This window comes from Helobdella robusta (assembly GCF_000326865.2).
Source record: "Helobdella robusta unplaced genomic scaffold HELROscaffold_15, whole genome shotgun sequence".
In the NCBI taxonomy this organism is placed as follows: Eukaryota; Metazoa; Annelida; class Clitellata; order Rhynchobdellida; family Glossiphoniidae; genus Helobdella; species Helobdella robusta.
The window spans coordinates 2,240,549-2,312,637 of record NW_008703839.1 but is presented as its reverse complement, the minus strand read 5'-3'; the positions used below and the strand labels follow the sequence as shown (position 1 = coordinate 2,312,637).

The 72,089-nt window shown below is 33.4% G+C and overlaps 4 protein-coding genes across 4 annotated transcripts in view; 2 read left to right on the top strand and 2 right to left on the bottom strand.

Moving 5' to 3' along the window:
- The window catches only part of HELRODRAFT_75022 (hypothetical protein), a gene marked incomplete at both ends in the record, with an annotated part of 4,826 nt that extends 480 nt beyond the window's left edge, over window positions 1–4,346 (bottom strand). The window contains 2 exons of the mRNA XM_009015195.1: window positions 847–1,042; window positions 4,262–4,346. Of these exons, the coding sequence (XP_009013443.1) occupies window positions 847–1,042; window positions 4,262–4,346 (281 nt within the window). The remainder of the gene's footprint in view (window positions 1–846; window positions 1,043–4,261) is intronic.
- Window positions 4,347–4,809: 463 nt separating this feature from the next.
- On the top strand, window positions 4,810–6,146 carry HELRODRAFT_169373 (hypothetical protein; the record flags this gene model as incomplete). The annotated part of the gene is made up of 2 exons (XM_009015194.1): window positions 4,810–5,514; window positions 5,634–6,146. 2 exons carry the CDS (start codon window positions 4,810–4,812, stop codon window positions 6,144–6,146), a joined length of 1,218 nt encoding a protein of 405 aa, XP_009013442.1.
- A 19,966-nt stretch (window positions 6,147–26,112) lies between these two features.
- On the bottom strand, window positions 26,113–30,244 carry HELRODRAFT_169372 (hypothetical protein; the record flags this gene model as incomplete). The annotated part of the gene is made up of 6 exons (XM_009015193.1): window positions 26,113–26,214; window position 27,014; window positions 27,553–27,818; window positions 28,871–28,978; window positions 29,969–30,005; window positions 30,126–30,244. The coding sequence occupies 6 exons, from the start codon at window positions 30,242–30,244 to the stop codon at window positions 26,113–26,115; spliced, it is 633 nt and encodes a 210-aa protein (XP_009013441.1).
- Window positions 30,245–34,631: 4,387 nt separating this feature from the next.
- HELRODRAFT_169371 (hypothetical protein) lies at window positions 34,632–41,121 on the top strand (the record flags this gene model as incomplete). Its single annotated transcript, XM_009015192.1, has 3 exons — window positions 34,632–37,105; window positions 40,183–40,333; window positions 41,101–41,121. The coding sequence occupies 3 exons, from the start codon at window positions 34,632–34,634 to the stop codon at window positions 41,119–41,121; spliced, it is 2,646 nt and encodes an 881-aa protein (XP_009013440.1).
- Between the last annotated feature and the right edge of the window lie 30,968 nt (window positions 41,122–72,089).

Genomic DNA, 72,089 nt, shown 5'->3' with positions numbered 1-72,089 from the left:
CATTTAATATTTTTATCATATTTCTTGACTGGGTTTTTAATGACTTTTCAACTTTTGTGATGGATTCAGTTGTTCAAAATTTAGTTTCAATGACATTTTGCTGGGATAGTAAAGGTAACAATTTTCACAAAAGTTAGCGTAAACTGATTAACTTTATACATTATTACATTTATCTTATGAGGTAAAATTATCAGACAAGCAGCATAGGTATATATATATTTTCTTAGCATATGATATTTCTATCACATATTTCAACTTGACTGAATTTTGTATGACTTTTCAACGTGACAATTTCAGTTGTACAGTATTTAGATTCTTTGACACAAACTAGTCTATTCATAGAAAATATTGGAGATGTAGGCAATTTGATAATAAGATATGAAAAGTTTTGATGATCTATTTATAAAACATTCCAAAATACTATTTTTGGAATGGTCGCCCTTAGAAATTTTAATAAAAATTGACCATTGGTGCGCAGCATAACAAAATAAGAATATATAATTATTTTGGATACAGGAAAACAAAATAAGAATATTAATTTGAAATAAACAAAGACAATTAAGCAAAAAACATGTTACTCATCCCTAGTCCTAAAATCAGAAATTTTGAATGTGCAATTATAACCGATAACTCAGTGGCTGACACTGTTGTAGCCATTTGAATACATTAATTATATGGTCTGATGTAAAAACATAATTTTAACCTAAAAATAAATAATTAAAATTTAGCTGCCGTATTATTTATGAATTCAAATATCTATGAAACGGCTTTACAGCAAGCCAGATCATAATTTGAATCGTCAGCTTCATGCAAATGATAGTAAAGAAATGCAGAATATACAGAAACAAACCTGATCCTCGCCCTCTCCCTCTACCCTTGGGTGTGTCATCAATCAGTAGAGTATCTAATGGCAAACTGTCAGGCAGAATGTAATATCGAATGTTATTGCCACGAATGCTTAAAGTTTCTAATGGCACCGGATCTTTATTCTTAGCCGTCATCTTTACAGATTTCAAATGTGTGTTCATACTTACATCAACTCCTATTGAAAAATATAAAACAAGTAAGGTTTAATAAAATATAGTGGACGAATATTGAAAAATTATTTACCATTTTAAATTACAAGTTACCAATGTACATTAAAAAAGTCTTCAATGACATAAGACAATGACTAAATATTTTTGGTTAAAACTTTTTGAATAGGAATATTAAAATTAATTTCTTTTAAATGTATTATGAAAATTTGAAATTCAATGACAAACTCATTTATAATAAATTTGATGGTTTAATGCAACCAAAATGAAAAACATTTTATTCATATGAACTATCAAAAAACTAGTACATCCTTCATTGAAACTTTTGGTAAAGATATGTAAATTGATTAGCCAAATGTTTTTTTACCAGTTTAAAACCTTAAAATAGTTATTTCCATTGTGTGAAAGCTATTTGCTAAATGCCAGTTTGGCTATCTTTTAGATTGGTATAATGGTATTGCAAATATGAATACAAATGTTGTAAACTGTTGTGTTTTGTCTCTTAGTCTCAAGGAGATAATCATATATTGGCTGTCTTGAGAGTGGCTGCATTTGATTTCACTCCGTATTTTTTCATATTTTCTTGTTCAAAACTAGGAAATTTACTTCAATTTTGGCTTCATTTGACGGGAAAATCAAGGAAAGTAAATTTGTGTTTTATTTTCCTGATTATATGGTTTTTGTTTTTGTATCATGTGTTGTTGTTGGCTTCATGTTAGGCCATTGTTTTTGGTTGATTTGCTTTGCACGTTAGCAGTTGGTGCAACATGTCGAATAAAGAGAAATGTATAAAGTGTTTGAAAGTTATGAAAGAAGATACACAAGCACAGTGTAAAGAAGGTTTAATGCTGCAGTGTGAACGTGTTATGCATAATAAGTGTGTTGAAATACCTGATGAATATGTAAATGCAATGGCTGCATGTAAAAATTTGAAATATATATATGATGGCTGTCTAAAAATGAATAATGACTACTTTCATGCGATGTCTGAGGTTGTTAATGATAACCAAATTATGGTGAAAAATGAAATTGAAAATATTCATGCATTGAATAAAGAGTTGTCCGAAGACATTAATAAGATTAAGGAAATTGTTGATTGCTCTGATAAAAATTTCTAATTGACTTGACTTAATTGTGCTGCCACAGGAAATGTGTTTTTCTAATTGTTGTGTATATCCAAGTGAGATATACTCCAATCACAGTCTTGTGCCAGTTTTGCTGCCTATTCGAGTTGCGAACAAAAAAATTATTAAAAAACAGATCCGATCCTGGAATCATGTTGATACAGATATTTTTATATATATGATAAAAATTCACTAATTAATGATTTTAAGCATGATGATGTTGATGAAGCGGCATTCTTATTTTATCGAGAGTTGCAAATTGTGGCTGCTAAGCTTGCGCCATTGCATGAAATTAAGATAAAAAATGTAGTCACAGCACCATGATATGATAGGCAATGCAGAGAATTAAATCACGCTTGTAGAAAATTTGAACTGAAGTTTAAAAAACAAATAGGTGATGATGATAAAAAGCAATGGATTGATTCATTGAAAAACAAAAATAAAATTTTTGCGCTAAGAAAAGAGTTGTTTTGGACTAGTGTAATTAAAGCAAATAAAAATGATATTAAGAAACTATGGCAAAATATTAATAGGATTTTATGCGAGAAGACTGCTGAGTGCTGATGTCTCAATAGTTATACTAGTAGCTGAGAATTTTGTTAAATATTTTAGGAACAAAATTCTGGATATTAAGAAAACAATAAAGGTTCATAGCAATCCCGCCTTTATTGTGAACAAAATTGACTCACATATTTTTTTATAGATTTTGCCCAGTGCTCTTATGCTTGTGTTAGATAGATTGCTGCTAGTTCTGCATCTGCAACCTGTGGGCTTGACTATATACCCACTATGATGCTTAAAAAGCATATTGATTTATTTTTGCCATATCTAACAGACTTAATTAACCTATGCTTTTCTACTGGCAAACTTCCTTCTGCGTTTAAGCATGCAGTAGTGAAACGACTCCTTAAACATCAGTCAAATAATGTTGATGACTTCAAAAGTTATCGACCGGTGTCAAATTTGTCGACTGTGTCAAAGGTAGTTGAAAAAGTTATGGCAAACCAGTTTGTTGATTATTTACATGATAATAATCTTCTTCCGGGTTGCCAGTCTGGATATAGAAAGTTTCACTCAGTTGAAACAGCACTTTTGCAGTTAGTTAAAGGTTGCCCTCTCTTTTGCGGTTGCTTCAGAAGTCTCAACGACAAACACACGCACCATACATGAATACGTGTGAAAATCACACATCATACACAGTGCATATGATAGACGGGGATCTCTTTTTATTCGAAGAGATGTATCTGTATGAGTCATCTGATACCAAAAATATATCTTTTCTGGCTCCACTATGGCTCTAAATGGCTCATATCAATGAGTGTGGCATTTGATTGCGTCCTACCTTAGTGAGAGATCCCAGCAGGTGTTTTTAATGATGTACTTTCTACCAAGAAATATCTGGAATATGGTGTACCGCAGGGGTCCGTTCTTGGTCCTATTTTGTTTCTTCTGTACACTGCGAATGTGTTTGAAATTGTTAACAGATACGGTTTTAAGAGTTTTGCTTGTGTGGATAATATCTAGATTATAGTAAAAACTGGGCCTGAAATGCTTGGATCGGTTGAAGATCAACTGACAAATTGTTTGTTTGACATAGATGTTTGGTATTCAGATGAACCAAACTAAAACACAAATTTTACCGATAAGCACCTGATAGATAGAATTATTTTTAAATTATGTGCATTAATTTATAAGTCTTTGAATAATGTGCACCACAAACTATGATCAACTTGTTTGCTAATGATAGAACAAAAATTATCAAAATATGAATTAAGGCCTGTTGATTCAAATTTTTTGAGTCAAACCTCAAGATTGGATCTTGAAGCTTTGCTGTGGTTGGACCACGGTTGTGAAATAGCCTTCCAAACACTTTGCAGTGGTGATTTTGCTCTAAGTCAATTTAAGAGACAGCTGAAAACCTCTCTGTTCAGCCCTTAATTTTAATAGCATTTAATATATTGAAGCGCCTGTGACGATTGTTTTTTCAAACGGGTGCTGTATTATAAATGCAATGAATAATAATAATAACGAAACTTCATTATGATTATAACATTATATTATAGATTATATTCTAACCTGTAACAGGAAAACAATTTTACAAACCTGTAATGGTTCCATGGACTTGAGTACCATTTTTCAGTTCAATCGTCACAGTCTCGTGACTAAGTTTCATTAAAAATCTGAAAATTTAACAAGAAAGTAGTTACCGGAATGAGCGATAATTGCCAAAGCACAATTGACTTCATTAAAAAAAATGAAACTTGCAAAAAATAACGAAAAATAGCGCACCGCAATAAAAATTAAATATTTTAGAAAACTAAATAAATGAAGCAAAAAATTTACTACCTGACTAATTTCATGATTTTATCGGATTAAATTCCAAATGAATATATCAAAAGAAAACTTAAAAAGCGGTTAACAGCCAAAGAGCGTACACAGTCGGTTCAGTTGTCACCATATACCATGCCATATAAATAAAATATTGTCACTGAACATTTATTCAAAAATTTTAATAATTTATATTTTATGGTGTTTTAATAAAAATTGCAATAAATCAAAATAATAATTCAAATGAAAATAAACCCACTTTATAAAGATTTAAAAATTGGAGTAATGTTAAAAGTGAACCATGACAACACACTTAATTCAAAATGGATGACTTGCTGAATGTTAAGTGTTTTGTTTTAGTTTCAGTTTTAATAATTTGTTCGGTTAGTGTTAGTTCGACTGCGCTTGCTGATCAGTTTCACGAAGAACTTTTTATTAAGACATTACCAACAGGACAGTTATACAATCATTTTCGGTTTACGACTATATGGAATGTTTCCTTGAACTCCAGCCAATCAAAGCATTACAGGTTGTTTCCAAGAGCCCTTGGAGAAGTTTTTGAAACATTTTCTGTGAAAGAGTTGTCTCTTAGTTTTACTCAAGGTCGATGGCGACACGAATCTTGGGGTTATCCGGTATTAGATGCGTCAAAAGGAGCTGAATTGTTAGTTTGGTTTTCTGCTCAAAAAACTAAAATTGATTCAGCCTGGTCAGAGTTAGTCAATGTTCTCTCAGGAATGTTTTGTGCTTCCCTAAATTTTATGGATGTGAAAACAACGGTGACCCCAAAGTTAAATTTCAGGCCAACAGGTTATGTAACAGAAAATTACAAAAAGTATTTTTCTAACCACGTGCGTTATGCAGTTTTGTCTAATGAAAATGTCTGTACAGAAAATTTGACACCGTGGAAAAAATTATTGCCATGTGGTTTTAGAGCAGGTTTATCGACGTTGCTGAATGCTTTTAAACTTTATGATTCATCTTACCATTCTCTCAATGTTCAGTTCAGGCATGTTTGCTTAAACGAGGTATGTGATGTTGTTGGTCTGCAGCTCACTCAATCTTTGGGAGTTGTTTTTGACCCAATTGTCAATTTAGGTTCCCAACTCAATAAACCAGATTGGTCATTAAAAAAGTATTTTGGTAGAAAATTGAGCCTTTAAAAATATTCTATCAACCTGGAAAAGACAATGGTAGGCCGTATCATTTAGAAGTTTTGTTCAACTTACCAGCTAATTCTGTGGCTAGGTTGAGTTTTCAATTTGAAAAACAGTTACTGAAATGGACTGATTATCCTCCTGATCCAAACCATGGTTTTTATATTGCACCATCAGTTATAAATTTCATTTTGCCCAATGCTGGAAACATAACTTCATTGAAAAACAACAAACATTTTTTTACTGGCTTGAAAAACAGCAATAAAAATGATGCTTATACATTCACGTTACACACTGAAGCGCTTCTCATCACATTACCAACTCCAGATTTCAGCATGCCTTACAATGTTATCTGTCTCGTTTGCACTGTTATAGCCATTGCTTTTGGATCTGTTCATAACTTAACTACAAAAAGTTTTGTGATGTATGATCCACAAAAACACAAAAACATTTTCAGAAAACTGAAAGATAAATTTTGGAAAAAGAAAGAAAAACTTTCGTGAATTTGTGTTTTTCTACTTTTATGATCAAAAATTGTTTGATTTTGTTTCAAACTATATGTATTTATAATACATTCCAAAACTTGTTTTTAAATTGTATTGCGTTGGTTTTTATATTTTTCGTTGAGTGAGCTTGTAATAAAATCATTTTGTTTTGTTTCCGTCGAAAGCTCATAGAATTGTTTTACAATTACCAGGGGCAGATCTAGACAACGTTAAAACTGCCAAAATTTTTGCTTACCGCTCAAATTTTTTGGCCAATTTTGTACCTAAAACCCCTTTTCCGTGTGTAAAAACCGAGTTTAAAAACTGAGTTATAATAATTTAGTAATAGTGAGTACTACTTAAATAAAATTTCAAGCTATTTTTAATCGCTTTCCGTTATCCGTGTTAATTCTCAGTTAATTAAGTATCTCTCTACAATAACTTGTGATGCTTCACAAATGTTTACGTTATCCGGTACATTTGCATAAGCGTTAAGTAAACTTATTATTATGGAAAATCATCTGAGGTCTTCCATGGCAGATGGTGATTATTTGTCCACGATAACGATAGTTGCACATAGTTGAAACCAAAATTGTGTCGATGGCACCCTGGTGTGACAGCAGTAGCAGAAACTTGAAACGGGAATGAGAAAATATAAAAAGCGTAATCGAACAAAAGACAAAAAAAATTGGGTTGAATTAATAAAGCTTAAAAATAAAAGTTTTTCTGAAAAGAAAAGAATTGTTTTGGAATAAATTAGTTTTAATAAAAAGGATGAGAACTCTAAAAAAATATGAAAAAGATTAAATAAAATTTTATGCAATATAACGTCAAATGATTTTACAGCTATTATTTTGCAGATTTTTTCATCAACAAAATTGTAAAAATTAGGGAAAACATTGTAAGTGCCGATGACGTAAATTCAATATTGATCTAAAATTTCAGAGTTTTTGCAAGTGTCTAAATCTGAAGTTAGAGCCATGGACAAGTTAATTTTCCAGACCAGGTATTATTTCGATCAATAGTAGATTTTCAGCTTTCACAAAAATGTTGTGAAAGTCATTATTGTCATTTTGTCGATAATTGTTTAAAATTAGCGCCATGTCAGAAACTTGTTCAATACACTGAAGAGTATTTATATGCAGATTCTGAAGAGCTTTCGAAATAGGTAAAATTAACGTACTGAAACGAGCACATACACACAAAGATATTACAAATTTTGATTGAATAATAGCGACTAAAAGCTGTTCTGCTTTACTAGCGGCATTTGCATCATTCCAATTATCAATTTCTTCCAGTGTGTCTTTGATTGTCGTATATAATTCAACAAATTTTATTGTGACTTTATGATGTTTCACCCATCACGTGTCACATAATCCTGTTAGTTTCTGATGATTACTACCAGACTCTAAAGAACTTTCAAGATTTTTTGAAAAACGTGAGCTCTCTTTGATGATTCACAAATAAAGTTAATTGTCTGCTTGATTGTACTTATACAATTTGTGATTTCTTGAATTTTGTATGCATGTACTTATACTAGATTTAAAACAAGGGATGCACAATATGTGTACAGAGCTTTTGGGTACATGTTTCTTACATGGGCTTGCATTCCATTTATTTTTCCTGCCATTAAACCACACCTGTGGTATTTTGAACTTCTTGAAAACCAATAAAGCATTCATGAATATAGTCATCTTTAACAAATCTTAAAATAATTGTCATCTGTTCTTTAATAGAAAAATCAGTAGTTCCATCACAAAGCACAGAAAAGAATCTATCAGCATTGACGTTATTTACAACATTTTTCCTCATTAAATAATGAGTTGTTTATATATCAATAAATCAATTTATATTTTTATTATTCATATATCAATTGTTTAATAATTTCATTTTGTATCTTCCAACTTAGATAGGTTTGTGAACTTGAAGTTGTTTGCAGATGCCATTTTAGATTTTCATCGTCAGCTAATAAACGTAGCCTTAGGCATGCTCAGAAATCTTCATTGTTCTCATCTGGTTCTTTGGTGGAAAGTGGTCCTGAATCGCGATGACCACGTAATGCAATTCCTTGCTTTCCACAATGACGCACTGTTTCTACAATAGGTATTAACCGTCTGCGGTTTTCTTCAATCTGCATTTGCCACCCATTATGCAATTGCGTTTCAATACCACTAGACCTTCGGAAATTTTCACACAGTTCTGATGATACGGCTGATATTTATTTACTTTTGTGATTTGGATAGGTTTTCAAAAGCTTCGGTGTAAATATTTTTCAACTTTGTATGTTTTTCAGCGTTACTTGCGTCTTGAAAATTACGAAAGATAATAATCAAACAATAGTAACTTATTGGTATAAGATATTACTTATTGGTATTTGGCAACAGACTTCTAGAATTAATCTTGATTGTGTAAACATAGGTAACAATTAGATTTAAAAAAATCTGCAACCGTGTTGGGTGTTTTGTTAAAATTGATAAAAATTTACGTATGAGTGATCATGCAATCACTGGTCAAATCTTGCTTTTTCTAAATACGTCAATTAAAAGAATGAAAGCGTGTCTGAATAGACCAACCTTAGTTACCCTTATTCATTCATTTGTGCACTCCCTCCTGGTCTGGTTTTGCTGCACAACAACTTCAGCAATTACAATCTCTCATCAAAAAACTAATCCGCTTATATCTACCTGCATCATACCCTACCGTCACTCAGATATTCAACACACTTGATTCAAGACTGCTCAAGAAAGTAGAAAATAACAACAACCACGTCATCCATCCTTTATTTTTTAAGTATGCGGACCAAAACTTTCGAATGATCTTCCACACTTTTTGCGTCAGTCTAACCTATCACTACTACAATTCAAGAAACAATTAAAGACTTACCTTTTTTGTTGTGATTATTAACGTTTTCAATAAACTTTTTTTCGTTTCAAATGTTAACATTAACATTTAACATTTTTTTCTTTTTATTTGTACTAACTAGAAATATTAAAATTGTTTTTGTAAGAGCGCCTGTGAGAAGACCTTTAATGGGCGCTTATAAATAAACTTATAATAATAATACCTACGATTAAAGATATCGGGTTCATATTCTTTATATATAGAATAAAAATCAACAAAAATTTGGCCAAGGTAATTTTCGCCTCTAAAACACGTATTAGGGCTCCTGTTGGCAATGGCACTGTAGTCATAAGCCAATGCAGTTGGTTGCATAAACAAATAAATAGCAAGGTCCTTTGTTGTTAAAAAATGTAATGAACACGCACAAAGAAGATAAGCTAGGATGTTCATGGTTAGCATGGGCTACGAAGTTTACCATCTGCCTACAGTACAAATTGGGATATGAAATAATATGCGCAGAAACAACTAATAACTTTAAGCAAACTTAGCATAAAAAGATATTAAAAGAAGTCTCAGAGTGGTCCTGTCACAGACTCAAGTCTTCTTGGATCACTATAAAAATCCTTGTACCGTTATGTTATTTTAACATGAAAACGTACATATCGCATTTTATTCTACATGACATTGCAAATAAAAATTACATATCGTATTTTATTCTACATGACATTGCATATAAAAATTCAAGGTGACGATAGGTAAAAACAAATTTTTCTGATTTACATTAAAATTTATTATGCAATAAACAAAAAATTTTATTTTAACAATATATAAGAAAAAAAATTGCCAAGTTTTTTCCATACTTTTATTACCGGCAACGCTGGCTTGTTTTTATTTACGCTTCACTTCATTTTTCGAAAAACGTGATCACGTTGAGCTAAAGCTGAAGAGACTCGATACTCGGGTTATCCTGTGGTTCTTCGTTTCATTTCATTTATTGATCCACTAAGCTATTTGCAAAATGTCTGGACGTGAGGGTTTGTGTTTTTCAAATTTAAAGATTTTTATATATTTTTTATTAATTTATTTAATAAAATTTGATAAACAAGCCAAATAAGACCAAATTACAACCTGAAAACTATAGACCAATATCCTTAACTTGTTGCACCTGTAAAATAATGGGAAAAATAATTAATAAAAGATTAAATTGGTATCTGAAAACAAATAAAATAATATCAAACTCTCAATGTGGTGGAATTAAATTAAAGGAAGATCTACATTAGATAACATACTATATCTAGAAACCCATGTCAGACAAGCTTTAATTAAACAACAATGAACAGGTGATAACAATCTTTTTAGACATAGAAAAAGCTTATGATAAAGCCTGGAGGTATGGAATTACTAGAGTAATTCCAGGATTAAGAGGAAACCTACCCAAATTTATTCAAAACTTTTTAATAAACTAATCCTTTCAAGTAAAAATTAATAATATATTTTCTGAAGTAATGCATTCAGAGTTAGGCATCCCTCAAGGAAGCATTTTGTCACCAAAACTGTTTTGCTTACTCTTGGGTGGCATAACAAGTATAATTCCAAAAAAAGCAATAGCTTCACTATATATGGATGACATAACAATAACTTTTAGAAATAAAAATATTGAAATAATGAAGGAAGAAATAAACAGATTTTTGATTTCATTAGAAAAATGGGCAATTGAACATGGAATAAATTTTCCAGAATCTAAAACAAAAGCCTCAAAAAAACGAAAAAAAATATACCCAAAATTAAAATTTCAAGAAAATTTCATCGAATTTACTTAGCAATATAAATATTTGGGAATAATCTTAGACTCCAAACTTAATTTTATTCCGCACATCCAACAGACCATAATAAAATGTTTAAAAGCACTCAACCTTCTAAAAGTTCTATCTCATCAGACCTGGGGTTCAGACCAAAAACACTTAAGGACAATCTATCAAGCAATGATAAGGTCAATAACAGACTATGCTAGTCCTGTCTACGGTTCAACAAGGAAATCATATCTGAAAATTCTTCAACCAATAATGAACGAGTCATTAAGAAAAGTCTTGGGAGCTTACAGAACATCGCCATCTAGCAGTTTACATGTTTTGTCTGGGGAGATGCCTTTAACATTTAGACATCAAAAGTTAGCATTGAATTATTATTTAAAAGTTAGGTCTCAGCCAGAAAATCAGAACTACAAATTTATAAACCAGAATCATCAAATAAAATCAAAAGCTATACAAACATTCCTAGCAAGACTTAATGAATATATCAAAGGTCATAACAAAACTAATATTTTGAAAGAAATGGATTATGAACACCCGTCTTGGCTATTGCTGTACCCGGATGTTGATATCAGTATAAATAGAACAGTAAAAGATGAAAATTTAGCAAAAATTTTATTTAGAGAAAAAATCCATAAAAATCCCAATTCCACAAAAATTTATACGGATGGCTCAAAAAAGGAGTTCTCAACGACAGCAGCAATAGTTGTTTACCAGCAATCAAAGATTATACATAAGCTCATGAAACATCTTCCAAACTATACATCAATTTTTACGGCAGAGATCATTGCTATTGAGATGGCGATAAGCTATGTATCTAAATTCAATAATAACAAATTTTTAATATTTTCAGATTCATTATCTGCAATCACTGCACTTAATCAATATAGCCCTCAACATAATCTGATAAAGCAAATACAAAAAAATATACATAATAACTTGACTAATAATAGTAATAAAATAGCTTTGATGTGGATTCCCAGTCACATAGGAATTCATGGCAATGAAGAAGCAGATCAACTCGCATCACAAGCCCATGCTATCCCAATATCAAATGTACCAATTCCATACAGTGATTTAAGAACTTGGACAAAAAAAATTATGAATGAAAAATGGCAACTTGAATGGAATAAGATTAACAATTATCTTAAACTATCCATGCCAAGTGTTTATAAAAAAAAAATCCAGATGAATCTAAGTGTTTAAACCGTAAACTGAGGACAATTATTAATAGGTTAAAAATAGGCCATTCAAAATACACTCATTCTTGGATAATCAACAAAACAAATCCACTAGCATGCAACTTTTGTGATGAAAAACTTTTCAGGAGAGAAAACATCAATAATCTAATAACATATCTTCAGGAGATAAAAATACTCGACAGAATATAGAAATATTTGAAAAAAACTCAAAAGAACCCTAAAACAATTTTGTTTCAAAAGAAAAAAGGGCGTAAAGATACCCAGTAGCGCTGAAACACCGTTAAACTGCATTAATAATAATAATAATAATAATAATATTATTAATTTATTTAATTAATGTTAATTTTTAATTTAATTTTTAATATTTTAATGTTTAATAATTTGCATTAAGATTAAATAATTAATAAATAATTAATTAAATTACTAATTTAATTATTAATATTAAAATTGAATTAATATTAAAATGTTAGTGTGAAAATTGGAAAACCAAGGAAAAGGTTGGGCACATTCAACATAGGATAGGTCATAGTGCTTGCTTGTGCACTAAATATTATAAAATAAAAATTGGTTATAAATTAACATTATTTATTGATTATTACACCATATATACATTGAAATTGATTATTGAATCAATGTCATTAAGACATTAACAAACTTATTTTATAGATTTAAAAAATTTATTTAATTATTAAACATAGCCAGCTTTCTGTATGTATATTTTATTTTTTATATGCTTTACATTTTACATGCGCATGTCATGTAGTGGGCAAGTTCAGCTATTTCTATTTGATTAGTGACTGAAACCTATTGCTCTCCCTTTCAAGAAGACTTTGGTGGCCAAAGTTTATAAGTCTGACTGCATGCAATTATTTTTGTGAGATAAGCATGGAAGTGAAAGTATAGACTTAAAAGTGAACTTAAATTAATAAAAATAAAAATTCAATGTTAATCTCATATAACTAGAATAAATATAATGACCTTCGCTCACTTTTACCAATCCAACAAAGAGCTTACTTCCGGAAGGGAATTGGAGGGTAATTTTTTATCATTCAAGTCAAAAGTTATGTCCCTATATTTACTAATTTTGGAGTATTGCTTTAATTTTAATTTAAATTTTTTATTTTAATTTTTTTAATTGTCATTCAATGTGGTAATTAATTACTTCTATTTGGCATAAATTTAAAAAAATAAAATCGACATTACCGAAAATTATTAAAAGTTGAAAAAATTGAGGTTCTTTGCATATCCCTGCTTCAACCCATAAGAAAGTTTTGTAAATTGGTAAATTGGTTAATCTCATATACTTGGAATAATAAACATAATTAATTTAGAACATTTAAAATGAAATAAATTAAAATAAAATGGCATATTTACAATGGAAATGTTTTTAAAAAGACGGATTCATATTTGTAATACTGTAATGGTTATCCCTAGTAGGCAAGAAAGTTTTCTGTTATGTATCTTTAACGTTGGTGGGCATGAAAATATACTTTGGTGAACTATTTCAACATTGGTAGGCATGAAATTACATTTTTTTGCATATAAAAACTATATAAAAATCGTCATTTTTGCATTTTGTTACAAAAGTTCACAATTTTTAAATGCTTAAATGTTTAATATTTAAAGGATAAATGTATTTTGCTTTCACCTCTCTAATTCTAGCCCTTACCCTTACCCTGACGCATTTCAAATTTTATTAATCTTGGTTCACTTTTCACTTTATTTATACTCCCTGTTTTCATACTTATCTCACGAAAATAATTTCATGCATAGTCAGGCTTGTATACTTTTGTGGACTTGCCGACTTTATAAATTTCAATTTAAACAAACTGGTTTACAGTTTACCACGTGACATCCACTCTTTAGAGGACAGATTTTTCCATTCTATGCTTTGTGTCGATCTCAATCAACTTCTCTCACTCAGGAACATTTGAAACTGTTTTTGCGTTATTAGTTCTTGCTCTTGCAGTTGAGCTGGTCCAATTCCAGCAATATAATTTTTCAAAGTCAATTGCCTCAGCTGATAATGAAATGAATGATTTTTCATTCTTTATGTGAAATACTTTCAAATTTTTAGACTAGCTAATTTAGCTGCTGAGTTAAGAATAATTTGAAAGAAATAGCTTAAACAATAAAAACTATACTAATATTTATTTTGTTATCCGCAATTAATATTCATCCATCCACGTTAATTTTATATTTATAGGTGGAAAAAAGAAACCTCTGAAGCAGCCTAAAAAGGACAAGAAAGAACTAGATGATGTTAGACATGTTGATTTTGTTGTTTAATGACTTTAACAATTGAATCTCTTCAATCTATTCTAATAATAATAATTATAATGACAGTGATGTATGCATATATCTTGTTATAACCCCGGGAATGATTGAATTGCGCTATAATATTGGTTGTCCTAATTATTGTTACTTTTGCTATATTTGTAATCTTTGGATTAGAGGATTGTAAAGAGATATTAAATCTATGCTAAAAATCTAGGCCATATATAGGTCCTGCATAGTCAGGTTTCCAGCAGAGAAAGCAGTCGTAAATGTGATTGATGTGGTTACATGGATTGGTTTATCGTTTCTATTACTGTTGGTATTCGAATAAACGTTCAACAAAATTTGCCTTTGAAGCAGTTGTCATCTATAGGAAATCTACGGAATAACGAACACTTGACGATCGTTGGAAGAAATAGTAGAGATCTTTGAAGTTATGACATCGGTGTTGGTAGTTAAGAGAGTCAAGCGTTACAACAATATATACAGTGGCGGATCCAGGAATGGGGTCACGGCCTCCATTGTGAAAATTGTTTTTAATTAAAGTAAGTAAAACTCAGTTTTTACACAGAAAAATAACATTTTAAGCATAAAATTTACCAAAAATTTACATGGTAAGCAAAAAAGCCCTAATAACCTCTGTACTTCGCAAATGCTGGCAGATAGTTCACTCAGTCATAAAAGTAGCAAATTTAGCTGTTCATAAAATATATATTTGAGACTGGTAACGTTTCTTATGTTGTATTTTTTCAATGGAATTTAAATTTAATATGATGATAGTTTTGTTTAAAATGTTGTATTAATCAAGCTTATGTTATATTCTCACCAAATGATTGATCGATTTGAAAAATATTCTCATGAACTTTTTAACCATAAATTAACAGGAGGACATGGAATTCAAGCAGAAGCAGAAAGAACAGCAAAAGGCGTTGGACGAAGCCAAATCGAAGGCAGCTGGCAAGGGACCTCTAGGTTAATTAAAGCTTTGCAAACATTGTCATTTGGTGTTGGTGATGTAATTCGCGTTGTTCGTTATGTTTTTTTTTATAGTTTTGTCATGTTCCCATCATTAATGTTATTCTGATTAATGTGATACATAATAGCGAGCATTGTTATAATTATTTTTTGCTTTTCGCACAATTTTTGTCAACTTTCTTTATTTGAAAAAACACTATGTGCCAGTGTGTGTAACAAACGATGTTTTAATGTAATAAATTAAAACAATTTATGTTGGCCGCATTTTCAATTAATTAAAATAAAATGGACATTTGTCGAGGTGTTTATATGAAGTATTTTTAAAATCAAATTTTTTTAAATTTTGTGTAAAATTTGTGTTGTTTAATTTTCTATTATAAATGATATTTTTTTACAATTTTTTTACACAGGTCAGGGCTCTAAAAAAATTACAGGCAAAAAGTGATGAAAGATTTGATTAGGCTTTCTACTATCTATTTAATTTTATGTTCATTATTTTTTGTAGTTAGATAACATCAATTTGAAAGTTCCGTGTATTTATATAATAAATTAATATATAAATAATTTCTTGCGTTTGAACCAGACTCCAGCTCCTCAAAAATTTTGATTTCGGGTGAAAATTTCTGACTCCGGGTCCAAGTCCAAAAAATTTTAACTTTTGCACCATGATTTTATTTAAATATCACTACAAACTTAAAAATCTCCTAAAAATCATTTAAAATCAGTCAGTGTAATCGTTTCTTTCAGTAAAATTACTTTAGGGGCTGTCCACAAAAGGTGTCACGTTTCTTTAACGTTCTTTTGACCCCCTTTCCCGTGTCACAAACTGTCATAAATCGACCAAGCCTCCAAAAATAGGCATGTCACAAAACTTCCCCACCCCTCCCCCCTCTTAGTTAACAGTCATTAGACAATGTAATTGTTCTATGCATTATATTTTTATTGATATCAAAATAACGAATGACAAGTTTATATGAAGATAGTTTGATATCTAAATGCTTTACCGTGGTTAAAATATAACGAATTAGTATTAACTTCTACACCTGCACAGCGGTAAACTTCAATGATGGCATTTAAATTTGACTGCTCCTTCAAAATTTTAATATTCATTTTGCGCATCTATGTGAAAGAAAATTTATTTATTGTTTTGTTTATTTTAAAAAAATGGACGTCACACTTGCTTTTACCCCCCTCCCCCTCGTTACTAAGTGTCACAAATGTTTGGACCCCCCACTTGAAGCGTGACATCCTCTGGACGGCCCCTTATATTTATCTGTTTATGTTTCAAAACTGACTGAATAAAATTATGTGATTTTATTCACATCGGCATTTATTTACAACACTAAAGATGATCGCATATTTATTTTTTTAAAAACACGATCTTAAAATGTATTTTAAATAAAATCACAAATTCTAAACTTTTCTCGGAGGAAATATTACGGACCCCAACACTGCTTTGAGCACATGGTAAATGTGCTGTTCCAAGTTAGTGCTATTTGAATGTTCCTATCGTTTCAAAGTTCGTTTCCCGTCACGTCGGTCGTCTTCTAAGGTTTGTGCCTTTTATTTATTTTATTTTTTTTCCCTTTTCAATGAAGGTAGCATTAATGAACGTGAAAAGTGTGATACATATGCGTCTGATCTAATTTCACCGGAAGAAAGTTTTTGTAACTGAATAAATTTTCAGTAGCAAAGATTTTCTGTACATTGTAAGTATCCTTCAGACAAAACACGAGCAGTTAATCCGCTTAAGCACTCTTTAATAAGTTTATGCCTGATCGAACGGATTTATCTAACATACGCGCGCTTTAAATCGTGATCGTCTGCCAGTGTTTCGTGTTTTTTCCGTGAATTGCTGCCTTCTTAGTGCCTATAAATATATTAACTGAGAATTTTTAAACATTCATTCCCTTGTGATACGTTGGCTTAAAAGTTATTCGTTACCGAAACATCTATTAATTTGGTAATCTGTAATATTAATTAAAATGATAGACAATATCATGATAAATAGAGAAGCAGGCGCTTACTGGCAAGTTGCTGTTTGATATTTAATTACACTGAAATATTTTTTGATAAGTTGTTACCCATATTTACCGATTTAACGAACATTATTGATGAATTTATAAGCAATGTTGAATTCAACAATAGTTAATTTTGATGGAAGCCGATCGTTGAAACGAATTGTGGCGACGCTTGCTCTCGTGCGTCGAATACAAACGACGTATACAGCTGCGTAAGTGATTGCATGCAAAATAATACATCGTGTGCATTGAAGCCTGCATTTTTTTAATTCGTTTCGTTTCGTATGTATTCATTTATTTATTAATTATCACATTATCACATTCCATCACCGGCAACAATTTTTACAGCTCTGTTTAGAATCGACTGGAGAACAGCAATAGACCGATCAGGCGATCCATGAAGCAAGCTGTTACTGTAATCTAACCTTGGATGTATGAATGCGTTTATAAATGTCTGTACCGTAGGTTGATGCAGAGACTTTCGAATGCGATATAACTGGCGAAGCTGCAGTAGTCGTCATTCACCGCATTCGAATTCAGTTAACCTTGTAGCGCGTTCGCTGCTACTGCAGTTGTTACACATACTTCGAGAAGAAGATCTCAAAAATTTTCATTTGAAAACAGTTGGCCGGAGCACGTGGTATCATATCACGCCTGCAATATAATATAATACTTTACATTTGCAAGTGCAAGAAAATATTTGCTTAGTTTATATAAGAGACTCGAACGCGCGTAAGTCATACACGCACGTGTACATAAATCATAAAAAACTTAAGATGTCTACAGAGTTTTCCGTCTAGGTTATTTGTCGATACACCTTCATTTGTCGTTGCCTGTTGTTTGCATGACTTTCTGACATTACCTCTCTATCTTGACCCGGTATCTCAGTTTCAAAGAAGACATGGACGATGAAGATCATAGTCAATAGTTTTCGTGTTTTGTGACAATGTTCACTCGAAGCATTCGTAGGCATCTCGTGTGTGCTCTGCATTGCGTTAGAAATGTTCAACATTGTGGATAAGCATTCTATGTCCTGTAAACAGAGGTATAAATAAAAATATGTATATATTAATATATATATATGTATATATATATATACTCAAATAATATGAAATTAATTTAAATATAATTATGAATGAATAAAAAAAAATTTATATCTGTGCTTGCAGGAGTGTTTGTTTCTATGTGTGTGTATGTGTGTGTGTGTATGTGTGTGTGTGTGTGTGTATGTGTGTGTGTAAAGAAGCAACATTTATGCCAAGTCACGTAGGAGATATAAAATATTATATTATAATAATTTCCATCCCTCCGGAGTTGGTAATGTCCGCGAGCATATCTGTATGTGTGCCTCTGCATACACAACACACTTGCATACATATATGGATACAATACAGACAACACAGATGTATGTGTTGTCACAATTCAAACATATACACATAAATACATCACACACACATACATACAACACACACAATTACAACACACATGCATGCAACACACACATACATACAACACACACATACATACAACACAAACGTACATACAACATACACATACACACAACACACGCATACATACAACACATACGTGCATACATACAACATACACATACATACAACACATGCATACATACAACACACACACATACATACAACACACACGTGCATACATACAACACACACGTGCACACATACAACACACACAAACATACAACATACACATAACTGTGTATAGATTTTTAAATACGATGTAACATATCACAGTACAAATTATAATAGTGCATGATGATGAGGGTTTAGACTCGTTCAACCGCGTGAACCTAACCAAACAAACAGCCCAACAGAATTTTTAGTTCATGCTATGTTACGGCGGTCGGCAAAACCCTTGCAAAATGTACTATCGAAACAAAACAAAAAAAATGAAAAAATTTAACTTTTGCAGGAAAATAAATAAATGCACAACATGCAGCGAAGGTTAATGAAAGAAGGACGTCATACACGCTGGCCAATTCAACGTTTCCTGTTCTGTGAATGAGAAAAATAAGTCTATTTTTTTAGTATATAACCGTAGAACTAATATAGTTGAATTATTTATGACTGTTAGAATTACTATTTATTAGTGTCGTTGTCATGAATATTGTGCAATATTTCTCCTACAAAGAAATCCATTCATTTATTTTAAAAACATGTTTCCAACAGATTTAGGAGGCGTAGATATCTAAACATTAATGCTTCTAAATTCATTTTTTTAAATATGTGTATTTAATCTCATTTCTCTTGCCACAACAGATCCTATATACTAATATTTTTCAATGTTCTCAGCTCAGTTATTTCATAGATAATAATTCAATTGATCTTTTAATGAAAAATAAAAATTGAAGTGTACTAAAATAATGAAAAGGTATTTTTAGAAGTTGAGGATAACTTTATTAAACAATTTTTTCAATTCACTAGGCGGTAATTGTGGTAAACCTAGGTGTTAGGCGAGTAGCATTTATTTTTTTCAGTGGAATGTAAATTCAGTATGCCTGACATTTTATATAAAATGTGTTCATCAAATGTGCTATATTATACTCAAGACGCAAATGAAACGGTTCGTCTTGTTAACTTGATTGCTCCATCGTTTTTTTTAAACCACAGACTTGGTTAAAATAAAATTAACTCAAGTTGATCTTTTAATCTCATCAAAATAACATTCTTCGCACTACTTGCATGGCGCAATTTTCATCGTGGTGTTTGATAGTTTTTGTAACAAAATAGATGCAGCATAACAATGTTGAACAGGATCAAATAATGTGAGAACGAGAAAAAATTTGAAATTTAAGACGCATGGTTTAAGTCAAATTGTCAGATAGACACTAGGAAATAAATAAGATTTAGATTTGTACATTAATGCGCTAATCCGAAAATTGATATATAAATAAAGATAAGAACACGAGCAGCAGAGTTGAAAGCTGTAGTTACTCATGTGTAAAAAATTGGGATGCTCACATGCTCCCGTCTACATAGATTCTACCAAATAGTATTAACTTCAACAAAAAGTAGAATAAAGTTAAATAAAATAAATAATATGAAAACAATAAAAATAATGATAGAATGAAAAAGTACCAAAGCAAGCATATTAAATATGAACAGGATGAAAATTCAGATTTAATTCACATTAGATCAAATTTATAAAGATATTGAATTAATTTAAAAAATATGGACAAAAATCTGCAGATAAATTATTTAGAACTATATTTAAATTAAATGGAAGAATAAATAGCTAAGCGCCATCAGCTTTTGATTAACTAGAATGAAATAAATTTTTTTAATAATACAAAGTAGCTCAGAAATATATGGCGTAAACAATATAAACTCAAGGAGAGAACTTTAAAATACCCCAAAATTAGAAGCAGAAAGAATGAAAGTAGAAATTTCGAGGACCACAGAAAAATATTGATCATGGAAATGAAAGGAAAACCGAAACAGACTAATAAAAATAGAAAGATCAAACAAGTGATCTCTAAACGTTTTGAGAATATATTTATGGTTAAGCGAGTAAGAGTAAGGAAATAAAATTTTAGAAACAGGAGTCGAATAACTAGCAAAACCAATTAAGATAATTGAAATATTTAATACTTTGTTGCCAAGTATTATGTTTACAAAATGCAAAGATCAATTGTTTTGCCAATTGGAAAAATTATTAAAAATCTTATAAAAAAATGATCGAAATTATTAAATACAATATCGAAGGAACATTTTATTGTTGTTTGTTTTGCAGAATTGTGACGTCAAGCAGCGTTAGTTAATTTGTCATTCAACTTCATATATTTTATTCCATTATATTATTATTTCGGTTAACGTATCCTTTAATTTTAAGTGTAGTAGAGCATCAAATGTTAAAATGTTTTTAGAGCAAATTTTTAAGAAAAATTATTTTTCATAAAATATTAAAATTTGGACAACTATTCAGCATTTTGTTAGCAGATTTGTCGTCCGGTGATAAAGCGGTTTGGCTCGACCGTTAAAAAAAAATTCGAGCTTTAATTTCTTTTGTTCAACTTGCATTTTTTATGTAAATTTTTACGTAAAAGACCACATGTTGAAAATTTGATCTTGCAATTGGGAGGGGCGTAGATACAGTAAAAACAAAATTCACATTTTCAGATAAATTAAAAACGAAATTTTTTGTGATTGCATTAGAGAGCCAGCCTTGCTCCACCTCTAAGGTTTCTTCACCCATACATACATAACATACTTAGTTCTTTTGAAATCGCTTTGGAAGCTTTTTGTAAGTTTTGGAAAACTGTAGATAAATTTCAAAAATTTGTTTAAATCCATTAAAATGAGCGATACAGAGTTTGATTCTTATTTGTGGATTGCCATTTTGTTGATCATCTTGATGGCGTAATGGTTAAGGTGCTCGTTCCTGCTGCTGCTGTAGCATTCACGTGCGCGCATGTTTCAAAATAATGAAGTATTCGATGGAAACGCAATAAAAATTGAAATGAAAACCATCAAATGAACATTTCAAAGAGCAACAAAGTGGGTAGGAGCAAGATGCGGACAATTGAAGCTAATGATCTGGCAAAAAATGCGGACGAGCAGGCGGAGGAAGATGTGAGCTGCGAAACAATCAGACTAATGAATAAGAAACTAACGCGAAGTGTTTTATTAGATTACCTACCATCGGACCAGCCAGATGTCTCCATCTTCTTGCTCCCTCCCTATCTGTCTCTCACTTCTTTTTTTTATCTTTATTCACATTTTTATTTTAAAAATTTTATTTTCGTTTTCATTATCTTCATTTTGGTAATTTTTGAAATTTCAAATTTATTATTTCTGTCAGATTTTTAACATATTTTATTTACATATATTTTAAATTTATTAAAAAAAATAAAATAAATTATGAAAAAGTTGAAAAAATGAAAGGGCAAACACAAATGGAATGTATGCAAGCCAAACTGGCGGAAGTGCTGGCGGTGTCCATCTCAATCAATTTGAAATATGAAACCAGGATGAACTCTGCGACTGCTATCATTAAAATGAATGATTGCATGAATGAAATGATGAATGACCAAAAATATTTAAATAAATAAAATGGAAAACTAATTTCTAAAGATTTTGTTCAATTTTGAAATTAATAATCTCCAAAATTGACAGTGTTGTAGTTTAATAGACATTGAAATTGAAACGAGTCATCGTATTGCATAAAAATCTTGCGTTGACATAATTTATGACTCTATGAAAAAATCCATCAGATGCAAGTTTGATGTTTGTACATGCGAGGAAAAATAGAAAAAAACGCTGTGTTTATAAGCATTTTACAAGCGTATAATTTATAAATAGATGGAAACATACAGTGAAATATTTATTTATGTGCTTGGATATGCGATGTATCATGTGCGGTCGATGAATGCATGGCTAGTAGGAATGATGTTGTTGTTTGTTTTGTAGTTGTTCGTTTTGTAGTTGTTTGTTTTGTAGTTGTTTGTTTTGTGGCTGTTTGTTTTGTGGGTGTTTGTTCTGTTATTTCATTGTTATTGTATGTTGTATTGTGCTGTGGAATAGTTGTTGAAATGTTGTGTTATTGCTTTGCTACGTTGTTGTTGCGTGGTTGCGTTGTGTTGTTGTTAAATTATTGTTGCGATATGTCGTTTTGTTCTTGTATAGTTGTTGAATCGTTGTTGCATTATTGCTATGTTGTGTTGATGCACTGTTGTTTTATTGTGTTGTTTCTTTTGTTGCAGTTGTATTGTTGTAGTTGTATTGCAGTTGTTGCATTGTGTTGTTGCAGTGTTGTTTAAAGCTCATGGTCTTGGGATCAACGCTTTATTGTTAGTTTAATGCTAGGATGATTGTGTTGCGATTGTTGTTTTAATGCTACTATGACGGGGTTTTTGTTGCTCCCTCATGTCAGATAAACATTTATAATTACATGTTCGTCTCGTCGTAAAGCTGTGAATCGAAAGACAACCAGCCATCTTCTCCACTTGTTACAGTTAACAAGAGATGTGTTACATGGTTGGTGGTTTGCATTTGTTGCTATTATTCGTTCTTAAAAAGTTACCTATAACATTACCGTCATCATCGACATATCCTCATTTTCATCATTGCTATCATCATCATCTTCTTCCTCCCCATCGTTATCCCCACCATTGCTATCATCATCATCATCATCATCATCATCATCATCATCATCATCTTCTTCTTCCTCCTCAACGTCATCATCACCATGACATATATCATCGTCATATTTGCTACTATTATCACAAGCACCTTTTTATTATTGTTGCGATTGTTTCAAAATTAAAGCCATTTTTATTCGCGACGTCAACCATCATAATCATCACCAACATCATTTCGTCATCACTGATTCCATCACCAATATTCAATCGTCAATATTAATAATAATCTTAATAAAATTAATATTAAGTAAAAGGTCTTAAATTGAAATCAACGTTCACATTTTAGTCGAACGGCAACTCACAGTTGGATGGAACAACTTCGAATTGGGTTCATTGGCTTTTATCAATTGTGGCTTGTATCAATTGTGGCTTGCATCAATTGTGGCTTGTATCAATTGTGGCTTGTATCAATTGTGGTTTGTATCAATTGTGGCTTGTATCAATTGTGGCTTGTATCAATCTTTGCATGCAACATTTTCCACTCTGTTAAAAACTTAACAAGGAAAACATGAAGGGACGTGGAATTAAAAAATGCATGTAGAGAAATACAAGCACTTGAAATGTTGGACAGTAATTTGTCGCTGCCATGTTCTACTTCTGCTGATATTCTGGTAGTTAAATATCAACAGGACGGATGGTCTTGTATCGCATAGGGCCTCTGAGATTCTTCAACTAATTCGCTCTACAAATCATCAAGTGCAAATGCAAATAGAAATAAAAGCCGATAGAATGATTTTTCAAATCTTCATAACTGATGCAATCACATCAAAACATTTAAAATATTGCAAGTTCACCTGCTTTCAATGTCTGTTATTAACGCGCAATTAATGCAACGAAGTAGGTGCTAACTTTCTTTGTGTTATTAATCTATTTTCTTTATTCTAAATATATGTTAAGTGTTATTAATTACATATACATCTATTATACATTAATTTATTTATTGCAATACACTTACACAGACACATAGACACGAACACACACACACAGACACACACACACATACACACAAACACACACACAGACAAACAAATTCACACACACACATATATATAGACTGAAAAAGACAAATGATATATCATATGTAAACCTCACTAAGTTGAATATGTTTTCATTGACTGACTTTTTAACGAGCAGTTTTATGACGCAAGAGATGACGCTTGACCATCAATTTGTAAAGCCGGGAGGGTGAGGAAGGAAGCTCGCTGGACTGAACTGGACACTAAAATTTGTATTCATATCATATTTTTATTGCAATGGCGTCATTTTACTGCAAACACCAGTTTCCTCTTCCTTCCGACGCATAGAACATCACTGACCGACACGCCAGAGATATAATCACGAACACTGCATCTTTGTCATTACCGAGATGAACAACATCATCACCCTCCAAAAATTAATGTAATCATTGAAACAAGCGTCATCATCGAAACCAACGTCATTATTATCATCGTTGTCGTCGTCGTTATCATCATCATCATCATCGTCATCACCATCATCATCACCACCACCAACACCATCATCATCATCATCACCATCAAAACAAGCACTCTCCTTATCAGCAGTAATATCAGCTTATCAACATCATCATCAGCACCTGCAGAACGTGGTCAATAATAATTTCCCTCACGTGATAGTCCCGATTACGTTACGTCATCATGACGTCACAGAACAATCGAAAAATGATTCGCGTCAATATATTATTAATGAGATTTTCTCACCCTCGCGTCCAATAAAAATGAATGGCAGTTTGTTTGTTTGTTTCAACTGCCTCCTTGCTTTACGACCAAATCAATTTTTGTGCTTCGAACGTGTGCGTGCGTGCACTTGTGCGTGCGTTCACTTTTGTTTTATTACGTCTTTTAGTTTCACAGATACAATTATTAAACGTTAGCAGCATTATTTATTTTATAAATTTGTATTTTACCCTTATTTCTGTACAGTCGCCAAGACCCAAAATGAAAACGCAGACGGGAGGGTGTTCAATGCAATCAATGGCCCCCCCCCCTACTATGATAACTTCTCAATGTCACGCACAACACGAGCGATACAAATACGCATACGCAAACGTAAGCAGACAGACAAGCAGGCAGGCATGCAGACAGACAGGCAGGCATTTTTTGCGACGTTCATAGTATTTCATGCTCGATCGTGTATAAAATCGCTTGTGAACCATTTCATACAGTGCGGGCTTGCGTGCGAGGGATGCATGTATATATCTATAATATATTGCACATGTGCGTGTATGCATGAATATGTGCGTGTCTATGTACAATATAGGTTTGTAATTGTTATAATAACTCATCATCCAGCAAAAAACCGCCGACCATTCAATGAGTGACCAACAAACGAAACTGCAAATCTGTAAAGTTATTCATGCGAATGTTTGTAGTTTTTAGTAGCAATACTAACAACACGACACTACATTATACCACACCACATCACACCTCTCCTCGACACCACACAACAATTACACCACAACAACTGTACAACCACAAACACAAACTACAAAGCAACTGCATACATGGTAGATCACTGAAAATTTGCTATCAATACGTGTTCAGAAAAGTTAATGCTACAAAACATGTTAATGTTATTAAACGCAATTCTCTGTAATGCATATTTATTTTGTGTCTTTTTATGCAGTTTCTACAGACCCCGACCACTTACATACCGTTCCTAAGATACTTACAATTACTGGTTTAAGTTGCATCCCATGCCTATAAAGTTTTCAAAGTTTGGATGGACGGCGTTTTTCTCAGGCCAGGTCAGAGCACTACAACTTCTACTTTCTGGCTAAGTTGACTTTTGATAAATTAATAGTTAACATGATGACTGAATAGTGGTTTAGTATTGAAAATGTTATCACTGCTTGTTGAATTTTTTGCTTTGCTTGTCGGTTCATGTACAGTGAGAAACTCGCCAATTTGTTTGAAAGAAGGATATAATTTAACCGTTGATGCTAGAAAATGAAAATTGAAAAATCCTTCAAACAATTTTATCTTTATTTGGAACACTTAATTAAATAGCCTATTGAAAACCACCATCTGCATCAACAACCAAAAATATTGAAAACCACGTCTGCTAGAAAAATCTCATCTCTTGCAACAATCACACACACAGCAACCATAACAAAAACAACTTTAACAACAATAACCATGTTTTCATCAACAACTACCATATTCAGATCAGCAGCAACAACAACCACAAAAACAGCATCAGCTTCAACAACAGCCACATAATTGTATTAGCGGCAACAACCATCACCAACACCAGCGACAAAAATCGCATGCATCAACAGCTTCAAAAATCTTAACATCTTAATTAAAAAGCAGCACAACTACATTGGAAACAACAACTCCTTCATCAGTAGTATAAATTAATTTATTTACCTAGATGAGTATGTGTTAATGAAGCGTTGATGTTTGAACTGAACTGCTAATCTTCTGTTGAAAAAGAAAGTGGCGATTTGGAAGAAAAAATTGGTAACATTTGATTCGAATAGTGCTAGAAATCAAATTGACGTTCAGTACGAAACGATCATCGTTCTGTTAATCTCATCTAAGAAAGTTTAAAGAAACTAATCCGAACAAACTCTGAGATGAAAAAAATTAGAATCGGGATGTGAAAAGAATGAGATGAGAGAGTAGTTGCCCGCATGCATGGGTGAACAACTTCAAACAAACATCTTCCGTGGATTATGAAAACACATCAAAACAAACATTCAATCCACCTGCCTTAAACTTTTTCCATCATTACCATCACCAAGAACAAAAACATTGAAAAGAACAACAACCTCATCTGCTGAAGGACAACCCAAGCAATAATGGAGAAGCAGCAACATTTAAAACATAACAACAATCTTAATCCCAGCAACAACACCACCACCATCACCAACAAAAACAAAATAACAAAGTCAACTGCGTCAACATCAACAGTAACACCATCAAATACAAGCACCGCGACATGTCTCTCACAAATTTATAACATACGACTCTTTAATGGAAAAACCACATTATTTGAATTGTATGTTAAAATTTATATCAAAACTTTATAGAACATACACACTCACACACACACACACACATACACACACTCACACACACACGCGTTACAGACCACACAAACACGTACTTATTCTCACATATGCATGGAAAGTATATTATTGTTTTGTGTCTTCTCAGTATTGTCCTGTAGTTGGTCAACCATTGGAAGGCACGTTCCCGTTGTGTGCAGATGAAATTATTATTAATATTATTTAATATGGATGTTGGCAGAGGAGGAATGGTCAGGAGAGTAGGAGGAAGAGGGAGTAGTATGGGTATCCCTGCATAAAGATGCAAGGCGATTATGCCATACATCAAAGAGGAAAATGCGGCTGTCCGCCACTGAACAGACCGCTGCAACATTATTATTTGCGGAAAATTAAAATCCCATTAATTTAGAGAAAAAAAACGAGTTGAATGATCATTAAAAAAATTATATTGTATGCTATTAATTACGAAAAATATTAAAAAGCAGAATATGATTTTAATCCATTGAAACGTTAACGTGGCTGGAGTTATTGAGAAGTTTCAAAAATTTATACATCAACAGACAGCAGAACAAATAACAAAATGATCATCAAAGTAAAACAAGTTTAACAAAATTATGACTAAAATTGTAATAATAATTAATCACCAGAAAATATGACCCGACCGTTGAAGCCAAGACAGCCAAGACAGACGAGGTCAAACTATTTTTTAAATACTTTGCATTTACAAGCTCATTTGAACATTAACATTAGCACAGACATTAAGTAACATGAACAAGCCAGCGCACTAATAAGCCCACACGCACACACACACACACACACATACATACACACACACACGCACATATTAACACACATCTGAGCAAATTGGTGTATAAACAAAGAGATGTAGAACTTTCATATCTTATTCTATCTGTCCATTTGTAAGCCCATCCATCAATTTGTCAACGTGATTCTTTTCACTAAAACGAGCAACAAACGCGCAAACGGGCAAACAAACAACACAAACGATCTGGTTCACGCTGGTTTGCACAAATCTAGCAAATGTTATCATGTAGCGTGCAAAAATTGAAAGAGTTTTGGCGTGTCTTGTAGCTTTCGCAATAAAAAATGATTTAATGTTCATGTAAAAAAGACAGGCTTGCCACAACATGTCAGTCTGAACAGGAGAAATGTTAATTATAAGGCACGAGGGAGGTGTGCTATGTGCCGTCCTCGATATCAACTGCTCACGAGCGCGCTGGCTGCCTTTTTAATTCCGATCAGTTCACTGAAAATGATCACGACAAAAAAAGAATTGATAAAAATAAACAAATTAAAAATTACTCCGACAACATAAAGTTTACTATCATTTTGGATTGTTTTTTATGATGCAATTCTAACAGAGGCAGAGTTGCTTAAGTAGGCTGCTCTACGTACTTCCGACTGAACATTTACACCGCATAAATGCTGCACAGTGCACACAGCCACACACCAGCAGACGTTCTCAGGCATTGGTATGTAGACGCAAGGACCGGACCATCGCGCCTGGTACGGGATATGGGATAACTTTTGACTGGAACTGATACTTTGAACGACGACAACCCAAGAAAAATACTGCTGCAGTCTGAGCTAACTCGTCAACCAATATATATTAATAAACATTTCATCACCATTTTTAACATAAGAAATAAAACTAAAAAAATTTTAATCACTTTTTGAAAAGAAATATGAAGACATGCGTAAGAAGACCGTGTATGTTTAATGTAGCTATAATGTAGGGTATTTAAACCAAGCTAAAAATCAAGGAAGCTACAAAAACTATAATGTTGAATTTTAAATAACCAGATATTTATATGCATACATCAAATATTTTTACATTTGAATGTATGGTTATAAAACACTGGCACGCACACAACAAACCTTTGTACGTGTGTGCATACATTTGTGTATGTGCACTCACTGCAACTGTACACTCTATTTGTACACATGATGATCAAACTGTCTGGAGCGGCATGAGAAATTCCTGTCAGTCCAACATCCTCCGTAATTATGGACAGTCTCTTCAAGCATATATTTCAAATTCATTCCATCCCATGAAGATTGTCCAACGCCAAATTTTAAACTTCCTGCTACGAATTGCTTGGCGACAATTCAGTATTTCTTGTAGTTAACCAAATAAATTAATAGACAAACGAACGATAGAATATTGAATAACAGCATAAAAAGTGAAATATTGATAAACGTATGATTATTATTAATATATTGGCTATCATAGACATTGAACGTGCGTGTATGCATGTGTGTGTTGTGTGTGTGTGTTGTGTGTGTGTTGTGTGTGTGTTGTGTGTGTGTGTGTGTGTGTGTGTGTGTGTGTGTGTGTGGTGTGGTATATAACAGGCGGATGAAGGCGAGCATGGAACGTATGGAGCCTTCAGAAGACATCAGCAGACCGCCTCACTGTTTCATTCAGTTTTATATACTGGCAATTTGTTAGCTTATTTGTTAAATTCAATCTTAATTTTTACTACATTTGACTTTGAAAGCTTTCTTTGAAACTTCAAAAGTGAAGAACCTTTGAAGTGAGTTTAAATTTTGAACGTGTTACAAATTTGACGCATGTTAGTGTAATTCATTTCCATATTATTATTATTATTATTTTATTATTATTATTATTATCAATAATTATAAATACTTTTGACATATCTCCAGTTGGTTTCTGTAATAACTTAATCTTTCATTGTTTAAAATTATGTGGCCGGTTTCTTTTAACGACGAGTTGATAGAGACTGTTATATGGTTATCATACGGCATTTTATTGCGACAGAAACAATTTGTGATATAAATTTGAATATATTTCACCGCTCTGTACTTTTATTTTGAATTAAGCATAGTGGTTTTATATTGACAATTCATTATTTTACCATTTCATAGTTTTAATTATTTATTACCCTGGCTCAGAACAAAAGAGTATATATCATTATTATTATTAGTATTTTAATTATTATTATTATTAAAATACTTTGCGAACTGTCATTTTAATGACAATAATCATAACATTATATTAATTATTATGTAATAATAATAGTAATAATATTATTATTAATAATTAAAATTTATTAATATTTAGTAGTGTTTATATACTCTGATGTCTATGGTGGCGATAAAATATATTATACAGTGATTTTTTTGTTACAAAAAATGCTATTATTGTTAGATCTAGATCCTTTTTTTTTGCAAAATTGCATTTGAAAGTTTTCTTGCTGAATTAAATGGCAACTAACTGATAAAAAGACAAGAACAAAAAAAATGGGATATCATGCATAATTATTTTTACAAATTTCCATCACAACGAACTCTAAAAAAAATTATTTAATCAAAATTTTTTTCTGATTTCTCACAAGCGTTCAACGATCGTATTGGCATGAAAAACGTCGTAAAGTTATGTACGCTTTTACTGTCCTCATCATCATCAATATTTTTGCGCGGGAGTTTTTTGGTGTTATTGTTTTTATCATCGTCATCATCATCGTCATCATCGTTATCATCATCGTCATCATCGTCATCATCGTTATCATCATCATCACCATCATCATCATCATCATCATCACCATCATCACCATCATCACCATCATCATCCTTTTCGTCGTCGTCATCATCATCATCATCGTCGTCGTCATCATCATCATCATCATCGTCATCGTCATTATCATCATCATCATCATCATCGTCATCATCATCATCACTAATAATTAACCTCGGGAAACGTTCCTACTGTTTCATGTCATCATCATCATCAATCAACATCACCAATCAACATTACCAATCAACATCGTCATCGTTTATCATTTTTATTATTTTTACTATCTTATTATTAACATTATTGAAACTTTTATTACTATTATTATTAATAGTAGTAGTAGTAGTGGTAGTTGTAGTAGTAGTATTAAAAGTAGTAGTAGTATTAAAAGTAGTAGTAGTAGTAATAGCAGCAACAGCAGCAGCAGCAGTAGTAGTAATAATAGTAGTAGTAGTAATAAAGCAATAGTAGTAATACTAGTGATAGTAGTAGTAGTAGTAGCAGTAGCACTCCTAGTAATAGCATTACTTATTTACTTAATTATTTTTTAAAATTTTTTTTTTGTTTTACTCAACTTAATCACTGCAGGAATTTATCATCAAAAGCACCAACCCCATCTTCGTTGCAATTTTTACTTAATTAAAACAATCAATCATTTAAATAATTAATTGGTTAATGAATGATTTAATTAATTAATTAAATACTAAACCAATTATTGATTTCCTTACAAGCCGTTTAACGTAAAACACAAAAGTTTGTAATGAGACTTGGCACTCTTGTGAACAACATCACGCTCGCATGCTGCCGATCTTTTTTCCACGTACGACATGGAAAATTTTTTCAATCATCCAGCGGACCAGTTTTTTTTAAAATGTTTGTTCTGTCTTCTCAGTGCAAACATTGAATGGAAGAGTTTATTATAAAGTATTATTTTTTGTCCGGGTTTTTTCAAAGAAAAAAAAAATAGAAACAAATATTCATCTGGGAAACTTTTTTGGAATGTCTTTTACTTGAAATGATGTTGTGGTTCTGTTTAGTTGAGTACTCTAACTTAAGAAGCACGTTGATTCCTTTGATAACTTTATGGAGTTTGTCATTTGGGATGCTTCACAGATGACTGCCTGGCTGTGCAAATTTTTCAATGCGAACCGGAAACGATCCAGGTGGTGCTCATTCACTCGTTTGTTCGTTCATTCGTTCGTTCACTCGTTCGTTCATTTGTTCTTTCATTTGTTCATCCATTCATTCATTTGTTCATTCATCCATTCATTCCGTCATTCATTCCTTGACTTAATTATATAATCTTGTTAGCTAATCAATTAGTTGTTTTGTTCATTTATTTAGGAATTCATTCATTTGAATATCGATTTGTTGATTTATAAACTTATTAATTAATTAATTCATTTATTCATTCATTTCCTCATTCACTCATTTAGTCATTTACTCATTTATTAATTTAAAGTCTATCCTTTAGTTTGTTAACATCAAGAACGCGGCCATTCAACCACAGACAGTAAAAACGAAGGATAAATTTAAAAAGTTGGGTATTTAGACAAAACACAACAAAACAGAAAAAAAACAAAACAAAATCAAAAAGTATGAATTACAAAATCAAAATCTTTTCAGAACAATAGTCTCCGCCATTTCATTCAATCCCCGCACTCACACAAACGCTGCGATGCAGAGTTTTGATTGTGTTGGCTGATAATATCCTTGCAAAATTGTTTTAAACAACTTTTAATTCTGTTACAATTAGAGTTTGATTGTCATTGCATGCATGTATGTGTGCTGGCAATCTAGCAATTATTTTGTATATATTAATTAGAAAACAAACTGTCAACTATCGCAAATTTGTTTGTCTGAAACAACATAGGCCAGACCGTGACCTTCACCTATGGTCCACCAGAGTCTATCTAATGCTTTCAATCTGCTATTAAGATGCAGCCGTTTTTAGATTTTTAATGTTTAATTGAATCTTTCACCATCATCAACACTATCATCATCATCGTCATTATCATCATCGTCATTATTGTCGTCATCGTCATCAGCATCTTCATCATTACCAGAGTAACATTTCTACTATTTTTAATCATCGTCATCATTTTTGTCATCATCATTGCCACCATCATCAGAGTAACGTCCATGCTATTTTGAATGATGCAATTCAACTGCTGCCACGTCAGCACTGTCCGCCATCCTAATCGATCATCGTCATTCATCGTCGTCATCATCATCGTCATCATCGTCATTATCACCATCATCATTGTCATCACCCTCCTTCTCCTCTTCCCCATCATCGCCACAATTATTTATTCATTGTTATCATCATCATCATAATTTTATCATTGTCTTCATCATCATCATCATCACCATCGTCGCCATCATCATCATCATCATCATCATCATCATCATCATCATCACGTATTTTTATTAATTGCCACCTCCATCATCGTTTGTTACAAATCTCAATACAGTGTTATAGCTTTATAACTACGATTCATCTGTAACAGTTGGAGCTATAGATGCAGCGCTAGAGAATTAATGATATAATGCCCATGCGCGAGAGACGAGGTGTGGGTATGTAAGCGAGAAAAAAAAAACAACGAGGACGGACATTTTTGTTAACGTTGGGAGGTAGCGAGTTAATTAACGTATTCTGATTTTGCCTTAAATTAAGTTGGTAATTAGTGGTAGATAAAACAACATTTTGTTAGTCGTTCTTCGTAATATCTGTGGGTGGTTAAAATAGACATTTGAAGAACCAAACATATCGAAACGAGAAGAAACCTCGAGAAATAACCCTGGTGCACCGTGTTGTCCGGAGGCCGTCGCTACAACAGCATTCGCACACCCCAGTCACACAACAACAGGGCAGTGACTACATGAAGAAATATACCCACGTATAAACACATTCCATAAATTCTCCAGAAGAAGGCCGAGTTGACGGAGAGGTATATAACGTCGGTGTCCACGAAACTAATTGTGAAGGAAGTTGTACAGAACCCCAGGTGTAACACTTACAGACTTGATATAAACTGTTAACTTTGTTATTCAATTTGTTATCCCAGTTGGACTAATTTGTTGTTTAATAAAAGATGAAAACTTAAAACCTTGAGAGTTTTATTCTGTCTACCCCTAACTCACGCTACATTTTTGGTGGCAGCGGTGGGATACACACTCAAAAAAAAAAAGTGTGTATTGACGTAGACAGCAGGTGAGGAGAGAAAGAAGAAAAACAAAAAAAAAAGATTTTACAACTGTAAACAACAACCACAGAAATTCAGGTAGAAAATCTCCGAAACTACATTCTAGAATTCTCAAATAAACGAATTAAACAACAATTCAAGTGATTTGTGATAGATTCGGTGTAATAACAGTAATTTTTGAATAATTATGAATAACAGATAAGTAATAAAGAATTAATGAATTAAAGTATAAATTTCATTAAAATAATTAACCTAATAAAAGAAGCTGGTGTGCCGAGTAGTTGCATCAATATTTTTTAAAAAGTAGCACCGAGAAAACAAAACAATAACAATTTCCGCGAAAGAATTTAAAATAGTAATCGACAATCGAAGTTGGCTGTTTCGAAAATAAAAGTTGTCTATTTTGGTACAAATCATGGTGGACAGGCAGCTTAGATCAAGGACAGGCATGTCGGAACCGGAGGAAGGGGTTAACGTTACGGACCCCGTACAAATGATGCAACTGAGGAAGTTGGAGTTGGAGATGCAGATTCTGAAGGAAGCAGCAGATCAAGATAGGCAAATAAAGAAGGAAGCAGCAGAACGAGAGAAAGAGAAAGTTGAACGACAGCTAGAATTAGAAAAAGAAGACAAGAAATTACGCAGAGAAGCTGAACTGGGGATGAAGGCTCAAGAGAACAAAATCACATTGAAGAGTTCCATAACTGGTATAATCCGAAGATTTAGCCCAATGATGGGGTTATGCCCAACGGATCCCCGGGAGTTACCAGCGTATTTTCAAAGAATTGAAGGAATGTTTGATAGTTATGAAATCACTGAAGATATACGAGCAGAGCTGTTGGTAGCAAATATGGAGACGAAGATGAAAACAGTTTTGAATGAATTAAAAGGGGAAGACTATCAGAATTATGAAGCCATCAAGCAACGTATCATACATTCATGTCGGTTCAGTCCTATGAAACTTCGCGATGAATTTGATCTAGCTAGGAAGAAAAGTGATGAAACATTCCCAGCATTTGCCGCGAAATTACATAGCCACCTTAGATTCTACTTTCAAAGTCGTGGTATCGAGAATTTGGATCGGGCGATGTCATTGTTGGTTGTAGACCGGATGAAAGAATTGCTCCCTAAAGTTTTGTTAGAACATGTGTTGACCCAGGAGGGTGAGAGTTGGTTACAACATGAACAAATGGCTGATGTTCTAGAGACGTTCGAGGCAAACATGAACATGAGGTCGTCAACGGCAGCTGTTTCTGATTATAGGCTACACCACTTGTCGGAACAAAGGGGAAAACACCCACCTTGGCCCTTGAAAGATGATAAGAGGGGACCAATTTCAAAGATGGGCTGTTACAAGTGTGGTAATGTGGGTCATCTGGCCAAGTTTTGCACTCAGAGGTCTAGCTTGGGGAAACCGGTAAGGAAAATCATGAAATGTCACGTCTCTTCTGCGTCTCGAGGTCTGAATTCACATGACAATGGAGCTATTCAAGCCGACAAATATTTCACGAGACCATTTGTGGACGTTCAAATACAGTCTGGTCCAGTCTGTAAGGCCTTGGTAGACAGTGGGGCAGAGGTTTGTGAAATATCACAAGATTTATGCCAGAGGTTGAAGCTTCCACGAATGGAAAAGATGAGAATCAGGGGATGGAATGGGCAGCCTACAGAAGTTGATGGGACATGGGTGATGTTGTTGCCAAGTTCAAAGGAAGGGGAAAGCATTGCGCCAGCAATCAGGGTGTGGTGTGCGGTGGTTCCTAATACTGGTGAACAGTTAATCATCACCCCACAGATAGTGGAGTTGTTGAATATATCAGAACCATACACAATGCCTGCCATGAGGGCCGGTACATTGGTAGGTGATTTACCGGTGATGTCTGAACATGACGAAAGTCTAAAATACTACGACGTTGAAGATTCCGGGTTGAAATGCCAGGGGCGATGCGGACGACGAGGTGTAGGTCAGGTCGGTGATATTATAAGAAAGTTAGATGACAACAACAACAACTTTAATAAATTCGTTCATGATAAAAGCAACAACAACAGCGTTGATAAATTTGTTCATGCCATCAACAACAGCAACGTTAATAAATTTGTTTATGACAACAACAATGGTGTTGGTAATTCAGATGTCGGTAATGTTGGTAGATCAGATGTCAGAGGTGCAGGCAAATCATATGGCGGTAATGTTGGTAGATCAGAGGTCGGGGGTGTTGGTAATTCAGATGTCGGTAATGTTGGTAGATCAGATGTCGAGGGTGTAGGTAAATCAGATGTCGGTAATGTTGGTAGATCAGATGTCGGGGGTGTTGGTAATTCAGATGTCGGTAATGTTGGTAGATCAGATGTCAGAGGTGCAGGTAAATCAGATGTCGGTAATGTTGGTAGATCAGATGTCGAGGGTGTAGGTAAATCAGATGTCGGTAATGTTGGTAGATTAGAAGTCGGTAGAGCCGGGAAATCAGATGTCGGTGGTACACGTAGATCAGATGTCGGTGGTATATGCAAGTCAGATGTTGCTGAGGTAAATAACTTGACTGCTGCTACAAAGAGATCAGAAAACGACAGGCCTAACGAAGATGATGGTGAGGATGAAGGTGGAGGGGCTGAAGATGACGATATGATTGATGAACTGGCAGTGGAAGAAGACAACCCAATAAAATTTAATAATTGTAAGGTTGGTGTGATGGAAGCTGAGGATGGCCAACCAGAGGAGGAAGGTGAAGATGATCATGATTGTGGAGATGGTGATGACGATGGGAGGGAATTTTCAGATGACAACAAAGTTGGTATTGTGGCAGGTCATAACAAAGTTCTAGATAAAGATGATGAGGGTGAAGCCCAGGTGGATGAGGACGAAGGAAGTTGTGGGTTAGAAAAGGACAGGTTCCTCAAAGAACAACAGGAGTGTCAGACACTAAAAGGATGTTGGGAGTGGGCAAAGATGAAAAGGAAGAATTTTTTTTATTGAGGACGGCATTTTATTCCTTAAGGAGACAGTGCTGGGTCATAAAATAAAACAACTATGTTTACCCAGGGTCAGGATACAAACTGTGATGGAGATGGGACACGATAGACCCTTTGCAGGACACATGGCGGCAAAGGCAACCCGACAACGCATTGCCCTCAGTTTTTGGTTTCCGGAGATGACTGAAAAGATACGAAAGTACTGTGACTCGTGTCGGATTTGTCAACTGAGGAATCCTGTGAAGATATCTGAGAGGGCTCCTATAACTCCTATACCGAGGAAGGATGAGGTGCCATTTTCACATCTAGTGATGGATTGCATCGGGCCAATGATTACTGTGGAGGTTTGACCCAAGCCGAGGTATAATTACGCCCTCGTGGTAATCGATCTTTTCACCAGATGGCCCATGGTCTATCCAATGGAACGTATCAATGCCAGAACTACCTGTGATGTGCTTCTGCAAATTTTCATGACCTACTCCGTGCCCCGGGTCATTAGTTCTGACCGAGGAGCCAACTTCACAAGTGGTTTAACGCAGGCGCTGCTTCAGAATTTGGGATGCAGCCCACGTTTCAACACTCCGGGTCATCCCGAAGCGTCCGGAGTCGTCGAAAGATGTAATCGGACATTAAAGAGCATGATCTTCAAGTTGGCACAAGATCATCCGCAAAGCTGGCATAGGATCCTCCCATTCGTTTTGTGGACGCTCCGAGAGAAGCCATCAGAGACTACACAGGTGAGTCCGTTTACGATGTTGTACGGAACACTGCCGAGGGGACCTTTAACGATTCTGAAGGAATCTTGGGTGGGAGAACGGTGCTTACCATTACATCTTGGAAAACAGCCCGATGAATATCTCCGGACACTGCGACATGATTTGGAAGTTGCACATGGTTATGCGGAGAAACATGCAGACAGGGCGCAACTACGGTATACCCATTACTACAACCTGCGCAGTAAAGTTAGGAAATTCCAGTTGGGAGACTTGGTCATTGTTCTTGTTCCATCAACATGGAGAAATAAATGGTGTAACAGGTGGCAAGGGCCTGGAACTATTGTACAAGTTAAATCTCCGCATTCTTATGTGGTAGAATTAGAGGGTCATAAACATCATGTACACGTTAACCATGTACGTAAGTACAATAATCGGATAGAAGAGGTTACCTTAAATAATTGTGTTATTTTGAGGTATGATGAAGAAGACTTTGGTAACCTACATCCTTATGACCCAGAGGTGACCCATGATATAAAGGTGGTACAAACCGAGATGAAGGAGTTAACACACTTGTCGGACGAACAGAGACTTCAGGTGAGGGAGTTGGTCGCGATGTATGCGGGGGTATTCCAGCCACAGGTGGGTTTATATCCAGCAGTACAACACTGTATTCGGGTGGATAAGGAATTTCGACCTCGACGGCTGCGTGCCTACAGAATGCCGGAATTGTTGAAGCAGGAAGTTAAGAATCAGCTGGAGATGATGTTAGAAAAGGGCATCATTTCGCCCTCAACCAGCGAGATGGCGAGTCCTATCGTATGCATTTTGAAGAAAAATGGTGCTGTTCGGTTGGCAGTTGATTATAGATATGTGAATAAACATTCTGCGGGCGATGGTTTTCCAGCTCCTGATGTTCAGGATGTGCTACAGAAGGTCAGCCGTGCACAATACATTAGTAGTTTTGATGCTAGGAGCGGATACTGGCAGATACCGATGGAAGAACAATCAAGATGGCTCACTGCATTTGTTTGTGATTTTGGTTTATATGAATTCACCAGAATGCCATTTGGTTTGAAATCAGCAAGTATAACTTTCGCCAGAGCAATGAAAAGGTTGACAAGTGAAATACAGGATTTTACTGAAGCATATATAGATGATATTGCTGTGTATTCTCAGACGTGGGAGGAACATATCCTCCATTTGAAAAGGTTCCTTGGTATAGTACAGCGGTCCGGTTTGACATTCGATGTTCAAAAATGTCGATTTGCACAAAACAGGGTGCCTTTTTTGGGACACATGGTCGGATCTGGGAAAATTGATGTTGACCCATTGAAGCTCCAGAAACTACAAGACATCCGGCCCCCAACGACGAAGAAGGAGGTGCGGAAGCTGGTTGGCTTCTTTAACTATTTTCAGCATTTTTTGCCGCAGCTGGCCCAAACTTTGAGGAATGTTACAGAGCTTACAAAGGGATCGAACAGTGGGGTGATACAGTGGACGCAGAAACACCAACAAAGCCTAGATGCGGTAATATGTCAATTAAGAAATATTGGAGGGTTACATTCAATTAATTATTCGCTCCCGTTCGGATTAATCACCGACGCAAGTGACCATACCGTGGCTTGTTGTTTGGTACAATCGGATGAACAGGAAAATGAACGTCCCATTGCGTTTGCTAGTAAAAAGTTAAGCAATACCCAACGACACTGGGCCATTATAGAGAAAGAGGCGTACGCTATCTTGTGGGCACTTCAGAAGTTTCGAGGTTGGATCTGTATGTCAAAGATCTATGTGTATACGGACCACAATCCTTTGACTTACCTTACAGAAGTAGTCCCAAAGAGTTCGAAACTCATGAGATGGGGGTTGGCTATGCAGGAGTTCGACCTGCATATCAGATATCGAGCTGGTGGTCGAAATGTGGCTGACTTCCTTACTAGGCCGGTAGAGCGAGCCGCAGCAGGTAGCATCTGATGCCCACACAGGAGTGAACATTCTACCCCGTAGAATATTCAACTGTTGGGGGGGAGGTGTGTAACAGTTGGAGCTATAGATGCAGCGCTAGAGAATTAATGATATAATGCCCATGCGCGAGAGACGAGGTGTGGGTATGTAAGCGAGAAAAAAAAAACAACGAGGACGGACATTTTTGTTAACGTTGGGAGGTAGCGAGTTAATTAACGTATTCTGATTTTGCCTTAAATTAAGTTGGTAATTAGTGGTAGATAAAACAACATTTTGTTAGTCGTTCTTCGTAATATCTGTGGGTGGTTAAAATAGACATTTGAAGAACCAAACATATCGAAACGAGAAGAAACCTCGAGAAATAACCCTGGTGCACCGTGTTGTCCGGAGGCCGTCGCTACAACAGCATTCGCACACCCCAGTCACACAACAACAGGGCAGTGACTACATGAAGAAATATACCCACGTATAAACACATTCCATAAATTCTCCAGAAGAAGGCCGAGTTGACGGAGAGGTATATAACGTCGGTGTCCACGAAACTAATTGTGAAGGAAGTTGTACAGAACCCCAGGTGTAACACTTACAGACTTGATATAAACTGTTAACTTTGTTATTCAATTTGTTATCCCAGTTGGACTAATTTGTTGTTTAATAAAAGATGAAAACTTAAAACCTTGAGAGTTTTATTCTGTCTACCCCTAACTCACGCTACATCATCTTCATCACTAATTATTATAGCTGGGTAGCATCATCATCAGCAGACCAATCTATCATAATCAAGATTTTCATCTTCATCGTCGTCCTCATCATCTTCGTCGTCGTCATCTTCATGTTCTTCATCATCATAGTGGATTTGAAAGAATGATGGCTTCTGGTTATTTCCAGAGCAAAAAAAAGCAATTTTCTGTCTATTATTTTTAAAATGCCTCTGCCAGAAAAAGTTATTTAAAATAAAATGAAGTAATTCGTTAAAGTCCATTAAAAGTTAAACCACTGTTAAACCACAAACGCAGCAAAATTATTATATTCCGGCGAGTATTGTCTTTGGAAGAAACAATGTTTTGGAGAAAAAAAAACAAAAGTTGCTGGCCCGTCGTAATTTAGATTTTTGTCTCTCTCGATTGTTGGAAGGTCTTCCACCCCAGAACCTGCTACCCTTTAACAGTTATCATTTTTATATTTTTTGTTATCATCATTTTCACTTTTTTAATTATTATTTTAAATAATCAGGCAGGGTCTCAGAAGCGCTAAATTTGTTGGGAACTGACAAATAAAAATATAACAAGATAATGTAAACAAACGAAGGACATGATTTCTATTAATATCATCATCATCATCTTCTTCTTCATCATCATCTTCTTCATCATCTTCATCGTCATAATCATCGTCATAATCATCATCATAAACATCATCATAAACATCATCATAATCATCACCGTCATAGTGATCATCATCGTCATCATCATCGTCATCATCTTAATCCTCCTCCTCCTCATTTTTTATCCTGTATTTTTATTATCATTATTCTCATGATTTAATCTTGTTGTTGTCATCGTCATCATCATCGTCATCATCATTGTCATCATCATCAGTACGTAGTGCAGCAGGTTTGCTTTCAAGAAAAATAAATTGGCGACCTTTTCAATCCAAAATTTTCGATACGATTTTTCTATTAAAACCTGTTTGTTCTTTGGTCAAAACTATCCAGATGGCAGTTGGAACAGGCAGAGACGGCACTTCCAGCCATGAGCACACCAGTTGTCATGCTCATCCGTCGTTATATTTCAAATTATATAAAAATTAAACATCATCATTGTTATATTTTTTAACCATTTAACTATTAATCCATATAATGAATAAATCCACTAGCTGAGTAATTGAATATATGAATGTTCAAAGGAAGGAAAATGAATGAATAACAGAATGAACAAATGAATGAAACTGAAAAAATGAATGAATAGCAGAATAAATAAATGAATGAATGAACGAATGCAATCAAGCTTCTCGCTTGTAGCCATTTGAGCAAGAGTTGAATTTAAATTTTAAAATAATTCATAAAACTGTTTGAAGTAAGCGGAAATGGAAACATGAGATGCTTCCAAGAAAAGTTTTATCTTCATCCGCGTGCACTCTTCTTTTGTTGATCAAGCAAGCACCACGATAACAATTCTTTAACCTCCAGTGTACTTAGTTCAATTGTACACTTCTTATATTACTATTTGTTTCTATTACTAAGTACTACATACTTTACGACTGTACTTTAATGTACATTATTATATTCCTTGCACTTGGAAGAAGTTTTTATAAAATGTTCTCCGGAATGTTTAGAATCATAACACGAGTAAGAGTATATACGCCTTTAATTATTGTTATATTGGCGGTACTTTGCAAACTGTACTTTTCAGTTGCAGTTCTGTTTTTGTACGACTCGCCTTCATGAGGCCTTCTTCGCTACAGAAGGTCATTATTATAATATAAACGTCATCATTCCAACTTCTTTAGGACATGATGTACTCCACGTCATGACATCGCCAACGATAAAAATTTACCAGGCTTCCACATAACAATAATAATTATTATTATTAAAGTTTGCTATTTTTGTTATCTATTTTTATGCATATTATTATTTATTTTATTAATATTATACTTATTATTATCATAATTATTTTGCGGTGTGAGTTATTATTTTTTAATAAAAATAAATTAATCACTTAATTATTTTTATTTGTATTCACGTCACCAGAACGTCATCGTTGTCATCATCTTGTTGGTCACTTCATCATTTATACCTTTTCAAAACATTCAATTCAAGTTTGTCATCATCGTCTTCATAATCATCCTCATCGTCATCATCGTCATCGTCATTTCCTTTGTACAAAGTGTAACATCAATAAAACCATAAATCAGGGGTTTAGTTGCTGTTAACCAGGAGAGCTTCTAAATAATGTCGGCACCTCAAACCGCTCACAAACATATACAAATTCAGCAACATACAAACATATACAAACTCACAAACATATACAAAACTACAAACATACAAACATAAAAATTTACAAACATACAAACTTATAAATAAACAAACACACAAACATACAAACTCACAGATATACAAATTTACAGACATACAAACTCACAAACATACAAACTCACAGATATACAAACTCACAGACATACAAACTCACAGACATACAAACACAATCATTCACTTCCGTTATTCATACATCGGGGTAACAAATTTACACAATCATACAATCAAATGCGTTGCTGGGCGGAACGACAGACGCACACAAATTTAAACCACACATACACGCACACAGACACCACACACACACACATACACACACACACACCACACACACACTCACACGGAAATAAGCAAAAATGCATGTTTGTATGGATGAATTCTCCTAGCCTCGCTTATAAAACATGTTGGCATTCATGTAAGTAAGTATGCAATTTTATTCGCTGACGTAACAGCAAATCGAACGATCGCTCAAGTCTACTTTAAAAAAAAAATGCAAAACTGTTGCATGAACATTTTGCAAAACATCTCCGAGTTTTTATCTCAACTTGTGATTTAATGGAGAAAAATATACAACAGTAAAATAAAAAATGAATAGATAAAAAAAATGAATGATTGAATGTATGAATGAATGAATGAATGAATAAATGAAAGAATGAATGAATGAATGGATGAATGGATGAATGAAAATGGATAAATGAATGAATGAAAGAATGAATAATAGCTAATAAACAAGCTAACAGACAGTTGAATAATAAATGTTCTTGCTATTTTTATTTATTTTTTCAAAATGTTTATTTCTCTCTCAGTCCTTAAAATTAGAATATTTTAGTGAGTTTTGTTGTGGCTGTTATTATTATTAATATTGTTAATTTATTCAAAATGTTTATTTAATTTAGTTTTACTTTTCCAATGCTCTTGCAAATAAAACAGATAAAAATTATTGTTGGCGTAATGTGAACGAACGATCTGCTTCAACCATCTGATTACCAACTTCTAAAATTAAACTTTTCGAGTAAGATATTTTTGACAGTTTTTTTTAGTATTTTTTAAAGTCTCCGAATAAAAATTTATTAAAAACATGCTGATGAAATAACTATTTTTAAATGAAAGTGTAGAAAATTAATTATTCTCCTCCGTTAGAGGACTGGTACGACTTTTCAGAGGAAATCAAAAAATGATTTTTATCTGTTTCCCACCTCTCTCTTTCTTTATATTTCCATGTTCCTTTCTCTCTCTTTCTATTTCTGTTTTTTCCTCCTCTCTTTCTTTTTCACTTTTTCTCTCTCTCCATTTGTCTGCGGCTTTTTTCTTGTATTCGTTTTCTTATCCTTCCTTCTCCCCTCCCATCCCTTAGTTCTTTGCTTACTTACACACTCTCATCGCGTGAACTAACAAACGCAAAGACATGCACACCTACACACCTACACACACACACACACACCTACACACAGACACACACACAACACACACGCACACACACACACACGCACACACACACATATATATATATATATATTTACACTGATATATTATTACATAATTATAATATTCAGTATATAAATAAATAAATATATATATATATATTAAAAGGATTGCAGTGTTGTAAGTGTACTTGAAATTGAATGCATTGACGTATTTAAGGAGTGCTATATAATGTGGCGATGCATTTGCAACTGTGATGAGCTTGGGTGTGAAAGTGAATGAAAATATTCTCACACTTCTCACCGGAAAAAATTGTTATTGTTATTTCAATTCATTTATTTTTTTTGGTGGTTTATTCATTCAGGAAAATTGAATAGTATTGCCATATAAATATTTGGAAATCGCGGTGAGTTCATCCAGAGTCTCTCACATATTTTGTGCACGCAAGTGTTGCCAGAAGTTTACTTTCTACGTGTGTGCGTGGTTCTGCGTTGTTCTGCAGCCTGAGTGCTGCTGCTACTGGTTTCAAATATCGTAACTACATCATATAATATTTCAAGAAACAATGATGATCAGAGTGGGTAATTTGCATGATGCAATTTGTATGCAGATATGAAATGAGTTTGACCTGTTACTCGAGAAGGCTTAAGCTATCAGATTTCTACCGTAAATAAATATGAACCTATCCTTAAAGTTTAACACTTTGAATCATTCCCCTCTCAGCATATTTTCATACAAACACATACATTTGTTGTCACACACATAAAAAACGATGTCTCACTTTGTGTTAATTCGTCATTGTCAAATCAAAGCCAACGAAAGAGCAAGCACACAAACATCACAAGTGAAGCTGCCGTAGAACTTTTTTTGATGGAAACCACCGAATGTTTCCCGCCAATCGTTCCAATTACATGAGCGCAATTTTCAAGTAAGCATTTTTATTGTATCGTATTTCTTAATTGTTCCACCATTTTCAAAACACGTCTTTCGACTCTCTAGATGATGAGCGAATCGCCCAACTTGTGGGAAAAATTCAACTTTGATAGTTTTGTTTCTACAGTTGGAAATTCAAATTTTTTGATGGCTTCATTTTTAACTGTTTTTTCAAATGTAGATGTATATAAATATGTTGTGCACACACTCAGGCAAGTTGTTGCAGGTAGAGATGCACAATTGTTCGGTCTTGCAGAATATTTGGCCAAAATTTTACATTTAGCTTCGGTCATTTTAAACCCGAATAGCCAAACTTTTGTTCATTTTTGGATTCCAGAAAAATAATTGTTCACTGATATTAGCGAGAAATTCATTTAGCCATCATAACTGTTAAAACATTTGAATTTGAACATGAGGCTGTTTATTATCTGAGAAAGATTTATTGAAGAGACATTAATCGCCTATTGTTTTTTTCAATAGCCTGTTTTTCATTCTAAAAAAAACCAATTTTCAAACTGTGAGTTGTTTAGTATTCGGGCTTAGGTTTCGGTCAAATAGTGGATAAACTATTCGACTAAATTAACTATTCAGTGCATTGCAAATGAACGTCTCTCTCTCTCTCTCTCTCTCACACACAAACACACACACACACACACACACACACACACACACACGTTTATATACACAAAAGCACATCTTTTTATGTATTTATATGCATACAACTTACATGTATGTGTGAGCAACATATCATACAGATACATACAACTTAAGCGCGCGCGCGCACACACAGGCAGACAAAGGCACAGACATATAGACACACACGTATATGGGTGAGTATGTTTAATGTGGGTACACGTATATGGGTGAGTATGTTTAGTGTGTGTAACGTCTCAAGACCAGATGTGTGCTGGGCGTCGTACGAAATTTAATTTAATTTCTTAATACTATTTATTTTTCAGATCACACACACACAAGCACACACACACACGCACACACACATACGCACACACATACACACACACATGCACACACACACGCACACATGATTTTATCTATTTGTTTATAAAATTGTTGAATATTTGCTTACTTAAGCGTTACAACGGTGTGAGAATGTGTGGGTATTTGTGCGTGCGCCTCCTTCCGGTTGCGTGTTTCTGCGGCGTATGTTGTAAAGTTTTTGTTAACAGATAATTTCGTGTTATAATAACCATCAACTTTTTTTTATGACTTTTTTCAAAAAAGTGTGAAAGCTAGAGAGGTTCTTAAGCTAAATTAATGGCATTCCATAGATCAAGAAGCAGTAAGTTGGAGAGGTTAGATGTGATCATTATCTTCGTCTAGATGACGTCATTATTCGTCACGTGATGCTAATGGGATGTTGTTGTGTCCCTATATGAAATATGGGGGAGTAACGTTTTTCGCTTTCTTATATAGTTTTAAAAATTTGATACTCTCGTAAAAAATTGGAGGTCAACATTAATTTCAAGGCATCAATCACCTTGCGATTGGGAATGAACTCAGGCTTCATATCAGCGATCCACAGGACAAACGAATAATTGTTTATAAAATATATTGCATATGTTTGCATGTTATACACTACACACACATACTACACAAACACACTCACACACAGACATACATGCACACAAACACACACACTTACACACATAACACACACACACTCACACACAGACATACATGCACACAGACACACACAAACACACACGCGCGAACACATATCTGTATATAATAGAGTGATCATAACTAACCGTTAGTTAGTTATTCATCGAATCATGTCTGACTACCTTCCAGGTTAAGCACATGAAATACGACATGTAATAATATTATATATATATTATTTTATTAACTTACTTATTATACCTACCGAATCAAAAATATTCTATAAGCGTCAACTTATGATCTTTAAATTGTTTACATGCATACAACAGTCATGTTTCATCGAGCTTTACATCATCATACATCAGCATACATCAACATACATCAGCATACATCAACATACATCAACATTCAACATACACCAACATATATCAACATTCAACATACACCAACATACATCAACATACATCAACATACATCAATACATCAACACGTTCCTCGACACATCAACATACATCATCACAATAAAATACATCTGACATCGTTTGTAAATTGAATTAAATATATCGCATTTTGACGCGTTGTAATTACGATATGCGATATAATTACGTCACTATATTATGTTTCAATATATCATTAAACATTCTTTTTTTACTATTTTAAAATAATTGCATTGCATTACGTTCTGCTGTAATGTGATGTAAGGTGATGTAAGGTGATGTAATGTAACGTGATTCAAACGACATATCAGGTTCCGCAACGTTTCATCTTGTCTCATCACAGCATATCATAAATGTATCAGAGACATTTTTATAGCAGAAATTCACATAGCAAGCAAACACTAACGCATCATATTCATTAAAGATGCACAGAAGAATATAGAAATTTAGTTAATAGTAACATAATTGATCATAACAAATAACATCACGTTGCATTGTTGCACAGTATGCTACAAGGGCAACTGACCATGTAATATGACAACCAACGAACAAGCAGTGCCGGCAGACAAAGCGAGACATATTACATTTTTCATTATCAGCATCTGAGCAGACAACACGCAAATCTGTTCAATCATGCGTCAGTTCGTTTCGATGAATTTCTGTTGGAAAGCAAAGCAGAACGAATGAACAGAAATTAAAAAACCGCATGTCTCTGACTCATAATGATAGCAGCGAAATAACATTAAACAGAAGTATAGCATGCTTTAATGTATTAAATTTATTATTTAATGAAATTTTCGTTTAATTTTTCCAGCCACTGAAACACTTCAACTTCTGCATTATTAGAAACAAACAAACTGGAATGGGGAAGGCAACATGGTAGGCGGAAGGAGAGCTATAACATTTAATTGCTGTATAATTGATTGCCGGAGAAGCATCAATAATGTAGATGACGTAATTAATAACAATAATAATTGGCAGGGAATGGGCATTTATTCTAATTTATATTTCACGCTTGCATGCCTCCTACATGCGCCTGCCCGCCTCCTCCTCCTACATAATTAAAATGCATCTTTCTCATTTCCTACACAGTAATATATCAAATAAATAATTAATTAAATAATACAAAAGTGTCTGTCGTGTCGTTGGAGAGTAGCTCCAGTGGAGGTCTATGAACTTTTGTCTTGCTATCTTGCAAAATGTAAAATCATTCAGAAAATTATTTAATTGAGAAAATGTTGAAAATGTTTTTATAAACACAGTGAGCAAAAGAGTTGTTAAATGATGTTCGCTAAAATACTTCAAGCGAAAATATTAAAAAAAAGACATCCACATTAATTCAGCAGAGAACACAGCTGATTAATGAAGATAAATTATAAGATTATATAAAATCATAGATATACAATATTCATGTGAGGAAAATTAAGAGTGCCAGCAAAGCCTATATGCCCAAATCTACTTAAATTTATTCAAATTAAATTACCGAAATTACACAAAAAATAATAAAATAAAATGAATAAAATAATATATTTATTTATTTATACATTTTCTCAGATTGCTGACATGACATGATAAACACTTCTAAACATTATATTATTATTTGCCGATATCCTGGCACCATTCCCTGTACGTGGACCAACGACAACACTTAACGATGCTTCATTCTAGTTGGTGGGCTGATTGTAAACATTCACATGCATATAAACGGTGGTTTTAATAACATATTTACTTAATTTTATTCTAGTTTAATTTCTTGTATTTCTGATCATGTATCTGATATCAAACTTGATACAATAAAATGTAACGTAAGATTTCAGGTAATGGTTAGCTGGCAATGCACATGCACCCCACCACAATGCACCCCAAACACAGTCACACACACACAGACACACACACACAGACACAGATACACACAAACACAGACACACACACATTCATGCAAAACTTATTTAACAATAGCTCAGCTCCACAAGTTCTCTCTCGATTTAATGAAGTATCGACGAAACATCCGTTTTGTTTGCTCTCCACTGTATTAAAAGGATGGATCTACCTTCCTTTAATGAACTTGTAACGCTGTGCATCTCAATTAATTTCTGCTGTTTGCCTATTTGAAAATTCAAATTAAAAAAAACAGCTGCTATATGTACAAATAATAACATAAAAATAATGTTAATACTAAAATAATTGTCAATTTCACAGAGTTGTTAGTAAAAATATTTCTTTATTTCTTGAAAACAACAGCATTAGGATGTTAACAATAATATAGATTGACAGAATCAAGAAATATTAGTATTGAGATTAACGTAGATTAGAAAGCATTTATTTGCAACAAGTTATTTATAATGGAAAATGTCTTCAAACTCAAATACCAGCAAAATAAACAAACGGATAATAATAATAATGGACGTATTGGACCAAGTTACACAAATATGGAAAAACACACACAAACAACACACACACACACGTGCACGCATACACACACACACACTAGCAAACACACACACACAAACAGACAACTGACAGAATATACAAGTACCTCCTCCCCATCTCAATCATTCCTCCATTCAAGAAATTGCATCTTCAAATGTAATTTATAAGAAGAAAAATGACTCGTGAATCAGCTTAACATTCAAGAGGACATTTTGTTTTCCTCATATTCCTTTTCCAACACAGCACGATTGCAGGTTTACTTTCAGTTCTTCTTAGAAAACTAAATAGAATTCTAATTAAAATTTAAAAAATTATGTTAGAGAAAGTTATTCTGGAATATAAATTTCTATTGCATCAATTAAAGAGAAAAATATGCCTGAATGTTGAAATGTCTGAATGTTAGCCGATCATTATGAGGAAAGAGCAAAAATTAATAGATGAAAAATTTAAACAAAGGGCAAAATACTAAAACACACCAACCCACGTTACATTAGAACTTCGTTATTACAAACTCGGTCACAAGTACCCTCGATATTAAGTACGAAAGTTTACGGTCTCAACATTTTTACATGTTTTTTGATTGGATATAACCCCAGCATACGCAAATATAACGTAACTTGTGTTAAAAAATCATCAAAATTTCGGTCTGTTGATAAAAATCCATTATGTCTTTTCTTCTTACAACGTACTATAAAAGATTTGGTGATGCTTGAGGCAGATGATTAAGGATGATTAAGATAATTTCTATCCACAACTTTTGTTTTATTTTCAATTATGACGGCGCATTTGAGAGACTTGATCCCACTAACACATTATTCAACAATAATAAAAGCCATTGTATTTAGGTGACGGATTTAATTCTTTTCCGCTAATTTTTGAAAGTCAGAAAAGGTTGAACAAAAGCGTGAGTCGTTAGATTTCGATTAAAAATTAAGGAGTTGTTTTTTTAACTATTTTAGTATTTTTTAAGTCTAATATTTAAACTTTATTATTGTTATTTAATTGTAAAAACAAATATTTTTGAATAAATTAATCGACAAATATAGTTGTATGTTTATTGTTTATAAAGTTTTTTTTTATTTATAAGTAGTTTCAAAAATTATATTTAAGTATTTTATTTTATTAATTTTTTTGCGATGATTAAAACGTACTTCGGATAAAATATATAACAATTTAATTGGTCCGCAAAAGTTGTGCATTTTGTAATGATATGTGAGTCCGTTACGTAATTGTTTTATAATTACGTAAACACGAGAGAATTACTGAATTATTTGCATACGATGCAAACTATTATACGCAAACACAAAGCCATTTACGCACACCAATGCACATAAACAAAGTTAGGTATTCGTACAATACAAAATGTACGCTTTCTAAAACTCAACATACACAAACACACACAGAAAAATAAAAATACCTGCATACACATACAAACAGACACCTAAATTACACACATAAAAAGCTTTTTTAAAATGATATTTTTTAGCTCTGATTTAGCGTACTAACATTGTAACGTTGTTGTCATCAGAGCATACTTCCACCCAGCGTAGTTATTTCAACCTCCATTCCCAAGGTTTCGAGTCGGAACGATCAACTGCAAATCAGAACTTCTGAATAAATATTTAAAATATTTTCGGGTAGTCAGGCTCTAATAAATTTTACAAATTTTGCCCTAGTCATTTCTGTAGCATTATCTGTTTTCTTATGTAAAATGAATCTCGTTTCGTATTGTAAAATTTGTTGAAGGTTCATAATGTGTAGCTGTGAAGACATGTATGATAATATTAAACATAAATGATGATATTAAAAGGTTTGTAAGTTAGCTCATTGCAAAAATCAATCTGGCTAGATTATGATCGGAAGCGTTTGTCAAACGTTTGATACCTTTGATGAATGAAATTTTCTTCACATTAATGAGATTGTTTATAAAACTCAGAAGTTTCAGTTTTATTTCTTAAAATTGCGGAACAAACTACGTGAAACAGTCCGTCTATTTTTAAGAGGCATCAATCTTTCAAGAAATATTTAAAAAAATTTGCCAATAAATAGAGGTACATTTATTTGAAAAAATTCTAAAAAAAATCTGGTTGAAGATAATGCGGAGAGATATTTTTGAAAATATGACGACGCCATGCATGCACGCTCAACTTCAAATGGAAAACTTTTCCGTGCTCTAATACGCTTGCTATCTCCAAGGTATTCGGCATTCTTGTGTATTTACTGGAATAAATATTTTTTTAACGGTTCATGCATATTTTTCTTTACGTGCAGTTATAATGCTTTATGAGCAACATAATGATCTATTTTTTTATGAAAATTTTTAATTTTTGCTATTCATGTATGTTTTTCTATTGGTCCGATTTTCAAAAATATTTCACACAAAAAACTGCTCCAAACGATCAGATTGTAATTATAACCTACACTTAAAATTTTTTAAGCTAAATTGATTTGATAACTGTCGATGATTACTGATTAGTTTTAGTGTGGAGGAGAAGAGGTATCGACAGAAATGATGAACGCCGGTGTGCATGTGAGCTCGTGTGAATGTGGTTTTTGCCTCGCGACGGTTTAAATGATGTGTTTCTCTATCTGCGTTGTTTCTAATGGATGGTGTCTGTTTTACGGATTTATTCACTAATGCTCATTCACGTGCTCGTTTGAAAAGTATGTTCTTTTGATAAATTTGAGTGATTCAAAGTTTTTTGATTTATATATGAAATATTTGATTTATTTACCTGCTTGTGTCATTTTGAAAAGGTTTTTAATTTCTACTTAAGTTATGTTTTAAACACAAAAGCAACAGTTATATGAATAACAGAATAACAGTTAACAGTTAATATCAACAGTTATAGATTTTTAGTGTCTCTATCTGATAAATGTTGTAACTCAAAAGCTAGAAAATGATTTATTCATTAAAAGTTGTTCACGAGTCTCCTTTAAAGATGATAAAACACTTTCTTGAGTATTTTTTCAAGTTAATTTCATTTATGTTTTTGCTCTTACTTTTTTCAACGTAAACAAGTTTATTAATCTTAATAATTAATGATTTGGCCTCTCAGGGTTGTCATTTAGTGCAACTTCTGCCAATCAAATTTAATGAGCGGAGGGAAAAAAATGAAATGTTTTTGTACGTCGTTTTTTTTAGTTTACTTTTAAATGGCGGAGATGGGCAATGTGGTTGCATAAACCTGCTGAATGAGGTGAGAACTGATGGAAGGTTCAGTCAATTAAGAAACTTCACAATACTTTATGGACGCCATTGTCTTTCGGTGAATGCACAATTTTTTTCTCTTTCTTACTTCGTTTAATTTTTCTTTTTCGTTTAAAATTAGATTCTAATTAAAGTTTCAGTAGGAGTTGTTGTCATGTTTTAAAACTTTATTTATATTAAAAGTTTGAAAAAAGGTTTCACAAAGCAAAAAATGCTTTTATAATTGTCCCTAAAAACAATGAAGAGTTAATAAAACCAACAACAGCAAATATTTCTTTGAACTGAAAATGTAAAATATTTTAAAAAAATGTCAAGAGAATTCGATAATTAATTGAATGAAATCAAACCATTCACACAAAAAGGCACAGACATAAGCAACAACAGTTTAAAATTTTCATGCAAATTGTCAATATTATATTAAAAATAAAAATCAATTCAATCTTATAGCGCAGAATTCCAATAATTGCGTACATAACTTTATGGAAGAAATAAAAAAAGTGCATTAAAGAAGTAAATTTATTTTTTGATACGTACTCTACCTTTTTTGATAAAATTAGATTAAAATTAATTTTAATTTACGGGAAAAATTTAAAAAAAAATGCAGGGAAAAACGGGATGGGTGTCAAATTGGCTTTTCTTCCTCTTTCCCACCTTACCCCAGAGTGTTACAAATTTACATTAGAAAACAGAATGCATGGCATGCACACAACCACACTTAAAATGGCACAATGCTACTTGCAACAAATGGAGAAAAAAAAACAGAATTATTTGTGAATTACATTTTTAGAAATCATTTACATATTTGATGGATGTGCTTATGAAGGAAATACAGATAGAAAATACAGATCATTCAGCACATCGTCACGTACAGCTCAGCTTGCCTCATCTGAAATTAATTAAGACATAAAATTCTTTGAAAATGATAAAAGCTACCCACCTATAAAATCTCGATGCTATGAATCATGCAACATGATGAAAAACAACATGTCGTAAATTAAATGAAGCTCAACTTACCATCCATCACCTAGTGGCAGGTCTTTTTTCGCTCAGAAATTTTTCATTAAATTAAATTTTTTTTCTTTTAATGTTCTGAAGATGAATTTGTTTTTTTTGCTGCAATTTGCGGTTTAAATTTAAAAAAAAAATACAAATTAAGAATTTATTTCCGGAAGCCAAAAAAAGTTGAAAAACTTGTGAAAATTGGAAAACTTGTGGAAATTAGTTATAATGTTTTTTTGTTTGTTTTTAAAATGTGCACCAAGTTATTACTTTGTGAGGTAGGTTCCTTCCTATGTGTTTATTGTTCTTATTTAATGGAGTGCTTCAATATTTTATATCAACAATTTATGACTTATATTTCTGGCTGATGATTCAGAGATGATGAATGGTTAGTTCGGAATTGCTTCTGTAAGTAATGATTCCATCAAGTAGGATTTGTTAGTGTTGTGCGTGATAACAATACAAATTATTATGTTTGAAATAATTTATTCGTTAATAGGATATTTTTTTTTAATTCATAAAATCTTTTGAAATGAAAAACAATAACGAGAACAATTTTAACTTTTGTTTACATGATTTCAGTGACAGCCAGTAGGGATTCAGAAGGACTCCCAATTTTGTTATTGGATTTTTAAAACTATTTATGTTTCTGAGACTATATGACGCTCACAACCGCATACAACAATAATAGCTTATAATAAAAATAAGAAGTCAATATGACCATATCTAAAAACATAAACCCTATAGCAGAATATATAAAATCAAGCAATAATGTCCATGTTATGATAAAAAATAAAGTCATTATATGATGCGTTTTATTGTGTCTCTATCGATACCATATGACATAATCAAACGTTTCAACAAAATCTGAGAAGTTCCAGCAATAAAATATTTCCTGCAATAATGAAAATAACATATTTCATGGGCTTCTGGTACATTTCTAAATATTACACACGCATTTGGTATGTACAAACACACACACAAAAGACGACAAACAATGATAATGCGTGATCCAGCAATATGGAACATCGGATGGGTGAGCAGCTAACTTCCAGTTAGCACGCACCAGCATTATTAAACCATACCTTCCAATCAGTGATGTTAGTAAGTAGGATGATGATATGAGTGCGTCATTAATGTGGTCAATAGTGATGAGAATGGTAATGTTATCGATGTTGTTGATGCCGTTGATGAAGACAACTTCCATTGACCCATTTTGTCATCATTACCATCATCATTATCAATTCATCGTCATCATCATCATCATCTGACGCTGGATAAATGACTCATTATCATGATCATGATCATCATGGCCATCATCATTATCCTCATCATCATCATAGTCATTGTCGTAATCATTATTATTACATTTATTTTTATATTAATTGTGCTGCCCTTCCATGTATAGAGATCAGACCAATGTATAAAGACCAGACCAATGTATAGAGACCAGACCAATGTATAGAGACCAGACCAATGTATAGAGACCAGACCAATGTATAGAGACCAGACCTATGTATAGAGACCAGACCAATGTATAAAGACCAGACTAATGCATGAGGACGTTCATTATTGTCGCAGCGAGGCACAGCCAAGCAGTCAGGCCGCATATTAGAATGCATCCGCTTGTTCCTCAGTATATATGTGCTACATTGCTTATGCATTAACGTTCAAACAGTTAATGCCGACCATTATTTTGCTTGAGATAAAAACATCTGAGGTCATATAAACGTTCTTTATTGTCCTGCCTCTCTTCTCTCATAAATATTTACTTGCCTACTGCACCTCTTCCCACTACATCATTCTACTCTAACTTATCTGTACGTTTATGAAACTACTTACAAACAGCTTATTTTAAAAAGTATAATTTTAATTATAGAGATAAATTATTTAGATAATATATAGATTAGATATATATATATATATGTTTTGATTTATTATGCAGATTATTCCGCTCATAACCTCCTAATATATTTATTACCAAATGGTATTTTTAGAAAATTTAACTACCATTTTCAATTAATTAATAATTATAAATCTCGAAAACGATATTGTAACGCAATGAAAGAGAAACTGGCTGGACAACGGGAACTACCGACCCATATGGTAGAATTACATTCAACGTATTCAATCCAGTGCACTCCACTGATCTTCATAGACCCTTTTTTCTGCTTCATCTCAATCCTCATGGCTCACTACAACATTGTCCGAAATGAAAACAAATTTTTTATGAAATGTTCCATAGCGGCGCGCGATGAACTAAAAAATTTACTGCAGTTAAGGAGAGCTATTAAATTGATTAAAAGTTTATAATAATAATAATAATAAAAATAACAATAATAATAATAATAATGACCCCTGCTCTATGTTCTCTATACGGCAGATATTGTGGAAGTTGTTGAGTCATCGGGTTTGAAATGTCACTTTTACTCAGATGATATACAGCTGTATAGTTACTGTAATATCAAAGAAAGACAGGAACTAGCGGACAGAACTCAAACAGGTATCAGAACTGTCTCAGAATGGATGCTGGCAAATGGATTGAAGCTGAATATTGACAAGACACAATACATCTGGTTGGGTACTCGTCAAAAATGAACTGGTATTTAGGAATATGTAGAGCCAGTCAAAAATCTTGGTGTTTGGATAGATCCTGAATTGAAGATAAATAAACATGTGAAAAATTTCTGCCGATCATGTTTTTACCAATTGCGCCAAATCAGACGTATAAAAAAGTACCTGACAAATGAATGCTTAATTTCATTGATGCACAGTTTCATTTGTGGAAGAATAGATTACTGCAGTTCAATCCTCTATGGTACAAGCTTGTATCTTCAAAACTGCATACAGTCTATTCTGAACACTGCAGCAAGAATAATTGCTGGTGTAACAAAATAGGAATCTGTTTCATCATATATGCGAAATGAGCTTCACTGGTTGCCAGTTTGCTATAGAATCGAATTCAGAATAGCAATGTTTACAAGAGACAGTTTGATGGGGCTTGGTCCTCGATACCTTCAACAGCTGATCGTGCCTGTCCCTACGACTACCGGGGGCGAAAACTCAGATCTTCTGCCAAAAAGAAACTCGTTGTTCCTAGGTTCAGGACAGAAAATTATGGACGGCGTAGTTTCTCCGTGGCTGCAGCGGAGGTTTGGAATAAACTGCCCGATGATGTCGTTGATAGTATGGATGAGAGAGACATGTTCCGAAAACGACTTAAACATCACTTTTTTGACCGGCAGCTTCTCGAACAGCGCCTCTGAGTTTTACATAGAGGGGCGCTATATAAATTTTCCATACCATACCATACCAATAAACATAGATTCACGTAACGGTTTCGTAATTAATGGTCATTAAAAGGAAATGATATACCAGAGAGTCGGCCTAAGTAAATGAAGTTATTATTTACGAAATCAATTAATTGAATATAATGAGCCATATTCAAATTTTATCAGCATTTAGATTAACAGTTAACATTTCTGAAATGAAGCAAATCGAAGATAAAGAGACAACCAACAAAAAATCAGCCAATCAACCAGCTTACAAAGCTGTAATCTGCTGGTTGGGTATAATTTCAATTGGAAAATAACCAATCGGTCTATTGTTGATTATTTTCAATTTTTTTCACACTGACTAATAGTTATTATAACAGCATTAATTAATTAATTAGAATTGAAAAAGATTGAAAAATCTTAGAAAAGTAATCTCACAAAAATCTTATTATTCATTCACAAACAAATTAGAGTTTTCTCACTACTCAATATTCTACGTCACATAGCAAATGAAAAATTTTATGTCTATACACGAGCAAAATAATTGAACATTAAACAATGCTTCAGCCAGCAAATTGTTGACATTTAGTAACTAATACTTCTTGATAGTTGGCCGGCTGTTTGGCTGGCTGGTTGGCTGGCTGGTTGGCTGATTGGTTGGTTGATTGGATGATTGGTTAGTTGATAGTTAATTTATTGGTTGGCTGTTTGGCTGGCTGATTAGTTGATTGGTTAGTTTATTTGTTGGCTGTTTGTTTGGCTGGTTGATCGGTTCGCTGGCTGGTTGGTTAAGTTTTTGGCTGGTGATATGGTTTGTTGATTGGTTGGTTGATTAGTTGGTTGATTTAAAACTTATAGGCTGTGCATCATTAAAACAGTGATTATTATTTTTCAAATTTAAAAACAATTCAGTCCTTGAAAGACGCAGGAATCTTTACAACATGCAAAAAAACAACATTACAAAGCGAAAAAAATAAACAATAAACAATAAACATTGCTAAGGGTAATAGCTTAATCAGAAGTATTGAAAGTTTAAAAGAAAATAATATTTTAATAACCATTAACAACAAACTGAAAGCGAATTGAACACGTGGAACGTGGTGTGGAGTGCGAGCGTGCATTTGTAGAGGTTGATGAGGGCAGGCATGATGGAAAGCGAGCGGCTGGAATTGTGGAATGCATATGCTAACACTCTCCTGCTAATGCGATTAGAAATTTGATGAATTGATGCAAGTGCTTGTCGAGATTACAGACAGCGGTTTCTGCTTCACTCTCATTAGTACAACACTGCATGGCAGCAGCAACAACAAAACAATAACAACCACATCAACAACACCAACAAAGATTGCCTTTGTAACAACTAAGTGTGGAACTAATGAACAGATCATTATAAAAATATTTTACTACTGCGACAAATATTTCAAGCAGTACTCCACCTATTAGGATGGAGACGTTTCATTAACCTCACAAAATAAATTTTGTTTATGTTTGTTTCGTTGTTTGAGATAGAAAAAAAAACATTGCGAACTGTTTTGGCGATATGTTAAAGAGAGATGAATGGTTAGCACTGATGGAAAGTGAAAAAAAACAGGTGAGCTGTTAAGTTAAAATATGAAAAATGTTGAAAATGTACAAATAACTCCGAAACAAAAAAAAACTAAAAAAAAATAATTGAAAATTTAAAAGATGAAAGTTGATTCACACGACTACATCGTAAAATGAAAATTTTATCTTTCAAATTGAACAAATTTGAAAAAACACAGAGTAGTACTTTCTAAATTAAAGTTTTAACTCCCAAACAAAAAACAAAGAAAATAATATAAAAAAAAATGAAAAAGGGAGAGGAAAAACTGCAAAGTAGCCTAGAGGTGCAATCAGCTGCAATACAAATCATCTCGCCGACCATATTTCTTGCAATGCTTTCAAACAAATCATATCTCACAGCAAACACAATGCAGCAATTGGACATATAAAAAATATTTCTTTCTTTTTTTTTGCAAATAATGCTCCATTCAACGTGAAATTGCTCAATCCATAAAAACGTACCAATAATAATATTGCTTTTTATAAATAGGACAACCTACAAACGCTGTCATACCTATGTAGCAAACATGTATTTTGATTGAAAAAAACATTCAAGTCACGTGTTTTCTCGGTAACCAATCATTGATCAAGACACTGGCGCTCTAATGCCTGCCCATGGCAAGCATTTTAAATTAGGAAACATTCTCTAGCCAGCCTCTTCTGATTGTACGAATGTGTCAGTTCATCTAGTGTGGACATCAATTCAAATGTACGACTCCATTCGAAGTGGGAACATCTACGTTCAAATAAATATTTTTACATGCAATTTCACAAAAGGATGTAAGATAAAACGTTTTGAGATTTGTTTTTGAGGGTTTTAAGGCAATTGCACAAATAATTTGCTCACATGAATACTGCGCTGATTTGTATTTCTCTTCTCCATTTTCCTATATAAGATGTAGATTTTATGGCTGGGATGTTGTATAATAATAATGTTTAATAATAAATGGAAATGTGTGTGGATGTTTTGAGCAAGATTGTTTTATTTTTATTAAAGTAAAGTTTATTCCTATCTTATAAAAATCAGAAACAGTTTTAGTTGCTAGTTATATTTTAACGAAAATTCGTTGTAAAATCTCGTGATAAAAAAATGAAGCAAGATACATATAATATATTTATAAATATACTGAGTTGTTTTCTTTGTTCCAGTCTAGTTTGTTTTTCATTTAAAAAATATTTCCATTTCAACGTGAACTAATGAATTTCAACATTTTATTTACATCAGTTCGTTTCAGTTCTTCATTAACTAATTAATAATGACAGTTCATGTTTAGTTTTCATGAAATAAAAAGCTGCAGCTATAACTTGTGCAAATCTGCAAGTGTTTCATTTCTGGACTTGTTCCTTGGCTAAGGCTTCACTTTCATTATTTCTGGTATGCTTTCATCTACATTTGATTTTATTGTAATCAAGATAAAACAATTTACCGTTTTCTCCTTTCGGAGAGATGGAATATTTCTCTGAAACCATAAAGAAAGTCTAAAAATTGGAATTTTCGACATTAATCTAAATTAATTTATAGTTTTGCAGTAACTAAATTGTTTCGTGGAATTCATCAAGCAAGTAACTTTGCAAAGTACATTATCATAAATTTGGATTTCTCAGTTTGTTCAAAAATGTTTATGGCTCTTGCTCAAAAAACTTAAATTAAGTGTTTGATATTCGGCGCGTGCTCAGTTATAAAACCCGTAGACGTAATAGTTAAATAAATTTTATACTTTGACGTTTCATTTATATTATGATATAAGACAATATTAAAATAATATTAAAAGTTATCAACAACTGTAAACTTTTGTAAAAAAAGCAGTTTTATTTTAAAAAATGACGTGCTAGAAATTTGAAAGAAGAATGAGGAGAATTAAGCTAAATCATACGAAAAAAATCTCGATTGAATATTTTTTGGTGACCACTCCAAGAAAGCGGTTACTCTAAGCTCCAGTAAGCACTGCTTGTATAAATAAAATTTAAACCATGTCGAAACTGGTTTAGTTGTCATTTAAATAAATTGCGACTTATCAACGTGGAATACATCTTTGAGAGATTGAGATTGCATCTCTATCGAACGGGACATGAAGGAAAGGTTTGGATTGTTTGTTGGAGGTGGATGAAACGTTAAGTATAACTTCTGTTGAAATTGAAACGTTGGTTTTATAACTGACAAATAGGCAAAAGTTTTTGTTTGAAAGAGAAAAATGTAAATTCTTGGCAAGTGGCATCATCTTATGCTAACTTGAATTAAAATGACCGGCTGGTTATGAAACGATATTGTGGAGAGATATTTTTATTAACATTCCATTTTTTTTAGTGCGGAGTAACGAAAGCATTCTGCGCAGATAGAAACAGAGCAGAAGAAATCCGATCCACGATGTCGGTGATAAATTAAATATGAAGAAATAATTAAATAATATTTTTTAAACTGCTAGAAATACAAGTTTTATGTTTCTTTTTCTATTTATTATATATATGTATATACAAATATATGGGCTTGTATATATGTATGGTCGTAAGTACGTGTGGGTTTGTATTTATGTGTAAAAATTCCTTTAAATCTCAAGCAAATATAGTTTATCAAAGTGACATAACAAGTTTTAAAAAATGTTCTTTTTAAACACAAAAACTCTTCCTAATTTATATTTTTCAGAACATTTCATTAGAAAGCTATCAAAATTTTAAAACAATTAAAATTTCCATTTAAGAAAGTATCAAGAAAAACTACTTGAATTCATTGGAAACTTTCTTTAAAAAGTATGAAACTTTTTCACATGAAACAGAAAATTTTTTGTGAACAAAACTGTTAAAATACATTTTTCATAAAGAGCTGCAAATAAACTTCTGTTGACACATGCGTGCCAACGTGCCCGGATCAATGAATAATTAAATAAATAACATTTTAGTTCACTTAAATTTTTTCGCTTATTTGCTTATTTGTTCCTCCATTGAAACTGCTTACTTAGAAACGATATATCTACAATTTTCAACATACACGCATACACTCACATGCACATACATTTACACATTCACATACATATATTTTAAATATGTTTCATGTCTCTCTCTCTCTCTTTTTTTTCTCTCTTTTTCTCTCTGTTGTTTTTTCTCCTTCTCCTCTCTCTACACAGGCACAAAATGTGTGTGTGTGTGGTGTGTTGCTAGAGTATTTTATAAAATGTTTTATCAACAGCTCAAAAGCCCAAATGCAAAACAAAAAAAGAAAAAAGAAACAACATTTTAGATATAAAAAATGATCCCAATTTGAATAAAATTCTAGAAATAAGTCTCATTTGTGACAGCCAATCTGCAATCTGGAGGATCAGTTTGTTCCTTATGAGTCGATCCATGCTCTCTTCGGCTGGCATACAAGTCCAAACCATGCAACTAATCACATAAGTATTTGCAAATGCAAACGTAGGCATGCCACAAATTTTTTAGTAACCAATTTTCCGTGAGATAACCTGAGGTAAATTTGTTGAGGCATTTGTACCTCTGTAGCTGTTTTTATTATATAATATAAGCTTTTTATAATTTTCACAAAATAAGTTTCTTTCATTAAAGGTAATTCTATTGAATTATGGTTTATAAGTTATTAGAATAGTGTAAAAAAAACAAAAACACCATAAATTTAAAATTCCAACCAGGATCAAAAAGTTTTGTAGAATTAAAGAGAAATTTGTTGGACTAATTAGGAAGTAATTAATTGGAATGCGAGGAGACAGTGTGGAACGATGAGAAGGAATCGTCCTTTAAAGGTGCTACTTTGCGTGAAAGATTTAACGTTTCCAGTCATTGAAAGGTCCGAAATTGATAGCCTCGTAAGAGTTTAATACATTTAAATGGGCACGTACAAAATTGATTTCACTGTAAACTGAACTGTAAAAGCAGAGAAAATAAAAAATGTACAGAAATGAATCTTCGTTTGGCGGAATGAATGAAGAACGTCGGATTAAATGAAACTGACTTCTTGTGAAAATAATATATTAAAACAAAAGTAAATAAGCATGTTTAACTTGAATAATTAATGTTGTTGAATACAGAGAAAAAATGTTGAGCTAAATTTTTTCAGTTTGTTGATGTTTGTTGAACGTTGTTGCATGTTGAGTGTTGTTTGTTGTTGTTTGTTGTTGTTTGTTCTTTTTCGTTGTGCACGTTAAATGGAAATGTTTCTCGAGGGATTATTTGCAGTTAACGCAAAATTAAATCTGCTAATTGAATTGACTGAAAATGTGCCACGCATTTATTTCTCCTGCTCTTTTTTCTTCGTTTGTTTGGGGTTTTTGAAAATAAATTGAACCTCAGTCTCTTCAGCAGTCGTAATCATTTATCAAAACTTTATTTTCATTATAAATAATATGATTGAACTTTTACAAAAGTTTGAAATTTTAAAAGGTGCACAAATCAAGGCACAACAGCACAACAAACCCACAACAGCACAAACCAGAAGTAAACATCGTAACATCTGACCAACAAATCCGAGATGCAAACATGAAAAGATAAACGAGGAATATGAGACGGACTCATGTGATTTATTACGTCACAAACTTCTTTCCCTAGTTGGCGATGATGGGAACGATGATGAGAGTGATGATGACAGCAACACCACAAGGAACACAGCGACACTGAAAGGATGCGACGACAAATTTTACAAGAGACCAACTGAGACCAAGTGAGGCTGACTAATAGACACCGTAGACAACTGCACGGGTGTTCCTTCCAGTTTGGTGGGCAGATGTGTGCGTTTGAAGGGGTTTAAATAACTTATGAAAAATTAAAATTGGTGTAAGCTGTTTTGTATAGCAATGAAGACCGCATTCAAAATGAGTTCTGGTATTTTGACCATTGATATTTCAAAAAATTCAGAATGAAGCAAAATTCATAACGTTCGAAACATTTTGTGAAAAATTGGTTTTTATTACAGCGTCATATTGAATATTCATGAACAGAAAATAATTTTCTTACAATTTCACCAATCGAAATAATCATCGAATTTCATTTTATTTTTTCCACCAATTTTTGAGAAGTTTCAAAATATTTATTACGAACACCTCACATCTCATGCCATCAAAACTTCTAAGTTGTTAAACATTTCACTTTTTATATTTTCTTTTGCTACAAAGTTGAAATTGTTGCATCCTCCGATGTTGAAAACAATTTAGTATTTCGATCGAAGGTTTCAACTTTTGCAACTTCTTACTTAAAACCACGGACTGATCATTCAAAAAAATTATTTCTAAAATTTTTTGTTCCCAACATAAGCATGAATTATTTATCAATAAGTTCAAAGAATTTTGATTTAAAGATGTTCAGTCATTAGACAACAACCACTAATTTTAATTTTATTTGAAGGTTTTATAGCAACCGCTAATAATTTGACTGTTTCAGCAAAGTTTTCCAATAAATTTTATCATTGAAGTAATAAACAATGCCATCTAAAGTAACTAGATATATGTGCTATTTTTTGTATTTCAATAAAAACAGAAATAAACAGCCTTCAATCTAATTACAAACATAAAATAATTTCATTGTAATTAAAATCTATCAGCATATATTTTGAACAAATAAAAATTCAATTTAAAAATATTTCATTAATAATCTGTGCCTCACTGCACATGCACACACGTACACACGTATACACGTACTTGCACGCACACGCGCTCACACACACACACGCACGCGTGCACACTTATCTCATCCGGCAAGTTTCCACGCAACAGAAATGTGCAGCACTCTTCTGTTCTTCAATTAAATTTGCTAATTGGTCAATAAAGACTTTTAGAACACGACATAAAATGATTACGACTCCCCCATGACGATCTCGTTCGCAGTGAGAGTCAGTACCAATTATGCGACCATTCCATTCATATTTATGAACTATTTCTCTTCCATTACCTCTCAGATTCAGATATAGTCTCGGAGATAACAAAATGCAACACTAGTTTACAAATATGCACACACACAAAAACCGACACACCCTCACCACGTTCACACACACACACACACATACACACACACATACACACACACACACACTCAGAAACCAACTTTTGGTTTGGTTTTAACACTCAGAAACCAACTTACGTGTGTACGTTGTGTGTACGTGAAAACATTTGTTTTAGTATTTATTTTTAATTTGTTTACTTTAAAATGCTAAATTTACACGTTCATCTAAAACCCACACATACAGAGGCCACATGTAGCCAAACACAGACATGCAATTAATCACACGCACACATCTGAACAAACACAAGTAAGGATGGTGTGGAAGTGTAATCGCTATCTTCATAATGCTCAGAAAACATAGCTGAATGTTTCCAGTCGGCACGTAACTCAAGTTTATGTGGCGGGCCAGCAAGGTGACCAGTGGTTAAGAACTTAATTCTATCTCTGCATCATTTTGCGAATCACTATCTTTTCTCTTTAACAAGTTTTTTGGTGTAGGAACACTCATTTTGAATATTTTATTTTAAAACAATTGAATTCAATGTAAATTAACAACATTTAAATTATTTTAAACAGAAAATTGAATAAAGGAACAACTAAATATTTTTGTAAACCTTCAGAAGCAAAATTTGTTTTAAGATGCTCGTTACAAGATGAAATAAATAAACTCCACTTTATGACTGGCTCATCATTGTAACTGGACAATAAAGATTAACAAGATCATAGAAAAAAAACATCGTCAGGAACAAGTACATTTAAAACAACGTCAACAACAACAACAACAACAGCAACACCAACACAACATCAACAACAACAAAAATGCCAACTAAATCATCGCATGCAGCATTCAATGAAGTAGAATGAATTTGTTTTAATGTACACTTTTTGTAATCTGTATTAATTAAGTTTAACTTCTAGTCTTTAACAATTTTGTTCAGTTAACAGAGTTGAAATGTTAGTGAACGAAATTTTATCGTACAGAAAAAACTTTCCTTAAAAGTAGCCGGATTTTTTTTAAACTTTCAAATCATCAATGGCATTAACAATTTTAGAGAACAAAACTTTCAATCCAACATCAACAAACAAAAATTTCAACAACATCTACAATCACCACATCAACAACAATCTAAGCGATGCACTCGCGAATATGACGTCACCATCATCACTCACGTTGAAGACGTCAACGACTGGCCTGACAGCAGCTGCAACAACGGTCTGGTTCATCCTGCCCTTCGTTACGTCAGCATCTAGCATCGCCATTTTGAAAAAAAAACGAACGAACGCATTTGCCATTTCATTGTCCATGCTTCACTTTTCTATGGTGATGAGCGTCATGATCGCAGCCGCAATCAGCATATGCACTGGTTGTTTATATTTTATATCTTTTCTGTCTTCTTTGCATTTTATATATTTTGCATTTTTTATAGTATTTGTAATTTTTATTATTTCTATTTTTTTTTGTATTTTACAACGCCGCTCACGAGCAACTGTGAACGTCGTGTGGCCAATGACTTACGTGCATGCTGATGATTTGTTGCTAGGAAGAACGGTGCTAGAGCGAAACAAAAGTGTCTTGCTGTTCGATCGTTGAAAGGGCAGTCTGTCATGTAAATAATCATCAAAACACTAGAGCAGGAAGGCATCTCTATTAAAGCTACACTCATCATCTAAAATTATTTCTATTTTCAGCAGCAACATTTGAACATACGCACACACAAGATGTTTTATTCAATAATATTTAATACCCTGTCAACGCGACAATAGACAGAGGACAGGCAGTAACAGCTGAAAAACTGAGCAACCGCAAAATTAATGATGCTCACATTCAATCATGTCTCTTACAGGAAATATTCCTTGCCTAGGAAATATTACTTCGCATTTCATTATTCATACTGTTACAACTTGCCTCAAATTCACTGCAACCACGGCCAACCAGCAAATGAATGATGCAGATGTAGAGGTAGTAACGAATTTTGTCTCATGTTGAATTGGAACGGACTCATCATTGCGCATCTCCTGCCTCTGAGTTTTTAAACTGACAAAAATAATACAAATGCATTACAAATGACTTTGAATATCCAAAAAGTATCCATTACAATTTGAATTCAGTCTGAGTATAAGATTTAATTTTTAAATGTGCATTGAATGAAAGAACGAATATATGAACGAATGTAGGAACGAATGAACGAATGAATGAATGAGTGAATGAACGAATGAATAAATGAATAAAGGATTGAATGAATGAAAAAACTCATTGTAAGGAAAGTTTCAATTTTGAATGAATGCAATTAATTTTAATCGCAAGTGTTCAACGCTACAAACTGTTGAAATGAGAGGAAGGTTGTTTGGGTAAAATAGTTCTAAAATTGGAAAAATGAAATTACATAAAATGGATTTTAATTACAATATTTTCAACCTTTTTGAATAATTGAAAAATAATTGTTTAATGAAAATTTGCTTATTTAATAAAATTTATGTCATTTTTGAAAGATTTGTTGATGAATATGTTTTCTACATTTAAAAAAATTAACGAATAATAAAATAAAATTGGATGGGAATTTAACAACTTGATTGATGATTGAATGACTGTTGAAGAGCTGATGTTGACGGAGGATCTGTGCAAACTCTGGATCAGCTTCGAGTTGTTCTTCAACAACAACCAGCTACTCCACACGGCCTTCTTCTCGCTGGACGCCTACCTCAGTCTTTCAAATTTTGTTGTTGGTGGGGGCTGCAACAACAACTGCAACAACAACTGCAACAACATCCACAAAAACTGCGACAACATTCACAACAACAGAAACCAAATTCACAACAAAAATATAATCAGAAATTTGAAAGCCAATAATTGCAGCAACAATATTTCCAACAACAACAGTAATAATAATAATAATTATCACAACATCAACAACAACAACTACCAACAAGTCAGCACTTATTGCAAGAGCCAACCGTACATCGAAGAAAATAATGATACCGAAAGCGCCCGTCCAGATAAACTGCAAAAATGCACTTCTAAATGTTATAAAAATTTTAATTCCTTCGATAAGGTTGAAGTGAATATGAGAGATCAAGCTTACAACTATAGCGACATTCATAATAAAAATCCTCACATCAATTATCACAACTGCAACGACAGCGCTCATAACAGCTTCACTAGAAACAACATCAACAGTGCTAACAATAACTCTAGAGCCTACAGAAACAATTACACAGATACAAATATTTATAGCAACAACCACAACTCTAATACCAACAACAAAATTAACAACAACAATGACAAAATCAACAACAACAATAACAACAACATCAACAACACCAACATCGACAACATCAACAACAACATCAGCAACATCAACAACAACAACAACAACAACAAAATCAACAACATCATCGACAACAACAACATTATCAGCAACAGCATCAGCAACAAGAGAAACAAATTCATTGACAGTAACAAATCACTTTCTTCGTTAAGCATCATCTGGTTAATATCACCGTGGGTGGTCTCCATCATCCAATCAACGGTCGAGTTCATCTTGGATGAAACGGAAGTAAGGAAAGGTGGTGTTGACGTTAAATCAGGAATGTGTTTCATACCGGAAGTAAATTTTGTGGTTTTAGGATTTTTGTTTTCTTACCTATTTCCCGCATTTGCTACCGTTTGTTTTTTAAAATTATGGAAAGTCAAATTGAGGAAACATTTCAAGCATTTTCTTGTGCCAGATGCGAATGTCAGATTCATTTTCTTTCGAAATTTTTTTGACTTTTTGAAATCATTGTTTCACTCATCGTCGTCGTCGTCACCATCATCAACAACGTCGACAACATCGCTAACAACATCTTTCTCTTTGACCCCATCAATTGCTGGTCGAAAGGAATGCGCATATCACCAGCTGACGCCGGCGGACGGCGACAAGCAAGATGATGATGTCGGCCACTGTGGTTTGCGTGGCAAAGATAATGATGAACTGTTTGGTGAGTGCATGTGCGGTGATCATGTTGTGAGCTTCACAGATGACAACAAACACTTGATGAATTGCAACAACAACCACAACAGCACCAACAAACACATGACGAATCACAACAACCACCACAACAACAACAACAACAACAATCTCTGCAAGGCAGATAACACAATCGACGACATCAGATCATATCCATTGAATGTTGAAGATGGCTGGAACATAAAGAAAGAGAAGGATCATGTTGATCTTCTTAGGCAACAAAGCAGACCAATAAACCTTGGTGAATACAGCTGTGTAGCCATGCATAATGCCTCCGATAATGATGAAGATGATGAGAAAGACGATGCTGAAGAAGAAGATGTTGATTGCGGTCATTTTGAGTTTTGTGATGATTTGCACAACTGTTTGCTATTTTCAAAGTTTTACGACGCCAGCGAGGGTAGCAGCACAAATGTAAACATTCAATCTCTGCAGCACTCCGTGATGAATTTTGAACGTTCTGAGGAACTTAATCAGCAAGATTGTCAAAAACTTCAAAAATATCAACAAATCTTTCAACAACAACAACAACAACAACTACAACAACAACTACAACAACAACAATTTACGTTTTCAGATCAGCAGCCTCATAAACAACATCCACATAAACATCACATTTCTTCTTTTTATGACTTTCAAGCGTCTAAAGAAATTTCGAAAAGCGTTCAAACATGCTCATATCTTCATCCTCCTTCTCCCCTTCCTCCTCCACAACAACAGCAGCAACAACAACTATATCAGCAACAACAACAACAACAGCAACAACATCAGCAGCAACAACAACATCAGCAAGTACATACATTGCATGCAATACAATACGAGCATCAACATGCACAGGAACAACAACGTGAACACAAACATGAACACAAACATGAACATAAACAAAAATATAAACAGTACAATTACCTTAAATATTTGAACAAAATGCAAAAATCGATCCATCAGCCGAATTCTGGAGCACCGGCAATGACGTGCATTAAATACGATTTCGATTTTCACTCAGAAAAAAATAAAGATTTCGCTAAGAAGTGTGGTCACAATGGCGGCGACTACAGCGTTGTCGTTGATGATGATAATAATGACAGTTGTGTTGATAATGATGATGATGGCGGGGAGGACATTTGCAATGATGATAATGATCATGTACGTGAGGATGACGACGACGACGATGTTGATGACCTCCTAACTAATTTGGATGCTGATTGGATGATTGGTAAGAATACTGATGATGAATGTGATGCTGTTGCAGATGATACAAACAATCAACACGTGAAGATGTCAAAATGCAACCACAACGTCAGCAAGGCGCAGTTGAGAGTTTCTTGTTACATAAACAAAAATGTCAACGGAAATGAGTGCGAAAACAAAAATATTGTTGCTGATGATGATGCTGATGAGGATGATAATGATGACAATAACACTGATGATGGTGATAACAATGAAGTTGACCGCCATGATAACAGTCCCAGCAAACATGACAATCACCACCACCATCATCATCATCACCGTCTCCGACACCAAGTTGATCTTGATAAACCCGCCAACACTGATCAATATAAAATGGACACCTTTGAAATATCTCATCCAACTATACATAGAAATGATGACAACTTTGATGATGATGATGATGACAAAAAGAATGAGGATGATGAGGAGGACGATGATGAAGATGATGATGACAATGCAAATGACTCTGGCGATTGCAAGTACGCGGAAAAATATGAAAGCACTGAGGGTTTATTGAGATTATCATCTCTTCTTTCCGGCAAACCTCCCCACAAATACCAACCAATCAAAAGTGAATCGAATTCCAACGCAAACAAATCTAACAAACACAAACATCCACACATGACCGCAAACAACATTCCTACTAAGAACGTTTCGAATGTTGCGGAAGATGGCAGTGTTGGTTGTGCTGGTGGTGGAAATAATCTGCTGGAGAGAAACTCTGGTGCTGTTGCTGGAGACGTGCTGCAGTCGGAAGATTGCACCGAAGATGATCTTGATAATGATGATGAGAATCATTTCTTCCTCGGCAGAACCTTCTCCACAACCAATTTGGTATCAGACTGCAACTTCAATGCCAGGAAGATACACTCATGCAATAAAATTAATTTTAAAAAGAGTAACAATCTCTATTCGAAATTCAAAAAATTAAACGATTTCACAATAAAAAATAAAACAAAGCAGTGGAAAATAAAAAATGAAGCAAGCAACATCAGATACTGCGATAATAAAATTACTTGCATAAAAAATATGGAGCACGGTGATAATGATGCAGCTTCAAAAGGTGGCGCAAGTCACTACACCGGCTTCACAAACACAGCTGCTAATTTTTACAACGATTCTATTTGTGCAAAAAATACTTTCAACAACATAAACAACAACAGCAACAACAGCAGCAACCACTTTAATACTTATCACTTTATGAACCAAGGGCCTTGTCGAGATGTTGAAGTGCATAGCCAACAACATGAGGAGAATATCAACTTCATTCACATCAAACATAACAACAACAACAACAACAGTAGCAACAACAACAACATAAACATCAACAACAATAACAACAACTTTAACAACATCAAAAATTTTATATTTAAAAACAATTTTGAAGGAAATGAATGTTACAATTCCAACAAACAAAATGATGTTCCCCACAGTAACAGCAAGGTGTTTTATTTTACTAACAGCAACAACAACAACAACAACAACATTCAATCCAATGGAAATGAAATCAGCAAACCTATTGGATTAGCAAAAATTCCGCCATTATTAACATCATCATCGTCGTCATCATCATCATCATCAACATTGATATCGCAAAGGAATACATTGAAATTTATTTCACGCACTGCAACGTCAATAACAGTGTCCTCTGCTTCATCGACTTCCGTGACGTCATCACCATCAAAAAACTCAAACACCTTGGCAAGTGCGTCACCAGCAGAAACAGCAGCAGCAACAGCAACAAAAAATAAATTAGCACAGACAACAATTTTATTGAAAACAACTACACCAATAAAACAAACATCACAAAATTTTGAAGCAACACAAATCACAATATCAGCAACATCATTAGCAACAACATCAGCAACAATAACATCATCGACAAAAATTTCTACAAAAAATACATCAACAGCAAAAGTTTCAAATAAAAAAGTTTCAACAGCAACAAATTTTTCCAGATGGAAAGCACCATCGTCGAGGACCTTAGCAACGCGCAGGCAAACCCTCCGACACTTCGCTCCTTCCACACACAGCCTCGTTTCAAACTTGCTGCTCACCTTTGCACTTCTCTGGCTTCCTGTACATATCGTCAACGTCACGTACGCCACATGTTGT